We start from the raw sequence: 50,736 nt of genomic DNA on the forward strand, positions 1-50,736 counted from the left end.
GCCCACCAAAGGCTACAGCATCTTACCTCCCTCCGGTCGCTAGGATTACCGCACAGCAGAGCAAACTCTGTTCCTCTCAAACAATTTGGCGAGCTCTTAGCAGAACCAGTTTCCCATCATGGCCCTTGAACCTTGGGCGGGATTAAGGAAGCCTTTTTCTCTTCAGTAAGCAGGTTGTGGACTTCACTTAAACCACTCAGCAGAGAGGCTAACTGGCAGAGTGTGGAGTTGTTGTTCACAGGCTACACCAACACCCAGTTGGTCCTGGCCTTCACATGTGGTCATTTCTCAGCAGGAATTCCAGATTGAACTTGACACTCCCGGGAGAGGTCTTGAGAGAGGGGATACATTCTTTTGAAGTGAAGCCTCTACTTCAATCTATTCTTTAGATTAACACCTAGATATCATACCCGCTATTTTGAGGGTGAACTTCGTGGATAAGGCAATTTTTACCTTTTCTCCCCAAAGGAAAAAATGATTGTCAGAAAGAAAGAAAGAAAGAAAGAAAGAAAGAAAGAAAGAAAGAAAGAAAGAAAGAAAGATTGATTGATTTCACAACAGGCAAATTCGAATACAGACAAAAATACCACTTAGGGTTCCTGCCGCCTTTCATCTTTACAGCTCAAAGTATTTGGCAAACATTAATTAATTCTCACAACAGCCTGGTGAGGTAAGGGTATTATCTTATAATAATATATAAATACTGGCTCCTCCATGAAAGCTGCTACTTAAAAGGGACAGTTCTACTGGATCGGTTTCAAACCCAGTCCCCTCACCTGGTCTAGACCTGGAAGGTTTGGGTGACATATTGGAGAGGACCCAATTCTCTGATAATGTGATATCCCAGACTGAACAAAGTCGCCCTCTCGAGACGGCTCTTTAAGGATCTTAGGGGTTCTTACCCGTTTGGAGGACCTTTTTCATGTTAAAACACTAATTGTGGCTTATTGCGTCTAAGTTGCTGTTAGTCTGTCCCTGAAAGAGGTTTAAGCATGAGAGTCTGGGATCCTGTTTCAAACACCCATGGATTTGAAGGGACTGTGATCACTTCGGGGGCTTGTAATGTTTTCTTCATCATTTTGAAGTCTGGGCATCTTGCAAAAACAGTTTCACAGTTCATATGAGGGCTTGCCAGCCAGAAATTTCACCCGAGACAGTGAGCTTATTTGAGCTAAACAGGACTGGAAGATTCGACGGGCTTCTGGATGTATCATCCCGAAAGGACGTCTTTTTTTTATTTTGGATCTTTTCCTTCCTTAGTCTCTAGCCATGACCTCCCTGAACAAAGTAAAGAGCCTTTGACGTCCTAGTTGCTGACCGGACACTCTCAGGATTAATTTACCAGCACCTCTCCCAGTGAACCTTTCCAGACTCCTCCACATCCTACCAAACCCTGAATTCCTCAAGAGCCCACCTCCTGAGCATGACACTCATCCACATGACATTTGACTGGCCTTTTGAACCCTGAATGTTAATTTTGGGGGAGCTGCTGACATGGGGCGTTTGCTGTATCTTTAAAGTCACCCCACATCTAGCTCTACCTTCCATGTGGGAAGTGCTCTGCAAACATGAATTCAGGATTTATATTGGTTCTGTTAAAATGTCAAAATTTCCCCAGGCTCTGGATGAAACCATTGTTTGTAGTCCTAGCTGTGCAAACCTTTGTATACACTGCTCTGAACTGGTCTTGAGGAGTGAGTGACTCCCCACCATACAAGAAACCATAGGTACCACTTAACCACGGCAGAGCATGATCTGCTAAGTTTATCGGCTTGCTGTAGTCACTGGCCTCCCTTAGTTAGCATCCTCAAGGGAGAGAACTTGGCTTTGGACTCGTAACTTTGGTTGAGCCGATGGTCTCCAATCTCCAAAGTGGGATAAACCAGATTCCTTCCTCTCTGTTTATGTTGGCCCACCATGTCCCTTTATGGAGAGAACGGTCCAAATAAAGTGCTTCCTCTGTGTATTTTGACAGGAAACACACTTCTTTGCTTTCCTTCTGTTGTGTGCCTTGCTCTTTTCTCCCAGAGTTGTTTAAATATTTTTGGTCCAATGACATATTTATTAATCCACTCTTCTCTACGAGGCATTAAGTGATTGGTGCATCTGTGAAATCCTCTTGGAAAAGGTGGTTTCTCCAGCGAGAGTTAATAATGTTGCCACGATTCATGTAAAAACCACCAAGACAATCTCTTAAAAATGGACCACATTTATCTAAAACAGCTGGTAAAGAAAGCACACGGGCCCAGCCAGAGGCAGCGGGGTCGGAGGTCAGGGTTAACACCGATCTCCGTGGAACTTTGAAGCTGACGTTTTACAGATTATATGTGTCTCGGCGCACAGTGGGCAAGGCGTATAAATTGGACTTAGAGGCCCCTATTTGTTCTCTGCACTTTTACGAGCCCACGAGCTCCTCTTTGAAGCAGCATACGTAGAAAATAAAAACTCATTTCAATGTTGTGGAACTATTTACAATAAATCACATTTATACCCTGGATTTGTGAAAATATAGGTTCTCTCTCTCTCTCTCTCTCTCTCTCTCTCTCTCTCTCTCTCTCTCTCTCCCTCTCATGTGCACATACATTTATGAAGTCTATTTTTCAATACAGGTAACATTATTATTATTATTATTATTATTATTATTATTATTATTTTAATCTGTATAGTATTGTTAAGCCTGCTTCCTTTCTCCCTCCCCTGACTTCCCTGGGATGGCAGGCACAGCTAAGTCGGGCACTGCAGGGCACCCCTGTGAGGCCCGTAAAGTGATTCAGTCAGAATCTTTCCCCCCAAGGAAAACTCCTCGATACCATGAAACACCGGCTCTAACATGGCTCTTTTGCACTAGAAAACAGCATCTGATTTCAAAGGGATTAAGTTCCACTCTGGAACTAATTATATCATTGGTTTTATGGACTTTTTTTTCTAAGTTGCTAGGTGTTTTAACTGGAGAGGGCTGGCGACCCAGAGAAACTTGTCCTGGCAAAGACTCTACCATGGGCACTTTAGCCACCTAATTAATTTTCAATAAAAGCTCGCAATAGTTAATTTGCTCTAGACCCAATGTAAATCAAACGGAGACAAATAGGTTAAAATTGGGAATGCGTGATGGGAGCCATGTTTATGGTCAGAATTACCTTTCACCCTGGAAACAGCACAGATTGACAGAGAAGAAAAGGAGACCACACAGGTTTTTGTTCAAATGCGTTCCGAAGTGAATTAAAGACTTTATTAGGACGGAAAGCTGTGGCCCTCCCTCGGACTGTCTATCTATGAAATAATGTTGTTTTAATATAAAAGTAGAGCTTGGAAAAATGTTACCTTAAAAATCACAGAATTAAGACATGGCTCCCCTTATTCCAGGTTGCCTGAGGCCCCTCATTTTCCTCCAAGCTTACCACAGCACAAGGTCCAATCATAAAAATACTATAGTTATTGAGTTCCCAGGCCTAAATTGGCAGGCACACCTACCCAATGCCACATTCCTTCGGTTCCTATGTTCCAAAGGCCAGCTTTTTACACATCAAATAAGCATTTTTTTTACTTTTATGAGAACACAGACATAGATTTCTTATGAGTTTATAATGATACTTCAACCTGCCAATTAAAATACCCAGACAATATAGATATCTTTGGCCCCATCTATTGGACTAATATTATGATTAAGGTTCTCTCCAGGACTTTATATCTGCAGAATATGTTGTAGGCTTTAATCATTTTAAACTGCTTAACTTTTGCCCACTTTCTTTCCTCTGATTTCTCAGACAGCCATTCCAGTTTAATACACAGGCTGCTCGTGGGGTGCACGGTGAGATGAGTTAATTTTTTAATGCACTGGAATGCTAGTCACAAAGACTGTGAGTCACGGGCATTGGGCACTGAACAAGGCCATTGAACGTGCCCCTGTATTCTATTTTTATTTCACTCTTGCCGAGTTCATGGAGCGTGTTCCTCTTTCTCTCTCAATCTGGCTTTCCTTCCTGCCTCAGAGGAACGGTGCTCGGCGGTAATGTCTTCTAATGCACTATAAATGTGGTGATGAATTGGACACAGGCTGGCTTCTTCTGAGAGGGAGCCCATTATCCTGTCACAGCATTCCATTCCTGGAACTTAATTTTTATTGTAACAAATGACTAAGAACCGAAAAATGAAACGCCGAGATAGGCCAATCCGAAGTGGCCTTCTGATGGAAAGTGCAGTGGGGTGACAATTGTTTACAGCTGCCTTCTGGGGGCGGGGGTGTCTCTGCTGACAGTCACTCCCCAAGCTGGAGTTGTCAAAAGCATTTTCTGGCTGTTTATGGAAGCCCTTCATTCACAGCGACTGGACGATGATGTTATATAAAGTGCTTTTCGGAAAAGGTAACGTTAAGAGTAAGCGTGGGGGAGACAGCACACAAACTTCCCTCTGGCCTAGAACTACCTAGAGATCTCAGTACACTGAAACTTAGGGCCCTGACTCCCATCAAAGGGCACGGGACACAATCAGCTGAGGTGGGACCTATGAATGACATTTCCAACCATCGTCCCAGCTGATGAGTCGCTTAGACCATACCAGGAACTCACTTAACCCAGAGCATCTGGTCATCTATCTTCTCAATAAATGTCTGCTACCCACTTGACCCTTGTTTTATAGCAAGCACTCCCCTGCCCTCTCCTCCTTTGGATTTCTTAGAAACTAAGGTGATTCTTTCAAATCCAAGTTCCTGTTTGAAGGTGATCCGGTCACGTCGGTCCATCCTCCCCTCACTGTTTGACAGTGAGAGCCACCAGTGTGTTCAAAAGAGCAAAGCCATCACTTTCGCAGATGAGGAACATATCAACCCAGAACCCACAAACCCCCGAAACCCAGTATGTTTGGTGTGGAAATCGCTCAGAGCTTCCTTCCGCGTTGAAAGAGTCAGAGGTGCCACCAAATTGCCAAAGTGAGCCTAAGACTCATGAAAGGGTAGGGGCCACTATCCTCAAAGTGTACAAACCCGGTGGCCTTGGCTTCATTAACATGAACCTTCTGCATCAAAAGGTGGTTGGTGGAGAACCCACCTCCGAACAAAGTGGAAGGTAAGAATAGACTCCTGAAAGTTATCCTTTGACCTTCAAGTGGACACAAGCACCTTACACACCACACACACACACACACACACACACACACACACACACACACACTACACATACACAAAAATAAAACAAAACCAGAAAAGATAGCTTTGGCACTAATTAATAATTTATAATATCAAAAAAAAGAAAAAAATAATTTATAATAAAACTTATTTCACCATTCTGAGGTATTAGACTGCTTTCTTTCTTTTCTTTTTTTTTAATGTTTTTTTTTATTTGAATACTCTGTCACTTTCTTCAGACACACCAGAACAGGGCATCAGATCCCATTATAGATGGTTGTGAGACACCATGTGGCTACTGGGAAGGTCCTCTGGAAGAGCAGTCAGTGTTCTTAACCACTGAGCCATCTCTCCAGCCCATTAGACTACTTTCTAATAAGGTTTAACAAGTAGTGTAGTTGTGCTTTCCCAAAAGCACTGTGATTTTCTGAAGAAATACTTAGGAGCAAAGAGAGCCTCCAGGACTTGCATGACGTGGTTCAAATGGAGGGATGCTTTGGAAGCAGGCTGAGGCCTCGGTATTGCTGCATCAGTTTACCCCCCTGATAAGCCACCAGAAAGCTTAGGGAGAGTGAAAACTCATTTTCCCCAGTACTTGAAGCTGGCGCAGTTTTGAAATATCCCAGATTCATCTAAATAAGGGCTCAACTTTCAAATTGCCATCGTGAGAATTTCCAGCCATTCAACTTTATTCCAGGCAGCTCAGTAAAAGTCTTAGCAAGCTCTACTGATCCACACGATCTAGAAGAACAAAAAAGGGTGACCTTTTTTGGGAGGCCAAGGCTGGAGAATTGTGAGTTCAAGGCCAGCCTGGGCTGTATAACATAAAGCCATCTAAACATCAATATTTTGCCAATACCTAATCAATTTCTGGTATTAGATAAGATGCCCTTGAAAGGACCTTCATGTGTTTCTCCCTAATCATAGACCATGAGGCGTTAAAGGGGTTAATGAGGTCTCAACCCATTGTCAACTAATTATCTTTACATTGTTGTCATCACTTGTTATAGTCTGCGAGCTCCACCACTGTAGGTGCCCAACCCCAGAGTAATTGACTCCAAACAGCCCCCCCCCAACAAAAGCCCAGGGTGGCTCATCCTACTGGTTGGGGGTGCAGTGGGGGGGGGGGGTCGATCACTGATGTCACCAACACCTTTGAGCACACAAACACGCACACGCTTGTGTGCAAAAAGCTTTTTAGAAACTTTCATCTTTTTAAAAGGGCAGGAGAAAACAATCAATAAAGTGCAGGCCCGACCTGCAGAAGGGGCTGCGACAGTATGGGTGGCTGAGCTGTACGAGAAACAGATGTAAGTTCCCAGAGACCGGAGCAGGCCATTGTCCTTACAACCAAATCCACCAGCCAACGGGAAGTAATGCATGTCCCTACCGCCCTTCACCAAGCATCGCCCCCCACCCACCTCCACAGTGCCATCTGGATGTTGAGCCCAGGAGCAGGAGGGGCATCCGGCCAGCCAGAGGACCTATGATTTAGGTTCACACTTCACCCAAGTGGGCTTCTCCGCCATGATTCATGCTGTGGTTTGAATCAGCAGGGAAGCTCTTTCACCTACCGCTGGTTTTCTACATTCTGCCATCGGACAAGTTGGGGTTCATCTGCTGCCATTTGCATCCGTATTGTTTCAGACTTTTATTTTGCCTGGCCTAGGAGTCCTTTTAGGGTCAGTAAAAAACAAGGGCCCAGCACAATGGGCCCTTGTTGAGGTGGTTTCTTAACTGCAGCTAGATCTAGCTGAGTTCAGGGTTCCGAATGACCCCAGCCGCTTTGGAAAACTGGCAGCTTCTCATGAAAATAAACAGGCGTCAGCCCCAGCGGTTCCACTCCTGGGCATTACCTAAGAGAAAAGAAAAGATGCCTCCACGAAAGTAATTATGCAGGAGCATTCATAGCAGCCTGATTCGTAGTAGCCCTAGAATGGAAAAAACAAACAAACAAACAAACAAACAAAAAACCACAACTCATCCATCCAAGAGAGAATGGAAGGATAGCCCATTGCATATTCCTATGTCAGACTGCCACCAAGCAACAAAGAGGAATGAGCTACTGATACAACACAATAGAGACAAACCCTGGACACTAAGTTCATCGAAGGAAATTGAAAAGGATACTCCATGGTTCGTGTCTACGCAGCTCACTGACAAAGCCACCACAAAGGTGGAAAGAAGCTGCTTTTGACAGGGCATCAGTTGACTGTGGTGGGCATGGAGCAGCTCTTGGGCAGCGTGGGGATGTCCTGTATGGGGCACAGGGAGAAAGCTGGGCCAGTTAAATGCTTGCAGTGCAAGCTCAATGACTTGAGTTTGATCCCCAGAATTCACATCAAAAAACAGTGCCTAGACATGTGTCCACAATCTCAAAGCTGGGAATGGGGAGACAGGAGGAGCCCTGGGGCCCTCAGACTAGCTATATATAATAGCCAGACTAGCTATTTGTCTCAGAGCCCAGTGAGAGACTCCATCTCAAAAAACCAAAGTGGTTGACACCTGAGGAACTGTGCCTGAGGTTGATCCACTGACCCACATGTATGTGAACATGTGTGTGTGTGTGTGTGTGTGTGTGTGTGCCTGCACATAAGATACATATCTGTATCTTATGTGGAATATTGGTCATTTTCTAAAATCACAGTTGACAAAAATACATCAAGCAGAATCTCTAAGGTCTGTTTATGGTATTACGTTATACATCATGTCACAATGTAAAGTCAAAGGTTAAGTATTTGGCAGATACAATAGGAACAAAGAGAAGATGGAGAAATTAGAGCACGGAAGCAGGAATCTGTTGATAACGCTGGGGAAGCTACTCCTATTAAAGATGAGAATATATTTGCATGTATGTAGAAATCCCTGGCCAGCCTACAGCTGTTTTATACTCATGGACTGGGTGCTTATTAGACACCAAACACTGTGCTGGTCACTTTAGCATATAGTCCCTCACCGAATCACTCTTGCTGATCCTCCAGTTAAGAGCTGGATTCATTGTGGTCCCTGGTTCATGACACATGCACATCCCTGACCCTGCATAGCTAGTTGTTTGAACCATAGCATGTCCACGTGTCTGGCTTATCACTCGGACACAAATGTCTATAATCTGCTCCCTTGTCCTTTGATCCTCCCTTCTTCTCCTCATCCCCTCATCTTCCTCCCCAAAGCCTGGGTTGGTTTCTTATCCTTAAAACGCACACATACTCTCTCTCACACCAGACTCCATACATGCCACCATGTCTAATGTGACATATAAATTTATTGATGCCACACCGGCACGGAGACATAAAGTTTAGTGCTATTTAGCTCTAACTTTATGGCAGAATGTTTTACATAGACAATGTTGGGGGAGATCTCTTTTTCTTTAACATTATATTGCTATGGTTTATGTAAGTTATTATGTAACTTTGTATCATTTAATCTTTGTTGCAAACCTAGCAAACAGGTATTATCCAGATTTATAAAGTTTGGACTCCGATAACTTAATTAACAAGTCTAATTGTAGGTGGCTAGGAAGGGACAGAAGACAGGTTCAACTCTGAAGCTCTTTATGAAGATGCCGAGCACTGGTCTCCACTCTGTGGTGCCACTGTTTGTGGCCGTATGTCTACCCACTGCTCCACCCGTTTACATTTAAACATAAAAATCAACAAGGAATCCAGGCTGTGAGTATGCAACAGACTCGTCCAAGTTCACCTCATAACTTAGAGGCCGTTGTACTCTGGGAGAGAAATATAAGTGTGTGCATCTTACCTCATTGTCTAGTCCTCTAACTCAGACTATCTAAGCAGGGCTTGTCTTGGGAAAAACCTTTGGAGGGCAACCGTGTGTGTGTGTGTGTGTGTGTGTGTGTGTGTGTGTGTGTGTGTGTGTGTGTGTGTGCGCGCACGCGTGTGTGGTGGGCACGCATTCACATGTCCTTTCTGGAGAATGTCTCAGAACAGCGTCCTTATTTTATTTAATCTCGGATGCTAAAAAAGCAAGTGCTCAGGCATTGTTTATCCAAGTCCTCGCTCCTCACCCTATAACTGTGTACCAGAGGCCACGGAAACAAGATCCCCTCTCAGGATGCCATTACGGCCAAGCAGAATCTCATTAAAAATCAATTCCTTCGGTCCATAAAGCCAGTTTATTTTATCTTGCTGGAGTGCCGGCTGCTAGCAGTTACATAGTTCCATTGTGTGGCAATCTTGTCTGTTAAGAACATCGAACAAAACAGCTATTTAAGATTTCCATTTTATGTTAAACTTTATAATTTTACAGTAGTTTAAGTTTTCAGGGTTTGCTCTGGAGGTCCAGGTATCTTGTTACATGTGTGAGAAGTATCCTTGCCAGCCCCGGGGCCCCATTAATTAAATATTTGCCTTTATAAACTAGATGTTGTCTGATGTGAAAGTGCAGATTTAATGGAGCAGCAGGGGTTCCAAAGCTTAGAGGTTCAATGTGTCCAGTTGCCAAAAGTCTCCCATCCACTGCTGCTTTCCGATTGCTGGGCGGCACTTAAGGTCTTTATCAGCAACCACACAAAACTCAGGTACAACGTTTTCTTTTTGTAGTATCTCTAAACACCCTAGGGATTCATCCACACTGGCTACATTTTATAAATGGGGAGTTGAAAGCACATAGAGATTCCATGACCTGCACAGGTCACACCCTGAATCAGCAACAGAGGTAGAAGAAATTGGAGAGGCCACTCCGTCCACATCTGGAACCTTTTAACTCTCTCAACCCCCTTCAGTGGATTTAGAAGCTGGCAGATTTCAAAGATCAGTGACCTTTTGGGATAGTGTCTAGCAATGAAACATATAGGCTTGAATTCCTTAGAGTTTGGCTATTGGGCTCCGAGATGCAGGCTCAGAACGTAGGCTGCAGGGTCTGTGTGGTTTGTGTGGAGGGTAATGAAAGATGGAGGGGCGGGGTGGAATCTGGTTGTAAGACGTTAAAAGCTGCTCACACATCAAGGGCTCTTCCCCTGCCACGGGTTGTTGACTAGCAAAACGTGTCTTTTTTTTTTTTTTTTTTTTTTAATGTCAAAGCTCAATGTAACTTTTTAAAAAGTCCTCAGTGGAAGGGGGGAGGGGGGCATTCTGGGTAAAAGTGTTTGCTCTGAGATGGTGAGGACCTGAGCTTCACTCTCCATCACTCACGTAAAAGCTGGGTGTGGCAACACAGCAATAGGCACAGAGGTGGGGTGGGGTGGGGGTGGATCCTGAAAGCTTGTTGGCCAGCCGGCTTAACTCAAATAAAAAGTTTACAGTTCAGTGATACTGCGTGTCTCAAGGCCATAAGGTGAACGATGGTATAGGAAGACACCCAAGTCCTTCTCGGGGTGGGGGGGGGAGGGGGCCCTCATGTGTGGGCGTGGCCACTCTTGTTCGAATGCAGTAGACTCCTGTGCGCGCTCGCAAACACACACACACACACACACACACACACACACACACACGCTCAAGAAGCCACTCCTGGAGCAACATTCTCCAAGATTCTCATGTGGTCGGCAGCATGGCGGTTGATAGCAGAATAAACAGGAGGTCCTAGTTCAAAAGGTTTGTGTTTTGCACAACCTGTGCTCCCTGTGCTTACAAAGCTGTCCCTTTAGCAAGTCTGAAAAGTCCTGCAATGGGAGAAACCTCATTTTATCTTGTTTGACCAAGGACTTTGATGCAACAAAAGAACTCTATACAGCCTCTCACAAAAAAAAAATACAAGTAATTAGGATATTTCTGAGAAACAAGTAATCTTTTAATAGTAAAACAAAAACGTGTACCAGTGTCTTACAGTTTGCGTGCATGTGCGTTTGTTCGTTTTTGCTTTTTTTTTGGAAAAAGGGTTTGCTTTGTTTTCATTTTTGAGACAGGGATTCCTGACTGTCCTAGAACTCTCTGTGTAGACCAAGCTGACCTTGAACTCACTGAGATGCACTTGCCTTTGCCTCCCAAGTGCTGGGATTAAAGTGATGTGCCACCACCACTCGGTTTTAGTTAGGGTTTTATTGCTTCGAAGAGACACCATGACCATGGTAACTCTTATAAAACATCTCACTGGTTCTGGCTTACGGTTTGGAGGTTTAGTCCACTATCATCACGGTGGGAAGCATGGTGGCACGCAGGCAGACTTGGTGCTGGAGAAGGAGCTGAGAGTTCCATATCTGGATTGGTAGGCAGCAGGGAGAGAGGGAGAGGGAGAGGGAGAGGGAGAGAGAGAGAGAGAGAGAGAGAGAGAGAGAGAGAGAGACAGACAGACAGACAGACAGACAGACAGACAGACTAGGACTGGCTTGAACTTCTGAATCCTTAAAACCGGGCCCAGTGACACATTCCATCCAACAAAGCCACTCCCGATGGGCCTGTGGGGGCCATTTTCATTCAAACCACCACAACCAACCATAAGAGCTTCTATCTAAACTTTAGACTCTAAAGCACAGAATCCTACCACTAGAGAGGAGTCCAGTGGGTTAGACTGAGCCTCCACACTTACAGAGGAGGAAGCATAGAACAGCAAATAGCGTAAGTGGATCCCACAGTGAGAAAGTGAGTCATCTGTGGAATCGCACTACCTCCTGAGTCAGTGCAGGAGGCCACCACTCTGTCCCTTTATCAACACCCCATCCAAAATTATCTGTGAAAAGAGACATGTTGCCACACAGTTGTTCTGTGCTGGCGTTTGCCTGTGGAAACACTAAGCTGGAGAGTAGGCTCTAGAGGAAGGGGCTTGGGAAAGTTACAGGACATAAGCCGAGATCATCAGCCCTGCCGCTCTATGGAGAACACAGGAGGTGGGGTCGGGGTGGGGGATGGGAGGGTGGGGGTTGGGGTGGGGGTCGGGGTGGGTAGTGAGAGGTGAGGGATGGGGGATGAGGAGTGGGGGTGGGGGATGAGAAGTAGGGCATGAGGGGTGGGGCTGACCGTTGCTAGGGAGAGTGGTGGACACTTCAAGGGGACCTGCAGGAAGAATCCTTCGTGAACCTCGTGGAAGTTGGTGGGGGGAGTCAAGTGAAGAGGACACATGGACATTTTCTTTATGAAAGGCCAAAGTCTCATAAGAACATGGGCGTGGAAATTGCTCTGTATGCGTGCGTGTTGGCCGTGCATACGCCTGCTTTCTCGCTGTTTGTACACATCATCCAAGAGTGTGAGCATGTCAAGAAAGATCTGATTCCTTGTGCCTTGATCAAATGAATCCTGGGCAGGTGATCAGGAGGTAGGAAATGACAAATTATGTTTGATGGCCAAACTGAAGCCCAGTTCCTTGAGTAGGGAGACAGAGGGTGACTGAAAGGAGTTTTTAGCCAGGCCAGTCTAAAGAGGATGCTTTACTCGGAACCTCCCCCACCCCACCCCTACCCCCACCCTCCACCCCCGGTGATACTTTATCACAATGTGGTTTCCAGTCTTGGCTGAGAAATGAAGCTGGGAACCTTAGCCCAGCATCAGCTCTGACACACAGCGTAATGGAAGACATCTTTCCCTCATAACTTGAAAAACATGACGGCAGATATTGGCTCTGAGTATGTCTGATAGTCTAACTTTATTTCCTGTCAACAGAAATGACTCTGATTTATATTCAGTCATCAACTTCACACACTCTTGTTCCACTCATATTGAGAACACATAGAGAGATGTAACAGTCGAGCCCGTGATGTATGCCTTCCCAGACATGTTTCCTAGTCCTAAGGAGACCTCGGGGACTGAGACAGACACTTTGGTATTCTCATTCCATGGACACTGGATCCCCCTGTGCCTCTTTTTAGTGAGGTGCATTACCAGGGCTTCAGCTGAGCTCCGAGTCAGCTTTGATCTCCAAGTGCCTCACCTACCTGCCCCATGGTGTACAAGATGGCTGGCCGGCATCCAGCAGTTACAATAAGATGCCGCCTGCCTCGGGGTTTATCCATGCTGGCATCTGGTGCATTATTTTATGCTTCCAATATCTAGGAGGAGCGTGAGAGTTCTGAAAATTCCATTTTCTTCTCAGAATGTATCGATGTTTGGGGGCAGTGCAAATTGAGTGATGTGCTTTTCCATGGCCGCCATCATATGCTTTTAAATTCAGAAGCATTCTTTCCATGTCTCCACTAGGATGCTGTGTGATTCAGCAAATTGAAGATGGCATTAATCATAAGATCTGCCTTAGCTGTGTGTACCACTAAGAAAGAAAATGTTAACAATTAGAATGCGGCCCAGTCATCTCTTACACGTAAACCTCTGTGCGTTGCCCCTCTTAAAGGGGTCTTTTCAATTATGTAGAGGGCTCATTTATGTATCGTGCTTTTAAGACGAGGAAAGGAAAAAAAAAATCCAATGTGGTGGCACATACCACAGAGGCAGGAGAGTCAGGAGTTCACAGTCGTCCTTGACTAATTCAAGGCTGGTCCAGGATCTATGAGATCGTCTCGAAATAAAAGTGTGCACAGAGTAAATTGGCTAAAGTTTTCTTGAACCTGCTTTGTACTGGGCTAAGTGTTCTGAACTGTCTCAGTGAAGCCTTCAGTGTCCATTCTATCGAACACAAGTCAAAGGTTTGCCCCAACGCATGATGGAAGGACATAATCACAATTTCATCATGGTGGTCACTTGGCAGACAGCAAGACTGGGCTCCAGTCCCGAGTGTGCGATGCCGTGGGTTATGAGGAGCCAAGAACGGAAGACGCCTTGATTTTAGAGATGTTAAAAATCTGGGAGTGTGCAGTCCGCATGGTTTGTTTGGTGTTAGATCATGGTGTGTGGTTTCCTTACACAAAAATTCAAAGTGTTTTTTTTTTTAAAAGTTCTATTTCTTCATTTATAATTTCGACCTCAGTAGAGTATGTAAGGTTTAAAATCACTCACACCAGAGACAGTTTGTTTTGGTCATTTCAGTGTTAGCAATTTCTAGGAACCCCACCCCCACCCCCTCATCGAGTAAACTCACATCCCGTCTAGTAAAAGGTGCCAGCATTTCGTTTTTGAGAGAAATGGTTATCAACAGGGTTTATCAGTCAGTCCATCAAGCTGGGAGGCAACTTCATACAGCTCCCGGGGAGGGCACCTGGCGATACTGTCAGGTTTTTTATTTCATTTTTTTATTCTTTTTTGTCTTTTTTTTCCAGAGCTGGGGACTGAACCCAGGGCCTTGTGCTTGCTAGGCAAGCGCTCTACCACTGAGCTAAACCCCCAACCAGGTTTTTTATTTCAAATGTGCAGTTTCTACATGAAAAGATTTGGGCTGGAGAGATGGCTCAGTGGTTAAGTGCACTGGCCAGTCTTCTAGAGGGCCTGAGTTCAATTCCCAGCAAGCATATGGTGACTCACAACCATGTGTAGTGGGATCCGATGCCTCTTCTGTCATGCAGTGGTACATGCAGACAGAGAGCACTCACATACATTACATACATAGATAAACCTTTTATTAAAAAAAGTCTATAGCCATACTGCCCTGAACATGCCCAATCTCACCTGATCTTGGAAGCTAAAACAAAAATACTTAGAGTCAGGCATGGTGGTATATGTGTGTGATCCCAGAGCCCAGGAGGGTGAAGCAGGAAAATTGCTACTCGGGGTCAGCCTTGGCTATATAGTGAGACTGTGTCCCACAAACCCAGGGCCAGCAGACTGTGGACTAGTGCAGAGTATTTGTTTAGCGTGTGCATGGCCTAGAATTCCACCCTTGGGGTGTAGGGGAGGAAACGGAGAGCAAGATACTTATTCTTCAAAACTGTCTGGTCAGAGAACAGTAGCAATGCCCCTCATTCTTTATGTTTATGTCTACGACAATCAAATCTCAAAGAATTAATACTTCCCCAGCGTTAGGGTACAGATCCCTTCTTTATGACAGGGTGCCAAATCTTATCCGCAAAAAAAAAATTACGTTTTAGGGGAAAAGAGATAGCAACCATTAGAAATCCATTGAAGAAATGGTCTATATTATTGGAGTAAAACTTAAACATAAACGTGTCAGTGTCTTTTTAATCAATTAAATGTATAAAACACACAATTACCATGAATTCATTAGTACTTACTTCATTTACTATCGAGAGTTTTGCTTATCTATCAACATATTTATTGTGCCTTTATTTATTTGTCTATTTTTACAGGAGTGGCCTGCCTGTTCCACAGAGCACATCTGGAGGCAGGGGACTACTTTGTGGAATTAGCCCTTTCCTTCCACCCTTACAAGAGTAGGGGTCAAGCACAGGCTTCTGGCTTGCATGACATCTTTACTCTCTGAGCCATCTCCCCAGCCATTCTTTTTTTTTTTTTTTTTTTTTTTTGAGACAGCCTCTCACTTTAGCCCAGCCTGACCTAGAACTCAGAGCACTCTTTCTTCCTTAATTTCCAAGGTGCTGAGATTACATTCGTTGGGCGATCACATTCATCAGGACTTTTGTTTGTACTGCTAATATTTCGCTTGTTCTTCCACAATCTAATAAGAGCAGTGCTCCCCCCCCCCCACTTCCTTCTGGACAGTAGACGCCGGTGATTCTTCCTACTTCCAGGAGAGGGCAGTAGTGTACACCTTTAGAACCAGATTCTATTATGCTGTTAGACCTGCCCTAGAAACCTTTCACTAGGATTTGTCAGTTAGGTCTCATCTTAGTTCCTGACCGACCAGGGAGCCACACCCAGTGGCTAGAAGAGACCTGGTGAAAAACTGAAGCCTCTTCTTCCAAGGTTTGCAATGTGCCGTGCCTAGGAGCAAAAAAAGGCAAGGACGTGCGCTGTCCACAAAGGTCAACTACCACAAGAGCACGGCCCAAGACTTCGCTGCCTTCATACAATTTGGGCATGCCAGCCTCGCTAGAATTGTTGAGGACTGGGAGTTTCAACTTTCCATTCGAGTGCCCTGGGCAGTAACTCACCAGTTGTTTTGGTTATTCCATTTAAAGAAAATGCTGAAGTAGGTTTTTTTTTTCCCATGTTCTTTAACAAGGCACCGAATGTTTATAGATGAATTATGGCTGGCTGACACTTTGTGTCTGATTTGTGTCCTTAACACTGAAAGACACCTGAACATGTCCTGAGAGTGTAGTTTTAGAAGCCCCTTGAGTTTGTCGTTAGCACCGAGCAAATGCTCCAGCAGGTATCGTTCACTACCTAGAGAATGTTCTAGAGAGTGTATATACTACATGAACCGGTAAGAAGAGAGGAGTAGAACAGAGAGCCACGTACCCACCTTGCACACCGGATGCCTCTGTGCCTTCTGTGTCCTTTCCTTCTGATCTGGTTCTATTCTGTTCCGTTGACCTAGCTATCTGTCACTGTGCTAAAATCACCCTGCCTGAGTTACTGGGGCTATTCAGTAAGTCTTCCTTCTGGGTAGTCCAAACTGGAGTCTTCCTACCCCCTTAGTACCGGCCCCCTCTCTCGAATTCTCTTCTTTGTTTTTGCTTTCCCTGATTTAATCTCGACACTTGTGATCAATCACTATGAGCAGAAAACTGAAACGAAAAATAGACAGTGAGACCCTCAGTCACTTAGTCATCCCCCCAGCCTGAGGGCTCAGTTTCAATCCTGGCTCTGGGTCTATACAGCCTGAAGTTAGGTATTTAACTTCACATGACTTCAGCTCCTTCCTAGGTACAGTGTAGACAATACCAGTACCTGCTGCCCAGGCATCCCAATGTGACAAGACAGCCAATGTGCTTGGCAGGTTCCCCCCGGGAACCTCATGACAAATGCCAGTTAATGGACTTCCAGGAGCCAGCCCATTTCTGGAGTCTCTCTGGGCTAACTGGAGTCCCCGCTGTCTCTCAACTAGCTTCAACCCCATGCCAGTTTCTTTCTCCAAAGTTTTGTTTCCAAACTAACAAAATGGAGGAAACATTGAACTTGTCAAGATGAAGCCAAAAGCCAAGATAAGTCACCTGGGTGTCATCTGGAAAGATTTCAGTGTAAGCTGTTTAACTGGGCTTGACTTTAGAAGTGAACTGCAGCTTGTTGCTGACCGCTTCCCCAACACTCAATTCTTCACGGCCACAGAAATACTTGCCAGGAGCCACTGGAAAAGAACCCCGAGATGCTTGTGAAGTCACTGTGGGATCTTGGGGCTTCTCCTTGTTTTTCTCTTTTTGATGAACTTAGGAGGAGAAGCCATTCCTTATTCTGAGGCCAAGGCTCCTTCCTAATTTATTTTTCTGGTTCCTCCGTGGCTTAGAACAAATCCAAAGCCATTTCTTAACTTGTTTTCCAGAAAGAGGAAAGCTCAATGTATCATAATTTTTTATAACTTCTTCCCAGCCACATATATTACTTTTAAAACACAAACATACTTCCCTTTGCCCTGAATTATTCTTTTCCATGTGCAATTTTCCTGACGTATTGGAGTGATATTCCATGGTTTGCACTGACTTGGAGGTTTTATGACTCTGCTGTGTCAGCTCAAGCTAAACATAATCCATTCGTAGCTACTTAGTGCTCAGGGAAATCAACCCCTGAACTTAACTAACTATGGTACGACCTCTGTAAAGTATCATTTACAGTTCTAAAATCGCTATTATGGAGATAACAAGATGTGCCAAATGTCATAAACCAAACACCAGCCACAAGCAGGTCAGCTACTACTGCACCTCTCTTTTCCTTCCATTTTTGGGTAGTTCTCCATAATGCTATTTTTGTTTAAATGGATTCTGAGGTAATTACCCAGCAGAGGAAAACAATGTTCATTTTATACTGTATTATAAAATACTCCAGTGAGTAAAGAATTCTCCTCTATAAAGAAGCACCGCAGAAATGTAAATACTCCATTAACATACTGCAGTTTACTAGCAAGGACCTCCATTCCCTGTGAGCATTAAAGACCCACCCCACCATCCAGGGCTGATGTAACCCAGCTGCTATTCATCTCTGCAAATTACTTTATGGAGGAAACCCTGACTGAACATTTAAGTTCTCCAGATGGGAACTCTGAGTTTAGTGTTTGCGTGCCCTTCGGAATATACCTGTGTTCACAGCACCCTTAACCCTAGAGTTTGTGATCTTTTACTGTGTCATGTCCGCATCTCATTTGTTTCCTGAGCATTACAACACATTCGATTATAGGAAACGAGCTGTGTCACGGTGGTAGAGTAACGGAGCTGTCAGCTTCCTGGTTGCCATTCAACAACTATTTAAGGATCTGTGTGCACTGTTTCTGGTACCAGGGATTGGCAATGAGAACCAAGGAGGGAACAGGTTCTCGGCTCCTGTAGTTAACAGGCTGAGTGTGGGGGCAGAGACAGGAGAAACAGGTGTCTAGGTGACATGGCAGATACACTAAGAGAAGAGTGGAATGGATCCAAAGGAGGACCAGGCTGAAGACAGGACGTGGAAGAGGTGGGAAGGGCTAGAATCTTGTGGAGGTGTTGGAAGAAAGGAGCCTAAAAATCCAGAGCAAAGGCAACCATGGAAGCCCTGATGACCCATCTGGGGATCTAGCCTCCCTCCAGTAGGATGTATGCATCATGGGTGATTGTAAGTTGGGGGCTAACGTATGAGGTTTGTTATTTGGGTTGTGGTTGGAATGTGGAAAGTCAACTGGTCTCCTGATCAGGAGGTTCCTCCCACTTCCAGGTAAGGAAGAACAAAGCCAGGCCAGGGTACCAGTAACGATGGGTTTGATTGACAATGCCTTTGGGCTACAGATGCTACAGTGTCTGACAGCAAGAGAAAACAGACACAGACCAGCCAAGCAGGCAGTTCAGGATTCTGACTAAGGGAATGGAGGAGTCCAGTTAAGTACCAGGAATGATCCAGAAAGTGTGGAGGTTTGAGTGAGAATGGTCCCCATAGGCCTATATGTTTGAATGCTTGCTCCCCAGTTAATGGAATTTTTTGGGAAGGATTAGGAGGTGTGGCCTTGTTGGAGGAGGTGTGTTACTGGGAGTGGGCTTTGAGGTTTCAAAAACCCAGGCAATGCTCAGTCTTGTACTCCCTCCCTTCCCTTTCTCCTTTCCCTTCTCTCTCTGTCTCTCTCTGTCTCTCTGTCTGTCTGTCTGTCTCTCTCTCTCTCTGTCTCTCTCTCTCTGTCTCTCTCTGTCTCTCTCTCTGTCTCTGTCTCTCTGTCTCTGTCTCTCTCTGTCTCTCTCTGTCTCTCTCTGTCTCTCTCTGTCTCTCTCTCTCTGTCTCTCTCTCTCTCTCTCTCTCTCTCTCTCTCTCTGTCTCTCTCTCTCTGCTACCTTTTAATCAGGATGCAAGCTCTGAGCTACTACTGCAGAACCATGCCTACCCGCCTGCCTGCTTCCATGGTCCCCACCATAACAGTCACAGACTAGCCTTCTGGAACTGGAAGCAAGCCCCTAGTTAAATACTTTCTTTTATAAGTTGCCTTGGCCGTGGTGTTTCCTCCCAGCAAGAGAATAGTAACTAAGACAGAAGTGCAAGGCCTGCAGTACTTGGCTCAGCATTGGCAACAGTAACCTTGGCTCTGACCACACACAGATGGTACCCAAGAGGTAACAGGAAGTGTGAGTTAGGGGAGAAGATGGTAATGGAGGCAGGGGAGTTGACACTTATCTATCAGTCACTCAATGATGATTTCAGGATCCGTGTAAGTGAACAGAAGCACAGTTGGCCTCTCTAAGGAAAACTTGACAGAAACCACGTTCAGGGCTTTGGACACTGTGTCGAAGTAACCAATGAGTCTTAAGTTTTAAAGACTTGCACAACAAAATGAAAAGATTAGAGTTTTCAATTCTATTACTCGGTCTGAGTGGGAAGCGTTGTATCTCCTAATTCAGATGTGTTGACAGAAATGGTAAACATGGGCTCAGTGATTAAAGTGCTTTCTGAAAGCATGAGAACCCATACAAATCCCAGGTGGCATGGCAGCCTGCCTGAAATATCAGACCCAGAAAGAAAACACAAGGGATACCAGATGCAAACTAAGACTTGTCATATCAGTGAGCTCTGAGTTTGATTGAGACCCCCTGCCTCAGGGACTAGGGTAGAGCACAGTAGATGAAGACTCCCAACAGAAACTCATGGTTGCACAGAGTACCGAGATGACTGTTCAGCCCTCATTGATATCATTTATATCATTATAACATTTACACCATCCCCTGTAAGGCTCGGGGGACACTGTGGAAGAGGAAGCAGAAAGAATATAAGAGCCAGAGTATAGGGAGAAGGGCTAGAAGATGTCATTGTCTGGGTGAGACGCAGACATTGTAATTACAAACTCACAACAACACCAGGTCTGGAAAAGGAAAGGAAAGGGGAGGAGAGGAGAGGAGAGAAGAGGAGAGGAGAGGAGAGGAGAGAAGAGGAGGGGAGGGGAGGGGAGGGGAGGGGAGGAGAGGAGAGGAGAGGAGGAGAGGAGAGGAGAGGAGAGGAGGAGAGGAGAGGAGAGGAGGAGAGGAGAGGAGAGGAGAGGAGAGGAGAGGAGAGAAGAGAAGAGAAGAGAAGAGAAGAGAAGAGAAGAGAAGAGAAGAGAAGAGAAGAGAAGAGAAGAAAAGAAAGCAACACCAGCGGTCAGGCTTGGATGGAGGAGAGGCCTGGGGCCCCGAATCATCTTTCTGCCACTGATAGATTCAGGAATCGAGCCCTCATTGACTTCAGTTGTCCACCCACTGATGACCCCATTAAGCTCCAATGTGCACTTTGAATTCAGTACCTGATGGCCTGGCTAAGTTAAATAGGTAACAAAACGAAACCACAAGTCATGAACATAGGAAAGGTTCTGCTAGGGCTGGGGCAGGGGAATCTGTAAGAGGGATGGGAAAGAGATGGAAGGGTGTCGGAGAAAATAATCAGAATACACACGCACACACACACACACACACACATCACATCACACACAGCACATCATACACACACACACACTCACACACACACAGCACATCACACACACTCACACACACAGCACATTACACACACACACAGCACATCACACACACACAGCACATCACACACACACAGCACATCACACACACACAGCACATCACACACACACACAGCACATCACACACACCCTTACACACACACAGCACATCACACACACACACAGCACATCACACACACACTTACACACACACAGCACATCACACACACACTTACACACACAGCACATCACACACACACACAGCACATCACACACACACAGCACATCACACACACACAGCACATCACACACACACAGCACATCACACACACTCACACACACACAGCACATCACACACACACAGCACATCACACACACAGCACATCACACACAGCACATCACACACACACAGAACATCACACACACACTTACACACACACACACAGCACATCACACACACCCACAGCACATCACACACACTCACACACAGCACATCATACACACACACAGCACATCACACACACACAGCACATCACACACACACACAGCACATCACACACACACAGCACATCACACACACACACAGCACATCACACACACACAGCACATCACACACACACAGCACATCACACACACACACAGCACATCACACACACACACAGCACATCACACACACACAGCACATCACACACACACAGCACATCACACACACACAGCACATCACACACACAGCACATCACACACACACACAGCACATCACACACACACACAGCACATCACACACACACAGCACATCACACACACACACAGCACATCACACACACACACCCACAGCACATCACACACACTCACACACAGCACATCATACACACACACAGCACATCACACACACACAGCACATCACACACACACAGCACATCACACACACACAGCACATCACACACACAGCACATCACACACACACAGCACATCACACACACACAGCACATCACACACACACAGCACATCACACACACACACAGCACATCACACACACACACAGCACATCACACACACACACAGCACATCACACACACACAGCACATCACACACACACAGCACATCACACACACTTACACACACAGCACATCACATCACACACACACAGCATATCACACACACACCACATCACACACACACTTACACACACACACAGCACATCACACACACACAGCACATCACACACACACAGCACATCACACACACACAGCACATCACACACATACACAGCACAACACACACACTTACACAGCACAACACACACACAAACACACATGTATACATACGGCACAAAACACACACTAACACACACAGACACACACACTCACACCACACATACTACACACACAGCACAACATACACAGATACACACACAGCACAACACACACACACTCACATAGCACATCACACACAGACACACACACAGCACATCACACACACACTCACATAGCACATCACACACACACAGCATATCACACACACACACACACAGCACATCACACACAGCACAACACACAGACACACAGCACAACATACAGTTAACACACATAGACACACACTCACAAACCATGCACACACACACACACACACACAAAGAATATAAGCAAGTGTAATAATTAACAATTAAGCAATCTAATTCAGTGGCCATCACATCATTCAATATTAGATTTTCTGTTTCTAAGGAACATAACTTTAACTATTATTACACTTGTTTATTGTGTGTACTTGTGCATGTGTGTGGACATATATGTGAAAGAGCTCCAGTGTGGAGGTTGGTGAATAACTTGTAGAACTGAGCTCCCTGCCTTCACTAGGTAGGTCCTGGGATTAGAACTGGGGTTGTCAGGGCTGGCAGGAAATGCCTTCACCTACTGAGCCATCGCCCCGGCCTGAACTGCTTATTGCTACATGGAGTTTTGAACAAAACAGAAAGGAAAATGTTCCTACCTCTTTGGTCTTGATGACTTTCTAGAAGCTCGTGCATTTCGATGGATAGGGGTAATGAGACCACACACTGTTAAGCACCTTGGGCTTCCGGAACAAAGGCCTTTTAGAAAAACAAAACAATCTTTATTAAGGACATGTGGTTCTTCTATCTACTATGGGAGCTTGGTGAAGAGCAGTGTGGAGGGCGGGACTATGAAGGCTCCTCGTGGCAATACCTTTGCTTGTAACTAGAAGGTAAATTGCACTCAAATTGGTCAACAAAACAAGCTAAGGGGAGCAGAAGGGGGTGAGTCACTCTTCACTCATTGCATCTCCTCCAAGCCCTCTCATTGGTGGATTCTGTGGCTGAGAAAACTCTTGCCTTCTCCACAGCAACCCTAGCCGCCGACCCCTTGCCCTCTGGGTGCCCTGTCAGCCTAGGAATATGTCTGGTATGTGTTCCCCTTCATCTTTCCCTTCCTGTCTGTGTTTGGTCTCACTGCCTAGACTTCTCTGTGTCGTGCAAGCTAAGCCCACAGGTATGTGAGTTGAAGGAGGGCTGACATACTCTAGAGATCTTGCCAGGAGGATTAACTATGGGTGTCTTCATACAAGGTGACACAGCAGTGCAGGTGGCTTTCCCAAAGGTGGTGCCACTTTTATTGGGGAACTTCCAGGGGATGCTGGTTTACCACACCAGCAACTGAAAAGCAGCTGAACAACTTAGCCCGTTCTCTACAAAGTGGAAGCTGCCTTGGGAGATCTCCTCAGGCCCTTAACGAGTTCCAGTCATATTTGGTAGGGTCTTTTAAGTGACTCTTCTGTTTGTTGGAGAGAGAATTAAAAGAAATTCTCCTGGGGGAAAATTTGCTTTTTAATTGCCAACTAAAAGTAACCAGATCTGTTTGTCCTATAATGAAAATGTGAGTCGCAATGAATGTCCAGTGCAAACTAAAAAAAAAAAAAAAAAAAAGAATTTAATTTTATTGATAGCGACTGATGATTTCCATCCAAGTCCATATAAGGAGCTGGTTGGTAACACTGAGACTTACCATTAGCTCTTTGGTGTGTCAGAAGGAGTTTTGGTTACATCTTACTGAGTAACACTTGTTCCTAAGGAAAGTCTGTCCTTGGTTATTTTTTTTTTTAAACAGTTGCCTAGTCAGCAGATTGTTGAGCCATTTCAGTTGAAGAGATGCTAGAAATTCAGCTTGGTTTTTTTTTTTTTTGTTTTTTTGTTTTTTTGTTTTTTTTTTTCCGGAGCTGGGGACCGAACCCAGGGCCTTGTGCTTCCTAGGTAAGCGCTCTACCACTGAGCTAAATCCCCAGCCCCTTGGTTTTTTGTTTGTTTGTTTTTTTCTTTCTTTTTTTTTTTGTTTTTGTTTTTTTTGTTTTTTTTTTTTAAATGGGCATTTCACTGAGCACTTCTGTTTGTCCTTTTCTTCCCAAAGTGGCTCAAAGTTGATTTCGAGTCCAGCTGCTGATGCTCAATGTGTCTCACTCCCTGCTGGGAAACATGAGGAAGGACTAACCAGAATCGATGCTGGGCAAAAATGCTACACAGCACAGGGGCCACTGTCACAAAGTGTCACAGCAAAGGCCTGACACTTTAGTTTTAAACTTCCTGCTCATCGAGGTCTCAAATACCAACAGATAATTGTTAATTTGCGATCTGAGTAAAAGGCAGGCTGCTGTGATCACATTCTTTAACAAACTTTCATATAAAATTCAAAAGACATTGTCATTTATCAAATTTAAACAACAATTGAGGATCGTGTCATCCAAACACAGGACGTTGACATAAGTTCAAATTCTGTGTTAGGAAGTTAGCAATGAAAGAATGAGTCCGTGTCGACTGAATGGCGATGCTCTGGCTACAATATAAGAGTGCTCGTAACATGAGGCAAATGGTTAGCACTGTGTGCCTTTAAGATCATAGTTCAAAAGAACTACGCAATGTGATAACAGAGAAAGACAAATACAACCTTTATTCTCTTTCAAAAACCTCGAAAACAAAGCCTGGAAACTACGATTTAATCCCAGGACTTAGGTTTCATGGTCTCATATAAAAACTTATAACAAAAAGATTAATGCTCTACAAAATGAAATATAGTTACCCTTAACTATATAGGGGGAAATGAAGCAAACGTCTTTACCTGACACAGAGGAGAGCTGATCAACCAAGCATCCATAATAAATAAAGCGTTCTGAAGTACAGTGTCACGTTCAGCTTACATAGTCAAGAATATCACAAGATGTGACCTGATATTAAATGTTATCACATTCGGAAGTCAGAAAGCCAACACATTGGAATTGCTAAAGAATTTCTTTGATATGCATAAAAGTTATTTTAAGTCACTTTTTAATCTTAGGCATGCTGTTCATCTAAAAATAAGTATTAACTAAAACAGAAGAATAGAATGAATGGAAATAATCACCGTAGCTCAACATCTGACAGCCATAAAACATACTCCAAGACCTGTGCTGCCTTCGAGGAATGAAAATACACCAGCAACCAGAAAATAACTGCACTAGGGAGTCAGCCCAGAGCACCCTGACAAATGCCAAGTAACTTTTCTTCAGGGAACCTGGAAGACAGTATCATGGAAAATTTTATTTTTAATTTTCTTTTAAATTATTGTTCCATAAAAGGGGGGGATGGTTTAAAATAAAAATGTCCCAATTGTCTCTGAGACTAGCTTTATATCAATTGTAGGCAATCAAATAAAATCAGCCCAGTAATTTTAACATTATCTTAAAGGCTAAAATAATCCCGAGTCTATTTTGCTTATAAGAATATATCTATCCCTCATCATTCTTAAACGTGATCACTAGAAATGCGTTTCATTTGAGAGTTGACACTGACTTAAGATAATTCTTTGTGAAAATAACACAAAGTTAACTAAATTATTCCCTTCAGCATCAAAAAAAAAAAAAAAAGACGATGATTCATTCAAAAGGGGGGGGGGGTGAGAAGTCAGGCAGAAGTCGGTCCCTCAAGGTCCCAAGGAAACAGCTCCTCACCAAGATCATTTGCAGTCCGGTTTTTCAGGTTAAAACACTTCCCCCTGAGCCATGCAAACTGCGCTTGCATTTTCAAAGTTTTACACAGCCTCTTGTTAAGTTTGCTTTCACGTTTAATGACGCGCTTTGGCCCTGCAGATCTGCAGCTTCCTAGACCTAGCAATTTTTCTCACTTGTCCCATAAATTGCAAGCTTCCTTCCTATGCTCAAGAGCAAACACCAACACTATGATTGCCACCGTTCGTGGGAACAAATTATTACAGGAAAAACAGAGCTCAGGTGAGTACTTCAGGCCCAACCTGGGTCAGCATTCCCAAATTTAAGGGCACAGGGACTCCAGAGAAGCTTGCTCATCCTGGCCTTACTGTATCAGAACCTGAGGGGCCTGGCGCCTCTTCATCGACTTAGATTTTAACAAATGTGCTTTTCCCACTCCCCCAAGCTTCTGTAGGCCATCAGTGGACATAATTTTCCATCCCAACACTTCCCCACCCCATCCGGTATCTTCCTCCCAGAAAACTGAGGGTGGCTGAAGCTTAGAGGGAGGAACAAAAGCTTAGATTCAGAATGGGATCCAACTGCTGGCTGTTGGTCTTAATGAGTTCCAATCCAGGAATCTTCCGTGTCCTTTGCCCTGGAATGCTGTAGACTTTAAGGACCTGCCATGTCCATCCGGTAAGCCACGGGGGAGATGGGCAGAAATGGCAAGATGTGTCACTCTGCAGTCCAAAACCTGAGAACAGTCCCGTATCTCTTAAGAGTGAGCGTGTAATTCCCTTCTTCAGGCCCTTCGTCCACAACAACAGATCAGTGAGCCTTAAGTTGTGTTAGGAGCAAAGGGCTACCACCGCTAAATGCGGCTTGGCCAAGAAGCAGGAAGGGGTTCTTGGGAGGCAAGATCACTCATCGTCATTGTCGTCGTCATCCTGGTCCTGGTAGCGAATGTAGACGACCAGCATGACAAAGCCCATGAGGATACAGAGGGAGCCGACGACCAGGTAGGCGATGCCCAGAAAAGGGTTCTTGCCACCCATCCATGAGATGTTGCTAAGGATGATAAGCTTGTGGCCGCCGAAGGCGCGCACGGGGTAGTTGTAGGTGATGTTGACCCGGTAAGTGCCCCGGGGAAGACCGGCCGAGTAGTTGCCCTGGCGGATGCGCGCATACAGCTTGCGGAACGTGGGCAGCGCTGCGGTGCGCATCCACACCACGAAGTCCTGGTTGATGAAGCCGGTGTTGTTGGGATCCGGGCTGAGCTCATAAACCGGCCGGTGCCAGTTGGGCGGCGGCGCCGTGCCCTTGAAGGCCAGCGCCAGGCTGCCGTTCACCAGCGGCGGGTTGCGGAACTTGACGTGGTAGTCAGTCCACCAGGCGATGGCGGTGCGGTCGAGCGGCACCTCGACGAAAGGGTCCGCGGGCTGGCGCTGGTGCCAGAGCGAGAAGGAGTCGTTGAAGAGGCTGTTGGCGATGGCGCCGCACGGCGCGATGGGCAGGCCGTCGGAGCTGAACTGGTAGGGGGCGCACTCGTTGGCCGGGTGGCGCAGCGCGCTGGCCAGGCCGCTGAGCTGAGCGTCGTCGCGGGACACGCCGTAGCGCCGGTTGTTCTGGTAAAAGTTGGACAGCTCGTAGTAGAGGTACACGGGGCCCGGGAAGAGCTCGGGCAGCGTGAAGCTCCAGGAGCACTGGCAGCTGGGCGGCGGCGCGCGGTCCTGGCCCTTGGCGGCGCACACCGAGCAGTTGCCGGTGCCGGGGTTGCCGGTGTAGTCGTACTCCAGCTCCTGGATGCCGTTGGAGGAGTAGAAGAGGCCCAGTCCCAGGCCGATGAACGCCAGGCCGGCGCAGAAGAAGAGCGGCAGCGTGATGCCGGCCGACAGCAGCGGCTGCCAGGCGGGGAGGCGCTGCTGCGTGAAGGCGGTGTTGTCGGGCTGCTGCGCGCCCCGCGCCGAGGCGCTCCAGGTCATGGCGGGGTCTCAGCCGGGGCCTGCGGTGGGTGCTCAACCCGGGTCAGCGGCGGGCCTCCCGCCTCCACTCGCCGTCTCCGCTCGACGGCTGCTCCCCGGCCCCGCCTCCCGCCCGCGCAGGTGCGCCCGCCCCGCCCCCCACGCAGGTGAGGCTGAATCCCCGGCGCCCCGCCTCTGCCCCGGCTGCTCAGTTCCGCCACCGCCCGGGTGACCTGGGACTGGCTCCGCCCCTGCATGGCGCCCTTCCCAGGTGAGCAGGGCGAGGCTCCTCACCTCACCCGGCTCTGACTCTACAGTCCTCCCTTTCTGGCTCCTCCTCCTCCTCTCCCCTCCCCTCTCCTCCCCCTTCTCCCCTCTCTCCTACCCCCCTCCCAGTTCTCCCACTCCTGGGTGGGTGAGTGATGGGCTCTGAATGGGTCTTACCTTTGCTCGGGTTCCTTTGCTCGGGTTCCTTTCCTCTTCTACAGGGCCTGGGCAACTTCCCCCAAATCACAAGCCTGACTTAAACAAGAAAGTTCCACCCCAGAGCTTGCTTGCTCCAGGGTGGGGTTCTGTTGGCTTGATTATTTATTAGCTTGTTAAGGCTGTTAATCCTCCTTATTTAAGGAAAAGGGTGAGTCTTAAGTAGGGTTTCACTTAGTTTTCAAGCACAAATTATAGTGCCCTGGGTGTTACATTATGGTAACTGCATCAATTTCAACATGGAGTTCTTATTCTCCACTTTTTATTTAGGGCGGCATGGTGGTGGTGGGGGAGATGGGAGGGGTTAGTATTTTCTAGCCAGTTTCTCCAGTCTGGCTTGATAGCTATGAAAGGTGGAAAGTTCTGTAAAAATAAAGTGATCTTTAAAGAAGAATCAAAGACTGGGAGAATTTGCAGCCTTGAATGTCTTCTCTAACTGTCTGGAGAAACTAGCAAGGAGGGGAAAAATCCCCGCTATGGACTACATCTGACGTTCTTTTCAGTTCTTCTGCTTGTCTAGAGAAAAGCCTGATTCACCCTCCACCTGGGTGGGGGGACGGTGCCGATATCCACAGTCAAGGACATTTACGTGTTGGCCCAAGTTGAACTAGGATTTATAAACTGTATAAAAACTCTAATTAGCCCGGGATTCGAGGGTTGGTTTGTTTGTTGTTTTTGTCTGTACATAGGTTAGAATACACAGAACATAGGGGACTCTGTATTAAATCTTCCTTAGGTACTGAAGTTCACCCTTCCAGCTCATATAGTGTAAATAAATGCTTTCTCTGTTATTCTTGCATACCTGTTCATGTATTGCACTCAGCACTCATCCAAAAATCCAAAGAGACTTGGAAAACTAAAAGAGTTGTTAAAAACAGTTTTAATGTTGTCCCTCCAAGTCTTCAGCCCTATGCTGAACAATGTAGAAGACAAGAGGCAATTAGACCAAAATAGAATCTTAGTACTCTAATAAGGCACTCTCTGGGCTGTTGTTGTTTGTTTGTTTGTACTAGAGTTATCTGAGAAGAAGGAACCACAACAGAGAAGATGTCTCCATAAGCCTGGCCTGAGGTGTGTTATTCTGATTAAGGATTGATGTGGGCAGCGCCACCTCTGGGCAGGAGGTCCTGGAGAACATTAGAAAGCAGGCTGAACAAGTCACAGGAAGCAAGCCAGTAAGCAGTGTTCCTGGTGACTTCTGTATCAGTTCCCACCTCCAGCTTCCTGCCCTGGGTTCTTTGGCAATGGACTGCGATGTGGAAACGTAGTCTGAAATAAGCCCTTTCCTTCTCAATTTGCTTTCTGTCGTGGTATTTTATCATAGGAATAGAAACCCAAGGCAGGCATGTCCTATGTAGGAAAAAGAATCAAAACAGCCAGTAGCTGGCCTAAGATCTCATATCAAGTTGGACGAGAGCGACACTATGTTGACTTTGTTCCATTGAATGAATCTGGCTAAGTCTTAGAGAATGCTGCAGACGACCCAGCTGTCTTCAATCCTACTTTATTCCTTACACCACACCCAAAGGGTCACAGTCCCCCTTACACTTTTAGTTTTTAATAAAACAATAAACTGACCTCTTTACCCTTCTGGAGACTTCCACCCACCCAGTGTCAGTGAATCACCCTTCTGTATGATTCTGGTTGAATCCAGTTCATACCACTTTATCTAAAGGATCTTAAGTCTACAGTCGCTTGGCTGCCACACCCCTGCAAACTCTCCTTTGGATCTGAGCTTTCCCGGGTGCTCTAAAGGCAACAGTGCACTCATTCCACTGACAGGGAAACGAGAGCAAGAAGGGGTGGATATTTTAGAGTTTAAAATGATCAATAGGATTAAACACAAAAGAAAGGTCAAGGGGCATGTGTTAGGTCTCAAACCCAGGACAAGGCTGACAGGTGCCCATTTAACCTGGCCACCAGGTTCTCCCTGCAATTCTGCAGTCCCTACCTGGCCCAGGGCCCTCCTGACCACCATATCCCACTCCTTATCCTGAACTCTCCATTCCAAGGGGCTGGGCTGCTCCTTCCTATGTAATCCAACCATTTTGGTTACCCACTCTTTTTGAACCTTTGGGTCTCCTGTCTGTTGTAGCTGGTTGCCCACTCTCCCCTTTCTTTTCCCCTCCCCCTCTTCTCACAGCATAGCTCAGTCTGGTTACAGCCACTCTGGCCTTTCCCAGAGATCCCTGCCTCTGGCTGTACTCTCCCACATAACTACAATAAACCTCCTTCACCATACCTGTGACCTGTCCTGTTTCCCTTTCTTTTACTTTTTATTTCTTTTACTTGTTTATTTTGTGCCCAGATCACAGGAATGACGTATATGTGCTCCCTTCTGGGGACCATGACCATCCCAGACTGAGTTGCTGATCTGACTTTCTGAAGGTAAGTATGGATCATTTGTTTCTGCCGCCTTCTGCCACCCACAAGATTTAATTCCAAATTATCCAGTCCGATTCTCCAGCTGTTGCTTCCTCTGCCTGCTTTCTGACTGCTGCTCCTGTCTCTCTGGGCTCTGCCTTTCATGCCCTCCACGAGGGCACTGGTGCCTGCAGCCTGTTATGCCTCTGGCCTATACACCCATGTAGATGTCTCCGTTTTCTCCAGCTCTCTCTTCCTGCTGCATTGTTTGGGTCTCTGTCAGGAGCCGCAGTTTTGCCTATAGCAGCTTGGGACTCTTTTCCTTTTTTTCTCTCACTTGGAGCTTCAGAAGTATCTCTCTGTCTCTCGAAGCCTCCTGTTCCTCCCTTTAAGGCCACCCACCTTGTGGACAATCTTCTGGGTCTCTACTAAAGACACTTCCTGGCTCCCCTCCCATGCCTTCCCCTAGGAACTACAGCCCACCTGCAGCCCCACTATGCTAACCCTCAGCTCCTGCCAGAAATCCAAAGGCTTGTGTTCTGTGTTGCAGTCCTCTTCCTCCACGGATCAGATTTTATTACTACAGCTCATTCTCAGTACAGATCAATGACCCCCAATTGGCACGCTTGCTTTCCAAATTCTCTCAGACTATAGCAACCTCTGCCACTGAACAAACAAATGATCCCAAAATCTGTTATCTCAAAGGTTCTACAACTTTCCATCCTGAAATCTTTTATCTTTATGATTTCTTTGCACTGTGTTCACAAAAACAAAACAACCAAACCAAAAGAACCCCAACCTATTAAGGCTTTGCTGTAAACTTTTATCTCAAGATTTGTAAGTTCCTGGGTATGGTTAAAGAATCTGTAACAGAATTTGGCTCAAAACCTCATAACAAGAGGTTTACAGTTAAAACCTGTACATAAGACTTTTACTTTGTTGCAACATCCTACATTTGTGATTCAACTCTTATTTGTGTAAATATATGTTTTGAAGTAGCAACCATGCGGCTCTCCTCCATCTTGGCGAATAACAAGATGTAAATTAGCCACATGACTGGCAGCCATCTTTACTAAGGTTAAAGGGTACATGCCGTGTGACTCCACTACCTTAAGATGAGCACGTGACACAAAGCAACCATTCTAAAAAATGTCTCGGTCCACTGAACCCTTTGTTCATCTTCGCCTTGTCTTTATTCAAGTGTTAATTCTGCACCCTCTGAGAGTTTATTCAAGTGTTAATTCTGCCTTCTTCACCTGCCCAAGGCGATCTAGAGTTGTATCTGATTGGGCTTAACAAAGAGCTGACAGCCAATAGCTGGCCAGGAAGCTGGGAGAAAAGGAGAGGTTGGGAGCGTCAGCCAGCTGACAGGGAGGTAAACGGGCAGACCAGAGAGGAGCAGAGAGGTAGACCTGGCCACGTGGTGGGATGTAGAGCCAGGATTAGACTACTCACTTGCCCAGCCAGAGGCCTAGGCTTTAAAATATTAATAAGCTTCTGTGTTATTATTTATGTTGCTGGCGGGTCTGAGATAGTCTCGCTATATATAGGAAGCAACCACTAGTCTCCAAAATATTGATATTGATTTATATAGATTTTTGTATCCCCTTCTTCTCTACTGGGTAAATGTCACCCCGAGCAGCCTGCTTTGTTTGCTGTTACTACAGAAGACACACCAGTGTGCCAGGAAGCCCCTCTCAACCCACTGGGCTCCAATCTCAGGGACAAGAGACACCTCTCCTATGTTTTTTGGAACATTTTTCTCTCTGACAAGTTTCCCATTATGCTAGAGGACACCCAGATGGAAATTCTTGTCATCACAAACCCACCTTAGCTCCTCAAATTTCTCAGCTCTGGGCTGCTACCTCTGTCTGGGTCTGGGCCTTTCTCCCAGTTCTCTCCTAGCTTTCTAGCCTTCCCCTAAGAACTACAGCCCCCTGGACTGGAGAGTTCAGGTTGAGGGGCAGAGTAGCCAGTGAGGAAGGTCCAGAAACAAGAGCAGAGGGATTGTGGGGAGAACCTGGCAGCCAAGTCAGCTTTAATATATAAAATAGGCCATTTGTTCCAGGTTTGAAAGCTAACAAAAGAAATGGAAAAGAACCACTGACTTTAATGTCTGGGACGGCCCCTACCGGGTAGGAGGAGTTACCAGAAGTCAGGAGTTGAGAGAGGGGAGGTGGGCAGTGGAAAAAGAGCTCTTTAGAAAACTGTAGAGAGGAGAAAAGCTAGTGATGATGACCTAGAAGAACTTGTACCCTAAAGGAAGGACCTCTTTCCAGATGGCAGAGACATGCTGTGGGGGTGGGGAGGAGTAATGCCATAGACAAGGTTACACTGAGACAGGAGTAGGCTGAAGGTCCTGGGTCTGAGAGCAAAGTTAAGCACTGAAGCTAGAGGGTGGGAAGATAAGGAACTACCACTGAGCTCAGCCAGGTGTCATTGAGGAATTCTTTCTGGCCTGACATGGTGACTCCATTGTGTCACTGGAGAAACTGGTGCAGAGTAAGCTCCTGAGCCCCGGTGTTCCCACTGTACAATGAAAGGCAATGTCGACTGCCTGGGAGAAGGAGGAGATGGCGAGTCGGCTGAGGAAGGGTGGAGGGCTTAGGGAAGAAGTCCCTGTCATGGACACTAAAAGGAATACCAGAGAACCTCGGAACTCAGCTCGGAATATCCCCACCTTAGGGGGCTTTCTAGACAGATGACTCAGAAAAGAAAGTGTTCAACATCTTAGAATCCCTGTGGAGAGGCAGCTGAGGTGACAAGTCTTAGTACTTAAAAAAAGAAGAAAAAAAAAAAAAACAGTGAAGAAAAAGCCAAGCCAAGCTGGTGGTCCAGAGGAAGACGAAGGTTCCAGCAGGCTGGCAGTCTTAGTGAAGGTAATGGGCTGTTGGCATGACGGTAGGAAAGAACTCCTGTCTGACATGGGATATTGAAGCTGAGGTAAAGTGGCGCTGAGACCCATGTCTGCAGATTCAACGGGAAACATTTAAGAAAATATAATTGCTCGCACTAAATATATACAGACATGTTTGTGTCCTTTTCTAGACAGCATAGCACATTTCTTGTATTGCAATACATTTAGAGGTGGTTTAAAGTATTCGGGCAGCTGTATGTGTGGCTAATACAACACCGGTTTATGTCGGATACTTGAGCATCTGTATTCTTGGCATCCTTCGGGGTTCCTGTAATCAACACACCTAGGCTTGAAGGGATGGCGGTATATGTCCTACTTCCTGTACCAGCTCTCCAATTCTGAAAACCTGGGGACTGATATATACCATGGTATATGTGGTATGGACCCCTCAGAACTGACTGCATCACAAAGGCCCTGGTCCTTGTTATTATACATGTTAGCATCCTTTACTAAAGGGTGCTCGGATCCTGGTAGTAACAGTAACATGGAGAAGTGCACTCATTCCGCTTCCTTTATTGTCACTCTTAAACAACGCTCAAAGGGAAAGAAGAAGAGACTTTTTATTTAAATACTTCTAAAACTACTTCACTCTGCCTTTCTATTTTCTAGGCCTGAACCAAGTAAGTATTAATTTTAATTGGTTATAATTAGGATAAAAGTAAACTCTCACTCTGCTTCTTTTGGAATGAAAAGAGTGGAATAAATATTTTTCTATGTCCCCTTGTTTTTTGTTTTTTTTTGTTTTTGTTTGTTTGTTTATTTTTTTGGTCATCTTCTCTATCATTTTCTTCCTCTTTTTCCTCTTTCTCTCTAACAACCTATTTCCCAACTTTTTTTTTTAATTCAGTGCTGGGATCCCACTGAGGGCTTTGCACATGTGGAGTAGGGTTACTACTGAAAGATACCCCAGGCTTCTTTGTCATTCTCTAGCAGTTCCATAACCATAGGTCTGTCATCTTTAATTGTTCTCCTATCGTTGAACATATGGAGTTTTACTTTTTCAGCATTCCAAGGTATGTGGTAGTGAATGTTTTTGCATAGAATTTTCTTTTAAATTATTTCCTAAAGATAAATTAAAAAAATATTTATTTACTTTGCATATATAAGTACACTGTCGCTGTCCTCAGTCACACCAGAAGAGGGCATCAGATCTCATTATAGAGGGTTGTGAGCCACCATGTGGTTGCTGGGAATTGAACTCAGGACCTCTGGAAGAGCAGTCAGTGCTCTTAACCACTGAGCCATCTCTCCAGCCCTAAAGATAAATTTCTAAAGTAAGAAATGGATTTAAATGCCAAAGTCTTTTGTTGTTGTTTTGAGACAGGGTTTCTCTGGGTAGCCTTGGCTGTCTCAGAACTCACTCTGTAGATCAGGGTGGCTTTGAACTTACAGAGATCTGCCTGCCTGTGCCTCCCTAGTGCAGGAACTAAAGGTGTGCACCACCACAGCCTGGCAAAATTCAGACTCTTAAATGCGTGCAAGAAGCTTCTTTCAAACTGTCACACAATGCATTTTGTTACTCCAGCATAATTTTGTCCAAGAAAAAAAAATCAATTTTCAGCCAAGGAATGTATTTAGTCTGTGTTACTCAGTAATGGAGTACTGGAAGAGTCGTATGATATTGGGGAAAGAGTGCTAGGCTGGCATTATGTTCAGATTTTACTCTAAGGTAAGGGGACAATTGTGTGATTAGGGTGGAGCTTAATTTTCCTACCTTATCTCTGTAGAATGTGCTTATTAAACGATGGGGGCTGGAGAGATGGCTCAGCTCTTCTAGAGGTCCTGGGTTCAATCCCCAGCTGCCTACATGACAGTTCTCAACTGTCTGTAACTCCAGTTCCAGGGGATCTGACTCCCTCACACAGACCTACATGTAGCCAAACGGCCAATGCATACAAGATAAAAATAAGTCTTTAAAAAAATGATAGTTGGGTTGGGGATTTAGCTCAGTGGTAGAGCACTTAGCAAATGCAAGGCCCTGGGTTTGGTCCTCAGCTCCCCCCCCCCCCAAAAAAAAAGATAGTTAATTTCTCTTTCTGTACAATATTTCTGTTCCTGGTTTTATGTCAACTATACTTAAAACTAAAGTCAACCAAAAAAAAAAAAAATGCAAGCTTAAGTCTTCTGGGAGGAAAGATCCTCAATTAAGAAAATGCCTCCTTAAGACCTGGCTAGAGGCAAGGCTGGGGACATGTTTGTAATTAGGGATCGCCTGGGCTGATGGTCCTGGTTCTTTCTAGGAGAAAGCAGGTGAGCAGCCATAGGTGAGTAGCACCTCTCCATGGCTTCTGCGTCAACCCCTGCCTCCAGGCTCCTGCTCTTCCTGCTTTTGATGATGGAACGTCCTTCCCCACGTTGCATTTGGTCATGGTGTTCATCACAGTAATAGTAACCCCTACTGAGACAACATCTTAACAGGCCCTCACGGCAATCACTCACTGACAGAAAACGTAGCATTTATTGAGGGTCTTCTGTACATCAGCCGCACGTTAATTATTTCATCTACTTCAGAGCACAAAGTAGGGAGGTGGGTTCAGTCACCATTCCCAGTGAAGGGATGCAGGACCAGGATTCTGACTAAGGGAGCCCCAGAAAGAGTGTCCAAGTCCTCATAGTAGTGAGCAGGAGACGAGGGATTCAAAGGTCAGCTTACTTCTAGAGTCCAGTATAACCACTACCCTGTGGTGCCTCGGCACATTTGTTCCCTAAAGAACCCCAAATTTGAACCAGTTTGTAGTACTGTAGGTAGCTCTTTACACCCCAGAGATAGAATCGTTCCATTGTACTTCTTACGCAAGGAACCCCAGAACATTTGAGCTGCCCTTAATTTTTGATTTTGCAAAGCTTTTGTTTTAAAGCCAACCCTTGCATGTCTATTTCTCTTGCTAAAGTAAAAATAACTTCACTTGTCTGGCTGGACTAAGGTCTTGCCTGTATTTTATGTAATTCATGACTATTTGTGTTACAGTAATGGAGTCTGGGTTTTTAATTGGTGTTCCCTCATATAGGTTTATACTGCTTAAGATTGCTGCCTATTGCTCTGCCCACGGGGCAGGTTTTATTTTAAAAGAGTCAAGTTAAATTGCTTCATAAAATTACAGCATGTGTTCAGAAAAGTTTCTAAAAATTCCGTGTGTCTGGACTTCAATTTTCATTAAGAATTGCGTTCAGCAGCCCTCTTGCTTCAAAAGTTATGGGGTGGTGCCCCCTAGTGGAAGTTCTGCAGAAGCTTCAGGTAACCAGCACTGACGAGGAGGTTCAAAACAGACACAACTCGTTCCCCCTGTAGTTCTTTGTTGCTGGTCTATGGTGAGCAGTGGAGGTCAGTGAACAGTTGCGTAGGCTGAGCAGCAGGGGGCAGTGTAAGGTGAAAAATGGGACTGAGCTAGGCGCCAGTGACAGAGGCATCAGGTATAGAACGGCCAGATTAAAAGGCAGTAGATCAGGCCACAAGGATGGGACTGGTCTCAAACTGTAGAGAATTTGCTTATAGGGATAGTGCTTGGTGAATGGGGGGGGGGGAGACTCCAAATAAGGGAGGGGCAAGTTTTGAGACAGTATAAAGACAGGAAAAGCTACCTCTGGAAAGAGGGAAGGGAACAACTGCATCCCCACTGAAATGGGCTGACCTGGATATCAGAGGGACGTGGCGCCCAAGGTGAGGACTGGAAATGGGAAAGGGACAAGAAGATAGAACAGTGACTGTAGAGCCAGACAGTCTGCGACAGAGGCCGGCTTCTTGGCGATGCTGTACCTGATGGAGTGAAACTTGCTCATTTAGGGAAGACGTTACCTCCTGACTAAACCCGGGCTCTAACTCAGTGACAGAACCTGTTGGAGACTTTAGGAATGCCTTACTTATGTATCAGGAGTAAAGAAATTAAATATTTTATAAATTTTCAGGAGGTTTAACTGGGTGCTGTGACACCCATAGTTATGGCACGGGTCTGAAATCCTAGCATTTGGAAGGCTGAGACAGGAGGATTACAGGTTGAGGCCAGTAAGGCTATATAGCATACTGTCTCAGAACATTATCAGAATTGGAAATAGGATAAAGTAAATATCAGGATAAAGCTACAATCTGTAAACTGGGGAGGAGAAAAGGAATCCCACCCCCACACACACACATGGGTACCACCCTGCTCTGGGACATTATGATGTAGCAGGACTAAGGGCATCCTCTCCCTCTGAGGCCCAACCAGGCAGTGTGGTTAGGGGAAGGGAGCCAATAGCAGACAGCGGAGTCACAGACAGCCCTGCTCCGATTGTTAGGGGATCCCCACGAAGCCAAGCAGTGCGTCTGCTGCAAAGGTGTTGTGCAGGTCTAGATTACTTACAAGGATATACAGCTATGGACTCGAGTCTCATACGTAGGCAGCAAGGACTCTTACCCCTGAGCCACCTCCCAGCCCTCCAATACAATCACATTTCACCGAATGTCTGCCAGCATGTGCTGAAACACAGTCCTCTAATTATTTTGGCATTGGTGGGTGACTAGAAAGAACGCATTTGGTAACTAATCCTGCAGCTAAACCCTTGCACACCCACAGCTATTGATCAGGATTGACGGGTACAAACAGAATTGCTGGCTGAAAGGCCATCTTTCTGATGCTTGGGTCAACCCAGCCTCTTTCACTCAGTAGCATTTAGTATTTTCATTATTTAAAAAAATATATTTGCCAAATTGACAGCGGATGGCGTCTCGCACGTGAGTTTGCGTCTGCCTCATTACTCGTGGGGAGTGGGCACTGCTCAGTCAGATTCTTTCTGACACGCCTGAATTATGTCTTCCTGCTTCCCGCTGCTGTGCATCCCTAGCCTGGAGTTGACATAGGATAACCCCCCATGGGTTTCAGGTGTGACTGTTGCCACAGATTGCTTCCGTTTTTCATCTATGTCTCTCTCACGATATTTAAAATTTTGTGCTTTCAAATCTTTAAAAGTCTTCATTACTTTTGCCTCAGGGCCGTGCTTGATGACTCTTCTCTAGTCCAGGGCAATGTAACCCTGTGTTGTGTCTACTATTTTTAGGGCCTTATTTTTTACACTTAAGACTTGCATTTTGCAGGCTACTTTGGTTTAAAAAATGGAATGTTGGGACTCCATGGTTAAGAGCACTGGCTGCTCTCCCAGAGGTCCAGAGTTCAATTCCCAGCACCCACATGGTGGCTCACAACCATCTGTAATGGGATCTGATGCCCTCTTCTGGTGTGTCTGAAGAGAGCTAGAGTATAATCACATATATAAAATAAAACAATCATAAAAATATGGAATGTCATTTTGGATATTTGGTGGGGGGGCACTTTAATCCCAACTCAATGTTTAACTAACCTGCCACTGTCCCGATAACTTTTATGTATTTAATTCATTTCTAGATACTGATTTTTTTTCATGAATTCACCTATTCTTATCCTGGTATGAGCTACTTTAATAACCACAGAACAACATTACTGTCAAAGATGCTAAGAGGAATTTCTCACTCTTACACTTCTTTAAGAACACACAAATAAGTACACAGCAAATGTTTCTGTGGGGGCATTTATCCTTTCAAATAGGCTTTCATTATTTATTGTCTAAAAGATCTTGCTGGTGTTTTGATTGTGGATACATGGCATCATTTCAAAACACCTGATATTATTATGATGTTGGGTCAGTTAGCAGTATAAATCTTCAACAATTTGTCTGTCAGTGGAGCCTGTCTTCTCGATGTAAGTTGTTCACAGTTCTTGACAGTTTTAGTTTCTACTGTAAACTGTTTTCTCTCTAGGATCTTTACTCCTCTTCCCCTCTCTCCCCGCCCTCTCTGTCTTGCAGCCTAGCCTGGCCTTGAACTTCTGACACTCTTTCTGCCTCTGTCTCCTGAGCATTGAATGTTTTCTTATTGTTTGATGCTAGACTGGAGAAAACTCAATATACTGATTTGCTCCTTCTGAGTTGCTTCAACGATTCTTTTAGTCTTAGAGATATAACTGCTTGAGTGTTACGGGATTAAACTGTAGGTCTTCCAGATGAGAGGCTAGATTTTTATTTTTACATTTTTGTGTAAGTAAAATACCCTGGAGTCTCAAGTTCAGCATTGGAGGAGGCGAGCCGTTCCTGCTGATGCCGCGTATGGAATGAGCACATTGGGAAGCATGGTAGGTTCTGGCTGCCTTCAGAAGGGGATCTGAGAGTGTGGGAAGCAGGATGGGAGTGGACAGCAAAGGGGTCAAGGGTCACGTGAAGGAGTCACTGGTGTCCTCTTAAACCTTTTGGGTTCTCTGTAAGATGTATTCTGAGAGGGTGAGGAAGTGGCCCAGGGTCCTGCTGACCGACTCCCACAGACCAGCAGTAGTGACAGCCAAGCTAACCCAAGAGTAGAGTGGATGCTCAGTCTCTGTAGGCAGCACTCCAGGGTGTGATGGATGCGGCCCTCCATGCACAGTGTGGCTTCTGGCTGCACCCTGGATCACTGCCTACAGTTCTGCAGAGTAAGAAACCCTCTCCAGCAGTGACTCCCTGAAGTTCAGGCGAGGTTCTGGACTAATAGGTCCCAATGTCTGCCTAGTCTCCAGAGGCTGTCACCCTGGGCCTTTTATGGCCAAGCTCAGCTCTGATTAATTCCCCATTGCCTTCTGCATCCAGGCCCTTGTCAGTCTGATTCCCTGGAGTTGGCAGACCCTCTTCTTCAGATAATTTAAAATCACTTACTAGTCTTCAGTAGTGTTTCAGGACAACTGCTGGTGGCTGGGAACAACTTGATAGAACATCAGCAAACACCAGAGCACAGGAATGGAAGTGAAGGGCACTTGATTGTTAGCATAAGAGAGGTGAATGGTGAGAGGCCTTTCTGGTGCTTGGCTGCTGGGCTGCCTCCTGGGCTTAGTAGGGGAAAGGGGAAGATGAATCACTGTGTCTGAAAGAGAAAACAAAACAGAAGCTCTGAAGAATGTTAATTTCTGCTACAAATGCCAGGAAAAACCTTTTCCTTGGAGTTCTTTATGAAAGGATGTGATACAGGAGTTAAAAGAAAAAAAAAAAAAAACAACTAAACATCCTCTTACACCGTGAGACCTTCAGTAAGTTCTGTAGCATTTCCCATTTCAGCAGACCACAGAGAGAAGAGATGGTGTGTGGTCAGGAACGAGGCCATTCCATGGATGTCCCATGATCCAGGCTTGGTCCTCATGTTGGCTGCAAGAGTTAGATGAGCCTGAAGCTTACTCCTCAAAGCTTTTAAGGAAGATTTATCTATTGTTGCTGAATGTGTATGACTTATGGGTGTTTCCTTGCATATATAGGTGTGTGTCACATGCATCTCTTGTGCCCACAGAGGCCAGAAGAGAGCACTGGATTCTGTGGGACTGGAGTTATGTATAGTCAGTTGTGAGCCACCCACCATATGGTTTCTAGAAACTAAGTCTGGATCCTCTGTAAGAACAGCAAGTGCTCCTAACTGCCGAGCCTCCTTACCAAGCTCCACTTTTCAAAGATATTAAACACTGGGGAGCAGCCCTGAGTTCCAAGATTAAGAATCTCGACAGGCTTCTGGGGGCACAGTGTTGCTGTGTGGCCGGCTAAATCTGCAGCCATGTGTTTAATAAGCAAGCAAGCCAGGGAGCTACTGACAAGTTCTTATTAAATCTGAGTTACCCAACAAAGGCATATGGTTGACAGAAGGCTACACCTCCACATAGGTGGGCTATCGAAGGTCTGGCACACTCAGGCTCTTCACAAAGAGTGATTTGGTATTCTAGCAAGGTAATCTGCAATGAAACGCCTTAATGATTTTAGCCTGCAAAATTTTGTCTTGAAAGCTGCTCACAGAATAAGATTATACCTGTGTGTGTGTGTGTGTGTGTGTGTGTGTGTGTGTGTGCGCGCGCGCGCGTGCACATGTGTGTAGAAGTTGATGATTACATTTAGAACTGGCCCTTCTTTGTGAACAATAAACCAGAGAGGGCTTATCTCTATTTCTTGTCATAGGAGTTAATACCATATCTGACCCATCAGTGGACTGTTATTCTGGACCTTGAAGCACGGTTCTAATAAATGCATGATTTTTATAAGTCACTGAGGCTGAGGTGAGGGTAGAGCTAAGGAATTCACCTTGAGCTTATGTATCTTGGCCTCTAACTGACTTCATTCCCCAGAATCAAAGATTATGGAAAGATCTATCAAGCCACAACCATCCTTAGGTTTTGTTTTCTCACTAGATTGCTGCTGCACAAGGATGGGAAGGATATAGGAATGAGTGGTGGAGTAGCTGTGCCTGAGGCTAGCCTCATGTAGAACGCTGGCCCCAGAGTCCAGGAGCTAACAAATTATTGAGAAAACAGCATGCATTTTCAGTGGGCCACAGAGTAGGAAAAGTGGGGTAGACAAAACCCTCGTCCAATCAAGGAGGAATTTCTTATTAAAAACACAAACACCAAGATAGATAGACACCTTTCCTATCTATTTAGAAAGCCACTGATGTCTCGAGCTTTGTGTCGGAAGTTGGGTAGGAGGGGTTTGTACGTCTGTGGAGTCGTAGTTAGAGTTGTGACTACAGAGTGAGACTGGAAGGTTGTGAAGGGAGTAAAATGCAAAACAACGCTCTCTACCCTCACAGCTTGGCAGTGGGAGATCGCAGGCAGATGGGCACATTACACATACACATCGTATGCACATTATAAATAAACAATAAAGTTAGGACAAAAATCCCCAATGACTGGTCGGTCATAATTGTGTGGACTGACTCTCTCACCATTGTAGAGAGCCTTTCAGTGTTGTCCCAAAGAGAAACTTGTGAATCTCACGAGCCCTTTTCATCCCATCCTAAATGACCGTGACAGGAACAGCAGTACACCAGAGTCGAACAGCCTGTCAGGCTTGAAAGCAATCACAACAGGAACAAAAACAAAACAAACAAAAAAACACCCCAAACAACAACAACAACAACAACACCAGCAACAACAACAGCAGGAGGCTCGTAAAAGGCTGGCCTTGAACACTCCCTCCCACCCTGCCCTGCTTCTGAAGTGAGGGAAGTCCCTCCTTTTCCCATTGCTCCTCTCCTGTTAAGACTACAGAGCCCCAGGCTGGAGAGATGGCTCAGTGGTTACGAACACTGACTGCTCTTCCAAAGGTCCTGAGTTCAATTCCCAGCAACCACATGGTGGCTCACAACCATCTGTAAAGAGATCTGATGCCCTCTTCTGGTGCATCTGAAGACAGCTACAGTGTACTTATATATAATAAATGAATAAATCTTAAAAAAAAAAAAAAAAAAAGACTACAGAGCCCACCTCTGTCTAGTCTTGTTATCTCATCCCAAACTTGGGGCAACAGAGCGCCCTCTGCTGGCCCATAGAAATACAGACCACTGGCCAAAGGGACCAAACGACCCATTCCCCAAACAGCTGGAGACAAAAAACAAGGACAAATGTAGCCAGTTAGCTAAGCACCTAGTTCTTTCTCAGAAGTGACATTGTGGGTGATGATCTTTCCAGAGTTTTATTTAGATCAGTTTTCAGAATGTGCCAAGTAGCAGCACGCACAACTCTCTGGGTCTGGTCCACAGAGCAGCCTGCCTTTGGTAGTCTGCTCTGTGAAGGCACCACCCACACAGCAGGCTCCCTCGGACCTTGTTCACTCCCGCGACAGACAACCGTCCAAGACAACTGCCTTGGAAGCTGCCTGCTAGCAGAGCTGAAGAACTCCTTCCCTGGGGGTCGAGATATGCTGATAATGAGTTTAAAATTTTGCATAGAGCCAGGTGGCCATACCCAGTTTTGTTTACTTGAATTGTCCTACTGAACGTCTGTATCTTGATGGTGTTGTTACACACATTTGGGCGTGTATAAACAGAAAAAGGCTCACAAAGAAATGTATCAAGCATGTCAGTACTTACTTTCATGTGATCGCACTACCAGCAATTTCCCCTTTTAATATCTGTATGTTCTTAGAAATAACTCAATAAATATGAATTCTTTCCAGGAACCGGGGACACAACACTTTTGTGTTTTAATAAAAATTTACAAAAGATAATGATCATCTATGGTCCTTAAAGACCTCTCCTGCCTGACAGAGTAGCCCCTGCTTAGGAGTTCCTGAAGGAGATTTGCCCGCCTTGCCCTCCCACACCCCCCTCCCCCGGGGAATGCTGTGTAAGCATAAAAACTGGAGTTTGGATTCCAAGATCTCAAATAAAGTTGGATGAGGTAGCACATGCCTACCAAGAGTTGGGAGGCGGAGACAGAATTCCTGGAAGCCCTGGGCCTGACAGCCCAGTGGGCGGTAGTGAACAAGGTGGTGGGGGGAGGACCAGCTCCTAAAGTCTCCTGGCTTCTGCATACATGCTATGGCACACAGATGCGCACATGCACATATGCACACACATACACTTCATATGCACATCATATACATGCACTAAAATAATGAATGAATGAAAATGAATACATAAATAAAAACCTCCCCTGGGAAAGCCAGTGTTACCGAGAGCTCATTCTTGGTCAGGTAGAGGATGGAGCTGGTTAATTATGAAGATACTTAGCTGTTCAATCCCTTCTCTCTCTGATACTGGGTCTTCTGTAGCCCAGGCTAGTCTTAAACTCACTAGGTAGCCAGAGCTAACCTCTGAATTTCTGATCCTCCTGCCTCTACCATCTGAGTGCTGGGATCACAGGTGTGCACCAGCATCCCTGGTTTATGTAGAGTTGAGGATCAATCCAAGTACTTCCTGCACTGATGCACTAATCCATGCATGGACCCATGCACAGATTCCCACATGCACCCATGCACAGATTCACACATGCACCCATGCACAGATTCACACATGTTACCCATGAACAGATTCACACATGCACCTGCACAGATTCATGCATGCACCTGTGCACAGATTCACACATGTACCCATGAACAAATCCACACATCCACCTGTGCACAGATTCATGCATGCATTCATGCGTGCACCTACCAACTGCACTGTATTTCCAGTTCTGATGGTTTGCATATGCTTGGCCCAGGGAGTGGCACTATTAGAAGGTGTGGCCTTGTTGGAGTAGGTATGTCACTGTGGGCATGGGCTTGAAGACCCTCTTCCTAGCTGCTGGGAAGCCAGTATTCTGCTAGCAGCCTTCAGATGAAGATGTAGAACTCTCAGCCCCTCCTGCACCATGCCTGCCTGGATGCTGCCATGCTCCTGCCATGACAGTGGACTGAACCTCTGAACCTGTAAGCCAGCCCCAATTAAATGTTGTCCTTATAAGAGTTGCCTTAATCATGGTGTCTCTTCACAGCAGTAAAACCCTAAGACACCAGCCTAATGTGGGACCTCAGGGTACTTGAGCTTCAGAAGGAAAGCTGTTTTAGTTTCTTCAGAGCTGCTCAACAGAGTATCAAGAACTCCCTTAAAGGACGCTGGTGAGGCTTAGGCAAGGCAGTGCATGTGCCTTTGTTCTTGTGTATGTGATCAGCTGATAGACAGGGATAGCATCTCTGGGAGGAAAGGCTTGCTTTGGTCACTGTTTGAAGGAAAACTGTATGAAGGGAAGGCCTGGCTACGGGTGCTCAGGGCGGCTGGTTATGTAGTGTCTGCATCCAGAAAGACAAGAGAAGACAGAGGCTGGGCTTCTAGAGGTCCACAACCTTTCAAAACAGCCACTAGCAGAAGACCACCTGAGTATTCAAACACGTGGGACCACTGCAACAGATCACATTCAACCACGGCAGCTCACCATATCCCGAGCCCCGGAAAGGCCCATTGGTGAGAGTGTGGTCTTCACCGCATGCAGCTACAGTTCTCAACCCTATCCCCCTCTCCTCCGCCCACCCCCACACTGCTGCCCACTTCCATGGGCAACACATTCTAGCCCCCAAAGAAGAAATAAAGCAATGGTTTAATGTGGCTGTCACCATAACTGTCAATTTATGAAAATCACTGTTTCTAACACTCAACGGGCAAATGACAAAACCCTCAATAAATAACTTACATTTTAACTCAAATTCTTTGCTGTTCCTTCTCCTCCCTTCCCACCCACCCCCTCCTTTTCTTCTTTTTATTATTGGTTTAATTTTTGTTTGTTTGTTTTCTTCCTGTCATGGAAACTCCTCCACAAGTCTGGTAGGCCTAGAAGTTAAGTCAGGACGCATCTCCAATTGTGCACAAGCAATCCGCTAGGCAAAATGATCTGCACTCTCCACATACAGTCAAGGATAGACAGCCAGTAAAAAAAAAAAAAAAAAAAAAGCCAGCTTTGCACAGCATCATATCTTAGGGGATTTTTACTGTTCAATATACCTTATATCACGAAGGAGAGTCAAATGGCATACTTAATTTTTAAAAAAGATTTATTTACTTTATTTATATGAGTACACTGTAGCTGTAAGCGGCATGTGTGAGCAAAGGAAAATTCCTTTGACTCCAGGACTGAGCTGTGGAAGGACCATGCCACAGGCTGCCGCATTCCGAAATGGAATCAGCAGAGATACGCTTCGTTAAGTCACACAGTCACCACCCCCACCCCCACCCCAGTCTGGAGGGGCTGCAAGGACTGTGGTGGCATTAATTAAGGTCTGTAGAGACTGGCCACATTGTAATCTTACAAAAACGAAGATAAGGCTTCTATTAAGCTCTTTAACTTAATCACACCTTTAAGAATGAAATGATCCCAGCTGAACATGCTGTTTTATCCAAGGCATTTAGAGTTCATAATAAAAAAAAGTACCATGTTATGGCTTGTTTGGAAATAACTTCAACTTAAAATTTGCCACAGAGCCACTCTGCATGGAGGGTAATCTGATGCCCAATTTGACAGTGAATCTGGAAAAGATGAAATTATTGTCTACAAAACCAGTTAACTGTACAACTTTGAAATGTGAAATGTATTGGACTTTGCTTGTTATCAGTTTTTTTTTTCTTCCTTTCTCTTTATGTCTTGTGACCATTAGATGGCGCTATGCATTTCCAAATATGAAAAGCTCTGGTGAGTCTGTATGGGAGTCGCGGGCGTTAGTCTATTCATATGTAGTTACATATTCAAGCTAGTATTTCAATGACTATATAAACATTTTAATATAAAATTTCCAGTATTTCATGGCATGTCGAGGGGAAATCAAGATCAACGCCACAGTCTCAAATGAGGTTTACCTTGTGTGGAAAATCTCAGCTGTGACACTAGAACAACCCATCTCTAAGCCGACTCCCTGGTCACGGGACGTTTGTCACTTTCCCTCCCTTTCTGAGCCCTGTGCTTATATCTTTCTAAAGAGGTTTATAGTTTGTGATAATTTGGCCTAATCTTGCCATTCTGGGGTTTATCGCCATTCCGAGTAGCTACTTGCAAAAAGGGTCTGAATTCGTCTATTAACGATCTGAGGCGAAGAAAACTAAAGCTGGGTGGCTTTAACCCCAGAGGTAGTTTCGTTACTCTCACCGGTATCCAGCTGATGGAAGCTGCTGTACTGAGGTTTCCCTTAGACTTCGTCCCCTAAGTACCACGGCCTTGTGATGCCAGCAGTCTCTGTGCCCGCCCCTCTCCAGCCTTCACTCCAGAGCTATGCACCCGGGACGCGGCCTCTCCCTCCACATCTCTCTCAGTAGCCTCCCGGCAGCCTGGCCTGCATAACCTCCGCACTGTTGCTGTTTCCCACTCTATCTTCAGTCCGGGTGTTTGTCCCTGGGTGTTTGGAAAGTTAAATCATCTAAAATGACTCCCTAAGTCTGAGGCCCGCTCATGCTCCTCCTCTCTTGGGGAGTGCTGGAGTTTTCCACGCAGCTGCCTTAGGTAAGAAGGAGCTGAGAGGTAAGCTGGACCTTCTGCCCCCACCCCAGCATACACAGTGCTCCAGGTCTGCCACCCCACTGCCCACCTGCTCTCCAGTGCCCCAGTTGTTGGCATTCACTCCATGGCATTCACTCCATGCTACCAGGTCATGGATTAGGTCACTTGGATGACAACTGGTCAAACATCTGCTAGAACTTGGTCTCACATCCCACTATAACTACAGTCAGTGTGATCCTGGTATAATGTATGTCTGTGTCTGGTACCTGAGGAAAATCCCAATAGCCCCTCACCTTCCTGAAGACAGATCTAAACTCCATAATCATAAGGGCCTAGGCCAGCCTTCATCTCAGGCCCCACCTATTCTGCCTCTGCATTCTGTTGTAGGGCAAGCCTTTCAGCACTTTCATGCAGTTTGCTCTCTTCAGCCGCTGCTCAGTCTATTGGTGGTCAATCCCTGCCTCTCCCCATCCTCCTCCGTCTCCTGTAGGGAAAGGAGCCTCCCACAGCCATCTTTACTTAGGGTGGCTTCTGAGAAGGCCTCCCAACCCTCCTCACACTGGATTGCAACTTTCGTAGTCTGCTTATTCTCCTGACCAGAGTCGTACATCTACCTTACTTGACAAATCTCTACTTGTCCACTGGACTTACACATAAGGTAGGTGCTCAATAAATACTTGTTGCATGCTTGAAGACCTGCTACACTGTCCCCAGCACATAGTCTCCTTTCTACTCACTAAAAATATTTTGTTATATTTTGGTTTACATTTACAGTTCTGAGAAGGCAGGGCCTTGCATGCACTAGTCAAGTACCCTACCACTGAGCTACACTCCCTATCACTGAGTTACACTCCTTATAAACCAGGTCACTTGTCTTGGCTGATCCGGAGGCCAGCCCACATCTGTGGCAGCTATGACGCTTTCCACAGACTCATGAGAACATGAAGCTTCTGTGGACACCCTGTGAGCCCTTCCCTTGGTCTGTGCACTGCCTCTGGGAGGGGACTGTGCCCTCCTCAGCTGCACTCTGCTGCTCTTCACAGAACAATTCTCCTGTTTCTAAGAATCATGCAGCAAATCTCGGTTAAGGCAGAATAAAGTTTTTCCCTTGATTTGAGGGTTTAAACCTTGTTTTGGTTTTCTGCCCTAAGTCTTTCATTTCAGTGCTTAAAAAAATCTTATTTAAAATTTAAGGGTTTGAAATTTTCAAACGTTTATTGGGAAAAAAAAAACAACAACTACCTCATTACTTGAGAGTGTCAAGGCCCGTGTCTGGTGGCATTTGCTGGACTTTCAGGTAGGCACATAGGTGCTTGAATCCATTTTCTACAGCAAGCATAAACACTTCAGGGTGCAAATACAGGCTTTATAAGCAATTTGCATACATCGACTCATTCTACAAGAGAGCCCTGTGAAGCCGGTGCCACAACTCTCACTCCCATTTCAGAGACAAGAAATCAAGGTACAAAGACCTTTCTTAACTTATCCAGTGATGAGGGGAGGAGCTCGGCTTGGGGTAGGCAGTCAGTTCCAAATCCTGACCCCCATCTACAGCACAGAGAGCGTGACAGCACCATGCCCTTCCTTGTTTTGATGGAGGGAGGCTATGGTCTCATTTTTAAAACCTCGTAGACCTGTTTCAGTAGATCACTTGATATCTGTGATGAAAAGGGAAGTCTTTGTCCACAAGCCACCTTCTCCCCAGTCTCCTACTCCAGAGCACACAGCGTCTTTGCCTGGAGCTGTAAAGTAAACTCGGAGTCACTGCTTTTCCTCACCCTCAGGACAGTTCCGTCCGTCCGTCCTTCCTTCCTTCCTTCCTCCCTCCCTCCCTTCCTTCTTTCCTTCTTTTTTTAAGGCAAGCAAAGCTTTTATTTCTCTTTACAAACTGACAGTCACCTTCATTTCTATTCTTGCTCATATATCACTGGCTGCAAGGTATGTGGCACACACACGTGTGTGTGTGTGTGTGTGTGTGTACGTGTGAATGTATGAATGTGTAGGCATGTACATGTTTATGTATGCGTGTATTGTATATATGTATGTGTGTATGTATATATGTGCATATATATGTATGTGCACATGTGTGTATGAGTATATGTATATATTCATTGTCTTGGAGTTTCTACTGCTGTGGAGAGACACCATGACCACAGCAGCTCTTATAAAGGAAAACATTTAATTAGGGCAGGCTTACAGTCCCTGCGGTTTAGTCCATTCTCACTGTGGTGAGAAGCACAGCACCAGGCAGGCAGAAATGGTGCTGGAGAGGTAGCTGAGTATTTCATCTGCAGGCAGCAGGAAGAGGCAGTGAGCCAGCAGGCCTGGCTTGAGCTTCTGAAGCCTCCAAGCTCTCCCTCAGTGACACACCTTCCCCCAGCAAAGCCACAGCTACTCCAGTGAGAACCCTCCTACTTGTGTCAGTCCCTATGACCTCATGGGGCTATTTTCTTTCAAACTACTACATGCAAGAGTGTGTGTGTGTGTGTGTGTGTGTGTGTATGTTTCTGTGTGTGTATGCATGTGTGTGTATGTGTGTATGTATGTGTATGTATGTGTGTGTATGTATGTGTGTGTATGTATGTGTGTGTTTCTGTGTGTGTGTATGCATGTGTGTGTATGTGTGTATGTATGTGTATGTATGTGTGTGTATGTATGTGTGTGCATGTGTGTATGTACAGTGTGCATGTATGTATGTATGTATGTATGTATGTATGTATGTATGTATACACTGGAAAAGAGAACAAAGGGGCAGAGCTCGCACCCTCTTGGTGATTCCAGGAGAATTATACCAGCTAGCTTTACTGGGGTGTTAGAAATATTGCTAATCTTTCAAAGAGCCAAGTTTTTACCTGATTTTGAATCTGTCTTCTATTTCATCAGTTTCTTCTCTTAATTATGTCCGTCCTTTTACTTATTTTTAAATTTAATTTGCTCCTTTTCTCTACCTTTTAAAAGCATTCTTTTTCTTCAGTGCAAGTATAAATATTTAAATTTACTTTTAAGCAATATGTTATCTATATTCCAAGTTTTTGTGTTTTTTTTTCAAAATCACTTGTGACTTTTTTTCTTCTTCAAGAGTTATAGGGCTGCAGAGATGGCTCAGCGGTTAAGAGCACTGACTGCTCTTCCAGAGGTCCTGAGTTCAAATCCCAGCAACCACATGGTGGCTCACAACCATCTGTAATGAGATCTGATGCCCTCTTCTGGCGCGTCTGAAGACAGCTAGAGTGTACTCAACGTATATAAAACAAATAAATCTTCAAAAAAAAAAAAGAGTTATAAACATGTTGGGGAATTTTCAAATATTTGGGAAATTTTTCAATATTTTATTTTTAAACTTTACCCTAGGTCCAGAGCATACATTCCCTCTGTTTTGTATTTATGTCTCGGCATGTGGTT

The 50,736-nt window shown here is 45.4% G+C and overlaps 1 protein-coding gene and 1 long non-coding RNA gene across 2 annotated transcripts; both read right to left on the reverse strand.

Moving 5' to 3' along the window:
* Positions 1-15,029: 15,029 nt before the first annotated feature.
* LOC148005315 (uncharacterized) lies at positions 15,030-28,353 on the reverse strand. Its single transcript, XR_015623121.1, has 3 exons — positions 28,270-28,353; positions 22,883-22,982; positions 15,030-17,098 (listed from the first exon to the last, which is right to left on the reverse strand). It is a non-coding gene; the product is annotated as an uncharacterized LOC148005315 (long non-coding RNA).
* On the reverse strand, positions 24,824-27,904 carry Cdc50b (cell division cycle 50 P4-ATPase accessory subunit B). Its single transcript, NM_001080380.3, is given in 1 exon segment — positions 24,824-27,904. A coding segment is annotated over 1 exon segment (1,062 nt). The 5' UTR covers positions 27,847-27,904; the 3' UTR covers positions 24,824-26,784.
* Positions 28,354-50,736: the final 22,383 nt, after the last annotated feature.

This window comes from Rattus norvegicus, chromosome 6 (genome assembly GCF_021556685.1).
Source record: "Rattus norvegicus strain SHRSP/BbbUtx chromosome 6, alternate assembly SHRSP_T2T, whole genome shotgun sequence".
In the NCBI taxonomy this organism is placed as follows: Eukaryota; Metazoa; Chordata; class Mammalia; order Rodentia; family Muridae; genus Rattus; species Rattus norvegicus.